The 67,221-nt window shown below is 42.6% G+C and overlaps 1 protein-coding gene and 1 pseudogene across 7 annotated transcripts; both read right to left on the bottom strand.

Moving 5' to 3' along the window:
* Nucleotides 1–12,904: 12,904 nt before the first annotated feature.
* KYAT3 (kynurenine aminotransferase 3) lies at nucleotides 12,905–55,015 on the bottom strand. 6 transcript variants are annotated; one of them, XM_080916297.1, is made up of 15 exons: nucleotides 54,923–55,015; nucleotides 50,930–51,029; nucleotides 37,362–37,420; nucleotides 36,094–36,238; nucleotides 34,364–34,414; nucleotides 33,362–33,511; nucleotides 31,148–31,234; nucleotides 30,609–30,734; nucleotides 30,393–30,513; nucleotides 26,537–26,613; nucleotides 25,164–25,253; nucleotides 21,893–22,079; nucleotides 19,149–19,222; nucleotides 18,692–18,778; nucleotides 12,905–13,281 (listed from the first exon to the last, which is right to left on the bottom strand). In XM_080916297.1, exons 2-15 carry the CDS (start codon nucleotides 51,026–51,028, stop codon nucleotides 13,219–13,221), a joined length of 1,416 nt encoding a protein of 471 aa, XP_080772423.1. In that variant the 5' UTR covers nucleotide 51,029; nucleotides 54,923–55,015; the 3' UTR covers nucleotides 12,905–13,218. The 6 variants fall into 6 exon arrangements, with proteins under 6 accessions (XP_080772423.1, XP_080772424.1, XP_080772425.1 ...); XM_080916298.1 differs by lacking the exon at nucleotides 54,923–55,015 and adding an exon at nucleotides 54,737–54,846; XM_080916299.1 differs by lacking the exon at nucleotides 34,364–34,414.
* A 7,133-nt stretch (nucleotides 55,016–62,148) lies between these two features.
* On the bottom strand, nucleotides 62,149–62,763 carry LOC308419488 (cell division control protein 42 homolog; annotated as a pseudogene). The gene has a single exon. The product of its transcript is annotated as a cell division control protein 42 homolog (transcript).
* Nucleotides 62,764–67,221: the final 4,458 nt, after the last annotated feature.

Here is a 67,221-nt window from a genome sequence, read left to right as displayed (position 1 = left end):
GATTCCAGAATGAGGGCTTCCTTCCTCTTTCTCTGTCTCATCACCTTTCCTTCTGTCCGGCTTTAAAATTACTGTACCCTGAAAAGTGCAGATCATATTTGTCGACATGCCCATTATCTTTTTGATTCCTTAATGTGGTCTATGAAGCTTTATTTTAAGGAGGGGGCAGAACAACAAAAACAACAACAACAACAAAAACTGGAGAAATTGAGATTCAAAATAGCAGCAACCAGCCTAATAGAATTTACTGTGTGCCAGGAACTACATAATGCTGTAGAGACCTTGTCTCATTAAGTCTTCGACAACTCTTCAGGAGTTGTCCCCTTTCATAGACGGAGGATTTGAATATAAAGTTGTTGACTTACCAGCCTGAAGTCCCACAGCTTGTAAATGGTAAAACTGGGATTAGAATTTCCACAAACTAGCTTCAGGATCCATGCAGTATGCCCTCTAATACAGACTTTGAACCAAAATGTAGATCATTAGAGTTGACGAACTATTATTCGCTTGATAGAATCGTCGTCTCAGAGGCTTTCTGCTTCTGTCTACTAGCCTAGGCCTAGGCCTGGAATCTTCTAACCTCCGAACAATCTTATCTGGGCCTCCAGTGTTTTAGGCTTTGAGACTTACTCCCAGTTAAGCTCACCCCTTCCTAGTTCTTTCTGATCTCTAGCTGACTGGTTCAACCCACCTGTTGTGTCTCAATCTCCACTGCCAGCTGACTCTCCTCTCGGACTCTGAATTGCACTACTTGGCCTTATACTAACTCTAGCAGTCTTTCCTAATCTTCCAGCTCCTTCTCATTATTCTCTTGCTTGCTCTGTCTTTCCCTGTGTCTAGCTTGTTTTTGTCAGTCTGTCTCTGTAAAATTACCCAAGTAAAACTGTCTCCTTCCCCCCCCTCCTCTGCTCAACTCTACTGCCCTGTCTCCACTTAGCCTGTTCTGTACTCTCTTCTACCTGTGCTGTCTGTCTCTCCCTAAGTAGCTTCCCTTTCCCCTCTCTTCTCAGGAGAGTTGGGCATGTCTTCTTCTGTCAGATCTTTCTCTGATTTGTCACTTTTTCTTCCACTTACTTTTTTATATGATATACACATCACTTTCAAACATGGGTGCTCCTTTCTACAAACTAATTTGACCTTCTTTGTTATTTTGTTTGTTGGTTGGTTGGTTGGTGGTTTTTAGTTTAGTTTTTTTTTTTTTTTTTTTTTAATTTAAGGTGAACACTAAGGACTGAGCCATATCCTAACTTCAAATATCTTGTAACGAGGATCCAAAGATGAATGTAATCAAAGTGTTCCCACCGCAATCATATGCTCTGGGTTTTACAAGGCAGCTGTAATCCAAAACACTCTTACCAGTTGTTCGCATGAGGGCACTTGAGTTTGTCAAACCAAGCGCTCTCTTATCTGAAATGTCCCTGGCTCACATTTCACTGACAAGTGTTCTTGCATATGTGGTATTGGATTTGCTTGCTCTGTTTGCTTGTTGATTGGTTGGAACCCTTATTTGTGGCTTGTTCTCTGTCTGAGAATAAATCTGGCTTTTCATTGTGAAAAGCCTCTGACTTCTCCAAATACCAGGTGATCACACGCAGACTGAGTCGTGGGTCTGTAACTAAGACTCATCATTCATCTCCTGTCCTACAGGATCAGAGGGGAAGATGCCAGAAATGGAAGCACTTTTTACTTCAATGTTCATAGAGCTGTAGTTTTCTTTGGACCCTTTAAATGGTTGGTTGTGATAAAAACAGCAACCCTAAAAGGTTCATATTACTGATTTTCAAAAAGATGTTTTACATAAAGGTTGCTGTGGAGAGTAGATGAAGTCCCAAATGAATGTGTGTTATTGACTTGAGAGAGCATGGCTGGGTCAGACTCTAAAGCTTCAGACCCAGGGGAATGGCGAAGCCTTCCTGTCCAAAACTAATAGTTGGGGAGTTCCTGGGAAATTATTCACCTGCTCCCCAAAAGCACCTTGCAATCCATTCACCAGATGCCGCTTTTCTGTACACAAGTCTCCCCACACCCCCAACACCCCCCCCCCAACACCCTAGCCTTGTAAATTCCTAAGTCTTGCAGGTAGCAGCATTGTGGAACTTCAGAAAATGTTGCTGCCTCATTTACAGTTCTTTTATGTATCTTTTGTTTGTTTCTTTTGGTTTGTTTTCATAGGGGATCTCTAGATAGCTTTGGCTATTCTGGTATTCGCTGTGGAGAACAGACTGGCCTGGAACTCACAGAGATCTGCCTGCCTCTACCTCCCAAGTCCTGGGTTTAGAGGTATGCACTCTCACTCCCTGCCTTGTTTACTGTAGCTTGGAGTTTATGTTTCTTAAAAAATAAGTTTCCAGTTTTGTCATAATAAAATCATGAAGAATTTGAATGAAAAGACTATAATTTCCCACAAGTCTTTTTAAGTACATTTATTTCGTCTAGATAACATTTGCTCTTACAACCTTTCCTGTGAATCAAGTAATTAGCTGATGAGCAGCTGAAGGAGAGGTTTAAGAACTATTTGTCCCAATGCCCATTAAGAAAGACTTCCTTCTTTTGGTCACAGAGTCTCACTCTTGCAAGGTGACCTCCTCTCAGACTTGAAAATTCTTCTGCCTCTGTCTCCTGTGTCCTGGGATTCCAGGCATAAGCCACCACTATTGGCCTATTTATGAAAGACTGAATTTAAAATAAAGAAAAAGCAACAACCAAAAACATTAGTTTTATTACTTTTATGTGCACCTGTGTACAGTGAGTTGCGGCTAAGTCTAGGCAACCTTTGAAAGCCAGAAGAGGTTGCTGGACCTGGAGTTCGAGTTGTGAGCGGCTTAATGAGTTTACTGGGGACTCTGCAAGGGCAGCAGGTTCCTTTTAACTGCTGAGCCACCTTTCCAGCCAGAGACTGAATTTAACTATTAGAAGTGATTGCGTCCATGAAAACCACATACTAAAAGCTTTTTCTATATGACTACCCAGTTCCCACTACTCTCACTTTAGAGACTCAAAACTCCAAAGGTGTTGAAGTATTCCTGCAGGGTGTGACTGTGCTGTCGTTCTGTTCTTTCCTGCCGCCACTGTTCTCAACTGACCCCGAGAGCCTCCAAAACTGATTTTTCTGTTAAAGCCCCTCAGGCCAGTAATCCTTCAGAGAACAGGAGCGAGGGAATGGAAATAGGAGCTTCTGTACTCACGGAGAGGCCCCAGTACAAAGTTGTCCACATTTGCACAAAACTACCAGCAAGATAAATGCTCTGAGCAGGGTACTTGTAACTTTAGCTGTGGGGTTCTAAATCAGGAAGCCGAGTTGTGATTGGATTAGCAAATGGTATGTACCATGGTGCAGTTAAATCATTACAACCAATCCACGTCCCAAGGACATTTTCTAAGCAATCCATTCCCAAGACTGGTTCTGTTCCTCCAGCTGCTTGAAAGTAAATGCAGTGACCGCTAGAGTGCTGGGGCGTCTTTGTATCCTTGTGACTAACCCATCTACAGAGAGTAGACACCCAATGAATATGACACTCATAAACAGAAAGGTTGCATTTTAAATGCAACTATTTGTAGGGCGTACGAGATGCCCTCAACCAGTGAAGAAGAGCCCACTTTGCAAGCTTGAGGTCCTGAGTTTGGATCCTCAAGGCTCATGAAAAAGCCAACCCTGGCACAGGTGTCTCTAACCTTTGGGCAGGGGAACAGAGGCACACACGGGCAGTCCTGGGGCTGGCTGACAGGTCTGCCTAGCCATCTGGCGAGTGTTGGGTCCAGTGAGAGACGCTGTCCCAAAAGGTAAGGTGGACAGTGGTCAAGGTGAGCACATACACTATATGTGTCTCCCTTCCACATACGTGCACTACACATGCAACTTAAAAAAATCACCTATACTCTTCTTTACAATAATAAAAGAAAAATCCATATGGTTTTGTTGGCAGGATTCTCCATTATAGTGAGCTGGCTATGCCCACTTTCTTCTTAGTGCTTTCCCATGTACACAATTTTCTATTATCCCTGCTCACCTCTGGGTCATTTGTTCTACTCCAGGTTTTTCACAACATGGTTTAATTTTGAAGTGCTCTGATAAATACTCATTCTGAACATGCCTCGAGTTATGTTAAACTCCAGCTACGATCTTTCAAAATCTCAGAGCGCTGTTCCAGGCTCAGGTGATACAAGCTATACCTCAGCTTAATAAGAATTTAGCTCGGGCTTGCTTTCCAACAGCCAAGCCAGACTCAGACAGGTCGTACATACTGTTAAGCGCTTTTTATTGGGGACTGAAGAAAAATGGATTTAGAGCTAGATACAAACCTACAATCTCAGTACTTCAGGATGCTTTTGGCCTACACTATAAAGCAACAACCTGTCTTAATTTCTTTGAGCCAAATTTAAGAATATAGAAATACATATTCAACATACCCAGTCTGAATATCTGAGTAATGATTTATTCCAAAATCCAAATGATGTTAAGTCCTATTAGTATAACACCAGTAGAACATTTCATACATGAGGTTTTGTTATCATGAATATAGCTATTTAAAACATTATAGAAAACACTTCAGGCTTTGTGCATACAGTGGCTATGAAACTAAAGGAAGTCTTTAAAATTGGATCCTATCCTAAGGATAAACTCATTATGGATATACAAACATTTCAAAATTTGAAGACAAACAAAATCCAATTCAGGTACAATCCCAAACATTTCAGGTGAAAGACAGTCAACTATGCTTCTCCGTTTAATTGTTTATCACATAAATTAAAGGGCGGGTTACATAACATTAGACAACTCATCAAGCACTGTAGACAGCTGCTCTCACTTCCTGAAAATCCAAAACTCTAAGCACAAGGAAGACTGTATTAATATTTATACATGGTCTTATGTCTAATTTTCATAATTGTCCTATAAAGCACCATGCTGTGTGTGCTGCATTTCATTTGGTCATGTTTAATTCACACAAACAGATCTCTTTCATTTACTCAGTTGTTTGGGTTTTTTTTAAAGCAACAGAACTGAGCCAAATTCTTTGACTAGATACCGTAGTCTATTGACCCCCCCCGATGATGGACAAAATGTTCCCTCCAGTCCTTTGCTGTCACAATCAATGCCATCAGGAACATCTTTGACAATATTTACTTCAAACATGGATGTAAACACCTACCAGTGTAGCCAGGACCTCGGAGGCCAGATTCATGTTCCATGTTGTTTACTATTGTAAAAATGACCCCAGAGATGGATCCATTCCCTCTGATGGTATTCTAGAAGGTGCATTTCCTCAGGCTTGGCCAACACCAGTTGAAACATCCAGTCAGTATCATTTTAAATTGGAAACCAAACTCTGACTGGAAATCTCCACTTAGCAGGCAAAAGCAAGATGGCTGTGCCTTTCGCCAACTGGCTTTCTGACATGGCTTTGCTGGTTTGAACTCTATTTTTTCCTACTAGCAAGAATGCAAAAACATTGCAAAGAATGCCTTTCTGTACCCAGCCAGTCAGTTTGTAGCTTCCTTCTCCATTCTGTTTTTCTCCTCAGCCCTTACCAACTTCTGTACGTTTAACCTGCCTGTTTGTCGTCCCCGTGCCCATCTTTGGAATGTGGGTTGTAAATGGAGCTAATTTTGTTTCTTTCCCTACAGTACTCCCAGCAACTACAGACTGATGAACACAGCAGACTTGCAGTCATTGTTTGTTAAGTAAATAAACTGTGGTAAGCAACCACTACACCCCTGAGCAGTATCCTCCCCAAATAAACTGATTTTAAAATGAAATAAAGTGTATCGGAACAAGAGCAAGGAAAAGCAAAATTCCTTTCTCACCATCCTGTTCAGTGCTTTCTTTCCCAAAGCTAACTCATTGTAGTTTTATAACTGTTTTTTCCAAATGAATTATTACAGCAAAATCATACATCACAGGAGAAACAGAAAATGCTGTGAATTTAGTTTTACATAGTCTTTTTGCTTAAGATAACCTTTTAGAAAGCTAAATTGTAAGACGTTTTTCTATAAGTTGCTTCCCCTTAATATATCTTAGAGACAATTTCACGGCCAAGCAGAAAGCTTCTCTGCTTAGAAAAAAGTTTTTTTCTTAGTTTTAATTATGTGCACATGTAGATTTCTGTGTATAGGTATACGCAGGAGGGTGCAGGTGCCATCAGAGGCCAGCAGAGGTCGTCAGCTCTCCTGGAGATGGACTGGTTGCCCCCCTGTTGGGTGCTGGAGAAGCAAACCCTTCCTAATCCTATTAGGAAGCAGCACCTATTTCTAATCCTAAACCATCTCTCCAGTTCTTTTTCCTTAACTTCTGCTTTGGCTTGACACCATTTTGATGTACAATGATTTAACCCTTCTTCGAGTGATAAATAGTTCTTGTCTGACCATTATTGGCTTTTTTTTTTTTTTTTTTTTTTTTTGCTTGAGATTGAGTTTCACAACAATGGGTGTTGTTTTCTAATCTCTTGATCCTCTTACCTCTGCCTCAAAAGTGTTAAATTCTGGGGTGTGCCACCAAGCTCAGCTTCCATTCCTGACTCCCAAATAGCAAGTTATTATTATTATTATTATTATTATTATTATTATTAGTAGTAGTAGTAGTAGTAGTAGTAGTAGTAGTAGTAGTAGTAATAGTAGTTTTGGTTTGGTTTTGGAACATCCTCTCACTATTAAGCTCTGGCTAGCCACGAACTCACAGAAATCTTCCTGTTTCTGTCTCTTGGGTGCTAATGTTGTAAGACCCAGAGGACAGGAGCATGAACCACAGAACACAATTAAGACAATAGACCGCTGTAATAACAGGAGGTTTTAGTTCCATGAACATGAGGTTGCTCATTCTCGCAGGGAGAGTCAACCCTGAACTCAATAAGGATACATCTTTTATACTTTTTGTGAGGGGGTGAACTGCTATTTTACCATTGGTCAGCAGTATAACTTTCAGAAAGAGGAGAGGAAGGGGGAGGAAAGGGGGAGAAACTTTGGCAGTAAGGTTAACAATAATTTGCATTCTCCTTGGAATTCAGTACAGGGAGGGGTAGGGGAGGTGTTCCTAAAGCAGTTATTTTTGTTTTGTCTTAACTCAGCTTGGTCAGTATAGCTTGACCTGTCCACTAAAACTTTGTTTATACATTCTCAAAAACTTTGAAGGGTATAGGTTGATGATGATGTATGTATATTTGCGTCTTTTCCATGAGACCTTGTGGCTGTCATCCAGTAAATTCTGTGGGGTTTTGTCTTGTTTTGTTTCTCAGGATTGGGTGATTAGAGCCTGAGCTAATTATGATATGAGTCAAGACCCTATCTAGGGCTTTCTAGAGGCCAGGTGGCTACCAGTCAGTACATTCTGTGTGTGTGTGTGTGTGTGTGTGTGTGTGTGTGTGTGTTTCTGAGAATCACTCTAGGCCATTGTTTTTATTTGTCAGGCACAGGCAGGATCTCATAGCCTTGGGATGACTGGAACGTCTCTGAGTCTGACTTCAGCCATTTCTGAGTCTCTAGGGTCTCACATTCCAGTAAATTCTGTCTTTGTCTACGTTCTCAAAAATGGGTGTTTTGGAAAAGTCTCAGAGCCCTTAAAAACTTTTATTTTTTATATCTCACTAGGATTAAAGCCTGGTACTGTCCCACCCAAAAACAGCAAATTCTAAGCTCTTGTGCAGGATGTGTGTGTGAATGAGGCTGTAAATCTGTGCTGCATGATTATGCTATGCGGTGGAGGCCTCTTGTATCTAATTACTTTGGGGCTTTACCAAGTACAACTTCAGGTTGTCTGACCTGGACGGCTCTCACATTATGAGTAAGCTGCAGCCCTAAGGCTTAGGATCTAAGCAGAGATGCTTCAAAATCCTAACTAAAATGGCTCCTAAACATGCCAATTGTACATGAAATTGTAGGAACAACCTTTAGTATTTTAGTAAACCATTAGTAAGTGAAAGATGGGAGTCAAAGAGAACTAAGTTCAAAATAACAATGGTGTTCTGATGGCCAAATTCAAGAGGCCAAAATTCACTCATTTAAGAAATTGAGTTTGCTTACCATGTGCTAGAATCTACTCAAACCCTCACCTGGAACTTGTATTTGGGGAGGGAGGGATAGATAGATATATAAATGAGGAAAACATGGTATAAACTAGATGGCATTAGGTGCTCAGAGGAAAATAGGGAAGGCTGGATAGGCGAGCAAGAATTGCTTTTATAGATTGATTTACAAATAGATTGATTGATTTAAGAAGATCTCACCATATTGGTCTCAAATGTGATTTTTTTAACCTCAACCACTGAAGTAGCTGAAAGGAAGGGCCCAGGCCCATCACATCTAGTCAGGAGTTACAGCTTTAGGTGGAAGGTCAGGTCCTCCCCTGAGGAAAGAATTGAAGGAAGGTCTGAGGTAGCCAGGTAGCCTAGGGTAAGACATTCCAGGCCGGGGAATCACAAGTGCATAGTCATTAACTGGAGCCTGCCTGGTCTCCAGGGACGGACAAGGAGGCCAAGGGTGGAGAGACCGCATGAAGGGCAGAGAAGACGCGGTGGCAAGGGAAATGCAGGGGAAAGAAGAGACAAAATCAGCTTCTAAAACGAACAAGACAATCAATGTAAATGTTTTTAAGCTTTCTTTTTATATGTGTGTGTGGATGCCCACAGAGGCCAGCGTGGAGAATGGATTTCCTGGGGGTGGGATGATGTGAGCTGCCGGAAGTGGATTCTGGGAGTGGAGTGCAGCTCCTGTAGTGAAGCATTAAGTGCCAGTAACTGCTGAGCTGTCTCTCCAGCCTCCCGGGGAAAAGTCTTGAGCTCTTGGAAAGAATCACCTTCAAGGGTGGAGCATGAGGCCAGTGCTTCTCCAGGAGAACATTTCTGAGGGGAGAAGTCTAGAAAATGGGAGTTTTACTTTTCCACTCACTCGTCGTTTACCAGATTGTATCATGGATTCGAAAAGTAGAATTACAGTGAGTTAACACAGGCATCTATGCAGAAAGAAAGCTCTTTTTTAGAACCCATAGCTCTGAGGTTTCAGTCAGAGCGGCGTATTTGATGAGTTAATGGACAACTAAAGAGACTATACAAAGACATCCCTTTCCAACACCACTTATGTAATATTTCTTTTACAAGTGCTGAGCAGCAATGTAAAGAAGGTGACATCTGTAAAACATGGTGAAGTTAATATTGATCAGAAGATCTAGTTATCACTACAATTTCTTTTTGCTAGATCCCAAGATGGCTGTTTGTTGGCAGGGGAACTTCTGACTTAACTGGAAGGATGGAGTAATACAGCTGTATTCTCAGAGCAGCAATACAATGAGAAATGTGGTCAGGATTTCTGTTTGATTTTTGTCTGCCAATGGGGTATATCCGCCTGGGAAGCTCCTTGTTTTTTCAGGGTATAATTTTTCACTTATGATGTCTGGTAATTGTGTGTTTATATATTTGCTCTTCTTAGGATGGGGGACATCCTTGAGTTGAACAAGATTGGCAGTAGCTTGCCTCTGTCCTTTACAGTGCTTCCGTAGAAAACAGAAAATGCTACATTTGGTTAAACAGACAAAGGTTCGTTTATCTTCTGCATTACAAAGTCCACGGGTACTTGGTTTGCCTCCCGGGCCCCAAGCCCTTTCCTTCTTTTTCCTCTCTGTGCAAACTTACACCTTCATGCTATTGCTCTTGGCCAGTTCACCCTTGTTCTTGCCAGAAAGTCTAATCCTTTTCCGGCATTAAAGCCATCTCCAGGATTCCAGTGTATAATGATGACCAGCTGAGACATCCAGGTTAATTTACTGAACAACTACTCTCGCTCTCTCTCTCTCTCTCTCTCTCTCTCTCTCTCTCTCTCTCTCTCTCTCTCTCTGTGTGTGTGTGTGTGTGTGTATGTGTGTGTACTAAGGAGTAACAAGTGCTGGTGCTGGTGTATGTGTGTGTGTGTGTGTGCAGTGTGCAGAGCTTAAGCATAGGGGGTCTCAAAGCTCACCTCCACAGTGATACACTTCCTCCAACAAGACCACACCTCCTCCAATAAGGCCATCCTTTCAATAGTGCCATTCCCCATGGATAAGACATTCAAACACATGAATCTATCAGGGGCCAAACCTATTCAAATTACCACATACAGTCACAGAAATGAGAACTGAGGGGTGGTGGATGAAATTCCAAGCATGAAATTCCACAGAGAGGCCTAAGCTGGAGATGGGTTTGAGAGTCACTAATTCAGAGTAAGTGAATTTATTTAGAAAAAAAGGTAAGCACAGTGTATATCAAAATACTGAGAATCAAGGATCAGAAAAGCTGGGAACAGCCAGGCAGGTAATAACAACTTATCACCATGTGGAGCAAGGAGGCTGCGGGGGAGGGGTGTCCCTAGTGGCAAAGGCAGAGGGAAACTGGGAATTTTCCTCATTTTAGTTTATTATTATCAGCACATATACATATACTTTTGAGACAGGCTCTCTCAGGGCCAAGTACTTGGAGTAGAGGCATCATTGTCTTAGTTAGGTTTCTATTGTTGTGATAAAACACTAATTAAAAAGCAAGTTGGAGAGAAAACTTTATTTGGTTTATACTTCCACATAGCTGTTCATCACTGAAGAAAGTCAGGACAGGAACTCAAGCAGGGCAGAAATCTGAAGGCAGGAGCTGATACAGAGGCCCAGAAGAGGTGCTGCTTACTGGCTTGCTCAACTTGCTTTCTCATAGAACTCAGGACCACCACCCCAGGCATGGCCCCACCCACAAGAGACTGGGTCACCTCTCATTAGTCACTGTTGAAGAAAATGTTCCACAGGCTTGTCCACAGTCCAATCGTATGGAGGCATTTTCTTAATATAGGTGACTATAGCTTGTGTCAAGGTGAAATAAAACCAGCCAGCACAGGCACTAAGAGTCTTCACTGGAGAACCAGGCAGTGCTAAGTGTAAGAGGAAGAATCAGTCAGAGCCTAAGGTGATCCCATTGCTGAGTCCCAAATTCCCGCAGAACTCCTTGTCAGCTTCCTCTTGAGGTAGACTGAAGACTGAGGACCCCTCACCTGGAATGTTAAGATCTCCACAAGCTCTCTCTTCTCCTCAGTCTAGTTCTAAGTTCCCTCCATAAAACCTACCCCAGCACACGCTAAAATGGCAGTTTACTGCTCCACCCTCTGGTGCTGCTCTGTCCTGCCCTGTCCTCACGTAGCCTTTCCACACAGCCTGACATCCAGCACACACCCCTTTTGTTGGTGTTTCCGTCTCTCCTGGCCAGGGTGGGGAGATAAGCAACTACGAGGTCCTCCTAATGGAAGACAAGACAGGTGGGGAAGAGAGGGAAGGAGGCAGGACAGACAGTGAAGAAGGAATTCTGCCCTCAGAGGGAAGAGATAAGAAGTGAAAAAGAAAGAATACTACAGACATATGTAAGAAGGGAGAGGCACGGACACAGTCTACTTATGAGGGACAGCACAAAATAAAGATACAAGAAAACATGGACCTAGCACGTGTGAGAAGAAAGATGATCAGAGCATGGGTGGAGACAGGAGCCCTGGCAAATCCAGGGCTGCAGAGAGCAGGCTCAAGGCCAGCGAAACACCTCCCCAGGTTCTCTGCAAGGTGACGAACTAAAGTTTCCCAAGAGGTTAGTATGAGACTTGGACGCACCAGTTTTAAAACCAACAACTTTCCGTCCTCCATCACCATCCCCAGCTACTGTGGGACCAGGATCAGGGATGACCTTTGTTACTGTGGGGTGAAGGAAAGACGGACAAATGCTAACCCTAACCCTAACCCTAGGCAAGCAGTTTCCATCTGTCCTTTTATTCTCCCACAAGCAGGTGGGCCCTTCTGTGACGTGGTTGTGATACTGGTAGTGGGCTGTGACGAGGGAAGAGAAGGAGTGGAGTATGTTAGCAATCACTGCCGTGGTACTAGGTGGAGAAGGCTCACTGGGAGAATGGATCACAGTGATGTCTATCAAAGGTTAAGAATGTGAGCGCATGCGATCAGCAGCCCAGGTGTAGAACTTCAACCCCAGGGTGGAGTTCTTATTTTTGGCCAGCTAGGCAAGTTCACATAACATGGCACTAAGTCAAATTGTCCTGGCTGGAGCGACAGAACAATGGAACGGAAGGTTAGCCAGGAAATGAGTACAGTTAAGGGGCCTAATAGGAATCGCACCAACGGTCCTGTGAACTGCAGAGGTGATCTGTGTAAGCATCATCTGGCAGGGCCAGATCCTGAGGTTATTCAGCAGGTCTCAGGGGAAGAACCTGAATCTCTGTTTCAAAAAGGCTCTTAGTTGATGCTGACCCAAGAGTGCTGTGGACCATTTTCTGGGAAACTTCTGGTTTGGAATTGTTGTCAATTTAAATAGAAACTGAGAGGAAGAGAGAGATGGGCGAGGAAGAAAAGGGCGGGGGCAGGGAGAGACAGACAGAGAGAGACAGACGGCAGGCAGACAGACAGACAGACAGACAGACACAGAGAGGGGGGAGAAACTGAAGGGCTGGTGGTTATAGAGAGAAGATGTGTTTACTATCTCAAAGGTGAACCGGCCCTGAGTGACAACAGTTTCAAGGTGTGGCCAAGGGAGTGGGTGGTTCAGGAGGAGTAGAGGTTAACATCACCAGAGGCAACAAGGTCAAGGGATGGAAAACACAGGCTGTCCACGTGGACCTTGAAACCACCCAAGTCACAGCAGCCCTTGGAAGAGAAAAACAAAGCCAGGAGCAAAGTTCAGTGACCTAGGGAGGGAGCTATAGGCTGGTGCCTAGCAGGATGGAGAGGTGGAACTGGTCCACCTCGTGTGAGTGTGGGTCTCCAGGCTTTATACAGAATGAGCCAGCAATCCTCACAGATGAGCTTCAGATGAAGTATGTGTTGGTTTTGCTTTTATTTCATTTATTGAGAGTTTCATGTAACCCAGGATGACCCCCAGCTTACTACATCACTGTGGATGACTTTGAACTCCCGCCTCCACCTCCCTAGTGCTGGGCTAGTAGACCATGCTACACTTGGTGCAGTAAATACAATTTCTTTTTCCTCTCATGAGAAACTACAACATGGAGAAGTTGACTCTCCCAGAATTACAGTGGAAGGCGCCTTAATGTATTCCAAAGGAATAAAACCAGAATGCAGTGAACATTGTTAGGAATGGGGTCAACTTTGCAGACCAATGGCAATGTTCATTTAGATGTTTGTACTGATACGTTTTTCTTTTTAGTGTCCACGAGATGGCAGCACCGAGTAGCAGGCCCTTGCCAGATGAACATTCAAGCCTGCGTGAGTCAAGACTTCTGGCTGTTCCACGCCCTGAAGATTTCTTCTGCAGCATCCAATGTGCTGTCCTTCTGGAAATAAGATAATCGTATCATTACATACCACTGAAAATTCAAGATACTGCAGTATTTAAACACAGACGATATAGGTGGGTGACTGTGGGACACAGCCATGCCAGCAATACCCAGACTTAAGAGAATGTCTCCTCTTAGGTGAAAAAACAATATCGAAGTAAAAAAAAACAAATGCAAAACTAAAGCAGGAGGGGTGGGAAGGAGGCTGAGTGGTTACGGGTGTGTACTGTCCTTACAGAGCAATCACGCTCCCAGCACCCCGGGTGAGGGGGGCACACACCAGAGTCCTCCCTGCTTTCCCAGCCAATCCCTCCATTCTCCCAGCCAACCTCTCCTGGCAGTTTTTAGGTTTAGCTCTAAAGTCTGTCATTAAAATGCAATCAAATGCTCAGGCTTCAACTTCCTTCTCTGTGAACACTGTATTCACCACCGTCTGCCCTCGGTAAGGAAAGCAGTTCATTCTAAGCAATACTCTGGGAAAAGCCACTGTGATTACTGAACAGCAATCCCCTTAGCTTTGGAATAGGAAGCCCATACTTATGGTATACAGTTAAACAGAAGAGCAAATGCTGAAGATCTAGTCTTGTGTTTTTCTACCCTCCCTCTCTGCTTGACTCCCTCACTTCCTCCCTCTTCCTTTTCTACCAAAAATGGATAGGCAAGAAAGCCAGCTATTGGGGATGAGAGAAGAGGAGATGTACACTTGCAGCTGGAAGCCTAGAATAGGATGGTGTAGCCTGCACAGCTACTGTTCATGGCAGGACAGCGACTGGCCTGGCACTGGAAGCACCCGCTGTGGCAGTGAGAACCTGGAGGTGAGGTCAGAGAGTACTGAGCATGGGGCCTAGACCAAGACGAACGCGCCTCTGTGGTGCAACAGCAGAAGAGGACAGTGTGAGGTGTCCGTGACAACGGTGACCACACGGGGACAGTGGCAGCAGCTGGGCTCAAACTGTCAAAATATTTTGGTAGGGTCATCCACGGAGAGATTTTGATGTGTGTGTGTGTGTGTGTGTGTGTGTGTGTAAGAGAGACTAGCCAGGGATCAATCACGTATAGACATATAGAGGTATTAAGTAATTAAATGATGGGAACCAGGTTTCACCCTTGAAAAAGGGAGTTACGAATATAGAAAAGGGGAAAAATGCAATTAACCGTATGATAGTTTTCAATAAATTTAGATACAAATAAACACAGCTGTAAATATGCATGCAATCAATTCTGTCTACCCAAGGGTTCTGCTTCTCACCCAACCGATGATTGAAAATATGCGAGGGAAGAAATTACATCTGTACGGAGCATGCACATATTTCTTTTTCTTGTTAAGATTCAGAAACAATACACTATAACATCTATTTGATGGTGTTACATTGTGTTAGGTTATATACAACCTAGAGATGATTTAAGATATACAGAAAGATGTGCATACATTATAGACAAATAGTATGGCATTTATATAAGGCACTTGAATATCTTGGGGTTTTATAAATACACATTTGTGGGGGAATGCATCTAATCACCCCTGGATGCAGAGACATGACTGGCATATATGAATGTACATATATTTGAATGCATTTATATATTCTCTATCTCTGCTGGAAGGGCATAAGAACAGCAACACACAACAGCAGTGAACACTCTCAGTGTCTAGATCTTGGTTTAAAGGTAAAACACTGCTCTAGGACCAAAGAGATGCCCCAGTGATCAAGAGTACCTCTTCTCGGTGAGATGATTGGTAGGGCCCTAAGCACCTACATTCTGGTGCACTGCTATTTGAGACTCTAATTCAAGGAGATGTGACACCCCACACATGTAGTGCACAGACATACGTGCAGGCAAAATGCCTATACACACAATAGAGTATAAAACCCCCAAATATCACCACACACCCTGCCCTCACCCACAAAGCTTTACTCTAAAAGGATCCAGACTTATTAGGAATGGCTGGTTACAGATTGATAAAATGATCCCTGTGATCAAGAAAATGTTCCCAAATGCTGGTGACACATCAAAAGAAACAGAAGTCAGCTTAACGGGACCCATAGTAGTCCAATTCTGGAGAAACTTCACTATAAAATAGGTGATAAATTAGAACTCATCGAATAAGATAGAAGTCTATGAGCTTTTTTTTTTTTTTTTTTTTTTTTTTTATTGCTACCAACGCATAAGCGAAATGATTAAGTTGCCTGGTGAGAGATGGAATTCTACCATAATTTCAAAGCAATTCCTCCTAAATTTAATGGAGACTCAAAGCTTATAATAAACACATGCAAACTCCATCTCGATGAAGTGCTTGGATTTAACTGTAGCAGGCAAACTGAAGTGGTTTTCCAGAGGCCTGTTTCTGCCTCCTGAGTGCAGGGAGTAAAGGACTGTGCCTCGGCTGCTTAAATACTTCATCTTGTGTGTGAGCATGTACCTGTGAATTTGTGGGAGGAGTGGGTGAAAGTCGAGGACAACCTTGAGTATTCCTTTTAACCTTCCTCTTTGTCTGAGATGGGGTCTCGTGGTTGTGTCATGAATGCCAGGATGTCTATCTTCCTCTCATTTTGCTGTAGGATTGCAAGTCTGTGGAACTGGACCGGCTTCCCGTGGGTACTGGGATCCCACCTCGGGGTCTCCAGGAGCCTTTACCACTGAGCCATCTTCCCAGCCCTTCGATGTTGTTTTTAGGTCAGCCAGCCTCCCATGCACTTCCTCCACAGGCTTCTTCAGCCTCTCTCTTTCCTCGTCCAGAGGCAGCCCTGGGATCTTATTCTAGATCCTTCATGACCCATTCCAAGCACTTAGCTAAAGAAAACATCCCTGAGAACACAGCTGAACAATTATTTGGAGTTCTATTTCTAATTTTTCAGAGACTATACATATTTTCTTTTTTCCTCCACGTCCATAATTTTCCCTTTAGTATTGTAAAATTCTGTATTCTCTTTCACATTCTTTTACTTACTCTCCTCCAACCTGATGTGCTTAGAGATGTGCGTGGTGTCCTTTAGTGTCTCCAGTGTTAGCATTATTCCAATACCTTTATTCTCCCTTCAATCCCTCACCTGCCCTCCAAGAGACCCCATTTCATCTTCCTGCATCACCACACCCTCACATTCCTATTTAAAATCTCAACCGCAACAAACTTCAAATGTCACAGATTGTAACTTTTCCATGGCATCGTTCATTTTTTCCGAGGGATACTCTGAAGGCTGTTTTGTTCCCGTGTCTTTCCTTTGCCGCACGGTGTCCTTTGAAGATGTGTATCTCATTTATTTGGGGTTCTGAATGATTTTTGACAGAGCACCTCTGTAAGTGTTCCCTGCCGGTGCACACACTGACCCTATTGATTTCAGCAGCCGGCGCTCTTAACCACTAAGCCATCTCTCTCCGGCCCCGTGAATTTACAGATATTTATCAAGGAGAAACTAGGCAGAGCTTGAAGACAGCAGAAGTATTCATCAAAAGTTTAATGCACCTTTAATGTGGGAGTCAGCCAACTGGGCATTAATTACACAGACTAACTGAGGACCTTTCCTCTACACTACTTCCACCCAACTTTTGGCAACACTGACCAATCAATGAGGAAATCCATAACCCGAGCACAGTCTCCTTCCCACGCAGCTTTCCCGTGTTTACAGGACTGCAGACCTGTGCCCGCCTCCCACTCTGCCGGAATACGCGAATTCCTGCTGCTCTTGGTACCAGGGTTCTTTGAGACACAGCCTTTCTAGGCACCCTCTGTTCTTCCTTTACGCTACTTGGCAACCCTCCCCACGTGCTGGGGGTAATTTGTGAGATCATTTTACAGCTCTCTTGATTTATTTCCAAGAAGAGAAAAGGGTAGGGCCATGTTTATGGGTTTGAAAACGGAACCGTTTGTTTGTTGTTTTTTCAAGACAGGGTTTCTCTGTGTAGTTCTGACTGTCTTCGAACTTGCGTCGTAGACCAGGCTGGGATTAGAGGCGCGGGCTACCGTGCCCAGCGAAAAATGACGCCTTAGGTTACTTTTCCCCTTAATTATGTTGTATCTTCAATAGAATGTTTATAAAGATGGCCTATGGCTTATGGTGGCTCCATTGGTTATTTTTTTTTATTTTATGATGTCAGATATTCACTAGTAGCCATGCTTTTAATTTTGATATTTGGGGGCAGGGAGCCGGTGATATACAGGAACATACTCTACTAATGCTGGGCTGTATGTAGCAAGGAGCCTCATGATTCCAAAGGTAAACGGCTGCTACCCCCGCCCGCGCTGCAATGCCAAAGCTGCACTGTTCAGTGCTGTGGTCACACATTTCAACGTGCAGTGTTTTTTAACAATGCTTCCGTCGTAAGTGGGAAAAATACTTGGATTTATATATATTTTTTTATTTTTTTTGGATTTATATATTTTTAAGCCAGACATTATAATGCTATGCTTTATTAGCCTTTCTTTTTCTTTTTAAAATTTTATTTATTTACATTTAAAATGTTGACCCCTTTTCCTTTTATATTTTAGTCAATCAAAATATCCACATTGTTCTGTTTTAAATACTTATATTCTATTCTTAGGTAAGTCTTCCATAATTTGTTGATAGGTTATCTCAAAAATGTAAGAAGTAGCATTTATGTTATGTTAAATAATCTATGGATGAGTGTTTTCAGTAGCTATAGTATGCATGTGGGATCTATCTATCTATCTATCTATTTATCTATCTATCTATGGTATGTACATATTTTGCATGTGTGTGGGTGCATGTTTGTGTGCATACATGTGGAGGCCTGAAATGGACATTAGATGTCTTCCTTATTGCTCATTTTTATGTATCGAGGCAGAGTCTCTCATGGAATTCAGAGCTCACTGACTATAGTCTAGTCTAGCAGTCAGCTTGGTCTGGGGATTCAGCCTCTCTCTCCTGGGTGGGATTATAGGCTCCTGCCATGCCTATCTGGCTTTTATGCTACTCCCAGCAATCTGAACCCTGGTAAGCAGGAGGACAACATCCCTCAGCTAGGATTATGCTGGTTCCCCTCAAAAAAGGCTGAATCAAGGATGGTGGCTCCCAACACCTGAAGACTGAGGCAGGAGGATTATCATGAGTCTGGACAGCCTGAGCTACAGAGTAGGACCCTATCTCAAACAAACAAACAAACAAACAAACAAACAGACAGACAGACAAACAAAACCCCCCAGAAAAACCACACACAGACACACACACACACACACACACACACACACACACACACACACACAAGTAAATAAATGAACTAAAAAACCAGCAAACAGAAGGCCGAATACTGACTTACTGCCAACTTCATGGCAGCAAGTCAAATTTTGAACATGTCACTTGGCATATCACTTTTAGAAACAGAGAAAAGGCTGCTCTGTAAATTGGAGTAAAAGGCACTATAAGTGCACACTTGTGGGAATGCATAAACTTACTTTAATAAAGCAAAACCGCACGAACTTCTCAAATTGTGGTTTAGACTCCGAGTCACAGAACGCGGAAACAGGAATGGCTGACAGTTTCTGAAAAACACACAAGGTGACGCAATGGGAAAGCTCCACACGTTCCACAGGACACGTACGGGCCACCGATATTAGAAATACACTGCTGATGGCCATAGTATGTTTTAAAAGGAAAAGGTATTTTTAAAACCCCTCAAAAAGTCCTAAGCGGACTCTGAATGAAAGCTAGAATTAGAACATTTGGATGCTAGCCTGGCTTACATAGCCAAGGCTACACAGTGAGACTGTGTCAACAAAGCTAGGCTATAAACTAAACATTTCCCAATAAAAGAGGCGAAGAAACCAGCTAGAGTTCGGTGTCTTCCAAAGCATATCCACGAGGTGCTTGCTGAGCTAACTGTAAAACACTGCAAAGGTCAGTCAACAGTACCTTAGTTTTCGTCATCCACTTCACAAACTTATAGTCATACGGCTCATCGCCCTTCATGTCAGAGAGGTCAGCACCTACAGCCACAGGGGAGGGGGAGAGCTCCGTCTGAGACAACAAAGGCTTCATGTAAGCCCACCAAGGTTCACGACTTCTCCTGACGCACACAGGTTTAACCTAGAACTTTCCTAGAAGTATTCATACACCGTGCTGGAGTCTCACACTATGGGATGAAACTGACTGACAACCTGACTTTCGTGCTGGGAACTGAACGCTGGCCCTCTGCAAGAGCAACTTGAGCTCTTAAACACAGAGTCATCTCCCCTATCCCCCAGCCCCATGCCTACCTTTGTTCTTATGCTACCATCAGATGGAATTTAAATTTTTAGCTATAGGAAAGGGGAGAGCTAAATTCTAATATAGGGAACGCTTCACACACAATAAGTTGAATAGCGCTCACGTGAGAACTTGAAATGTTAATATTTTCCTCATATCATAAAGAAGAGATATTTTCCCATCTCCACAATAGCAGAAAAGGTTTGCCATCCAAATCCTCCTGGCTCCTGCTTAACCACACTATATCCAGATCTAATAACAAGCTAGTATTGGGTGCAGGCAACATGGAAAAGGTGCTTAGTGCAACAAGCCAAGCCCACTACTGTCCTAAGATAGTTAACAGCACATTGTGATGATCCTTCTTTGGAATCCACTGAGTGGGGATAACTGGATCCTGGAGTGTCACAGGCATCCACCAGTTTTCTCCTAATAAGTAAATTCAGGTGGAAATCATATAGATTTGCAATAGAAAGGCTCCCTGGTGAGTAAACTATGGGAGACAAGCTCTTCAGCAGGGTTGGGGTGTGTTCTGAGAAAGGCACACCCTAGGGAGTGTGGAAGCCTCCACAGCAGCCTCATCACAGTGGGGCCAGAGTCATGACCTGTCCTGGAGAGGGACCTTCAGCCTCAGCTACAAGAAAATCTAGCTTCTCAGTTCTCTGAGACCTGTGATAGTGAAAAGAATTACTAATGTCTAATGTTTGTGTGCTCACAAGGATTCCTACATGAATATAAAGATTAGGGAGCCCCCTCCCATTCTCAGGAGTTCACCTCACTCTCTCTTAATAAATAAGTCTACATTCATGCTGCCATGAAAGAGCTAACATACAGCCATTCATATTTTTACATGAAATTGAGTTTTCTTTTCTTTTATTTCATCTAGATTTCTAAAATTGAGCATAAATGAGAAATTCCAGTTTTTCCAGTTGCACATGTTATTACAGTCTAAAATATTGAAAACTATATTAGGCTAATCATAAATTACCAATACAGGATACTCTAAGGTTTATTGTCAATAACTTTTTAAAATATTAAAGAAATGTATATTATTTTATGCAAAACTGTTGGAACATAGTCAAAGGAATGGTGCATGGTGAACAATGCTTTGGGGAGCTGTGTGTGAGATTCCAGGAAAAAGGCAGAGGAGAGAGCCTTTTACCTTGTCCCCTGGATTGTTCTTGGACGTGATTTCATGAGTCCTATGACAAATATTTACATCAAATTTATAAGACATGTTTATTCTAGTTAGATATCAGAACACAGCTACAGAAACCACTCTGGTGACAGGACATTCTGAGTGCTGTCCCCAGTGTACTCTGAATCTAGATTTAACCCATTGTCTCAATTTCATGATTTCCTTGATATAATCTATAGCACAGACCAGGCAGTTGTGTTTTAATATTTAGAATGTGCTTACTGGTATTTATTTGCATGATTTTCTGAACTCAAACAACCTTCCACGGGTCAATGTTTTCTTTGCTACATTCATGTATAAGAGCACACTGAAAACTGAGGTAGGGTTGTCTACAGCATTTGACTGCCGTCTGCCCTATTATTTAAGGTCTTCAAATTCCAGATCTCACAGATAGACCTGCATAGGTTGAGAAAGGTCATCAAGCTTAATGTAAAAACATCATTATGTTTCCAACTTGAAAATGTGTTGGTGGCAAGTCTGCATGAGGGTCAGCAAGATGGCTCAGGGGATCAAGGCAAGTCTGATGATCTGAGTTCAACCGCCCAGATCCCAGATGGTAGAAGGAGAAAAATGATTCATTTCCAAAAGTTGCCCTCTGACCTCCACACATGAGCCTCCTCTGACTGCCCCATGTCCCAGTGTAAAATAAATAAATAAACCCAAGTTTTATGGAGAAAAATCTGAAAAGATTCCAGCTGGCAGAAATTATCTAATGTTTTCTGAGCCTTCCTGCCTTCAAAGATGGCACTAACGTGCTTTCTCGAAGAGGGTGTTTGAGTGTTTGGCCCTCTGTTTACAGCATTTATTATTGTGCCTTTGAAAATAGGTGTTTCCTTATAGCTTCACAACTTCCAGAAACTCCTGTTTTCCTACCCAATAGCATTTAGGAAAGTTGCCAAGAAGAAAATGGAAAATCTTCAAGGGAACTATCCCAAGTGTACTGTTTCACAATCAGAACTTTCCACTCCACACTGGTATACAATAAGAACAGTTCTGTAACAGAACACCTAGAACAATGGACCCAACAACCATTCGTCAGCCGTGAAAACTCAGGCAAAAGTCCTTAAAGGAAAGGGAATCGTTGAAAGTGTTGGTGTTGTGAAATCACACTCTGTTATAGAGAGGAGAGGCAGTCCTGGCTCTTGACCCCCTTTACCTCCCTGCTATCCTTTTAAACGTGTCTATGACTGTGGTAAATAGCAGAGGCTTCACAAACCTAATGGAGACACATCGGCAATGATGAAGTAACCTCCGTCAGGAACAATGGGTTTCAGACCAACGCTGTTAAGTAAACGGACCATCCGATCTCTCTTAACTTCTAATTCCCTTGGCAGAGAATTAAAGTAACACTCTGGGCCACTCATGCGCTTGATATCGATCCAAAAAGCCTCGGCCAACGCAGCCTGCATGTAAAAGAAGGATGTTGGTTATGGCTTCCCTTACTGGTAGAATAAATTAAGATCATCATACTAAGATTTGTGTCAAGAAGTCACTCAGTAAATGACAGCCATTTTCCCAAGAGCTATTCAGCTCCGTAGGTTAATGGAGGAAGGAGTTTTTTTTGTGTAAACATTTAAATCTAATATGACAAAAAGAGGGAGACAGAAACATCCCAACCAAAAAAGAGGTGTTATGTGAAGATGGTGTACTTGGTAACAGAAGACATGAAGTGTTATCTAATGAGGGGAGCTGTGGTCCAGCTTGCTGAGTCTCAGTCTAAGAATGGCCGGACAGGTGAAGAGGGAGTCAGTCAAAACCGACTTGCTCTACGGACAAGCAAACCCAGGTTCGCCGTTTTTTTCTCGGAAGAAATACCGAGACCGTTCTGATCCCAAGAAATGAATGTATCTAGAGACAAGTCTCTGGGACCTGTGGGCAACTCCTCCAGTGGTGGTGACAAAGAAGAGAAGAGAAAACATGACCAAAGGAAAACAGATGGTAAAGAGGAAAGGGCTTAGAGTGTTCCTGTTCACTCCATTTGGTGAATTCTTGGTCTCCAAGGTGTAGGCACTACTTCCAATGCCTTTGCCTTTGCGGTGTGATTAGGCACAGAAGACTAGAGGCCCCAGGAACGGTACCAGAACCACTTCCATCATGGGAAAACATAACGAGAAAGACACACCTATGAGGTAGCAGGTCCTTATCTGACATGCCGTCTGTCAGGGTCAGGATCTGAGTCTTCTCAGCCTTCAGAATCATGAGAAATAAGTTCCTTTTCTTTCTTTCAAGATTAATTAATTAATTTACTTATTTATTTATGGGTATGAATGCTAGATCTGCGTGTGCACTTGCATGCCAGAAGAGGGTGTGTCACAGAGTTGCTGGGAATTGAACTCAGGACCTCTGGAAGAGCAGTCAGGGCTCTTAACCACTGAGCTGTTGTTCTAGCCCCTAAATTCCTTTTCTGTATTAGCTACCCAGTCTCCAGTACTTTGTCACAACAACTTTCACAGATGACATCGGTAAGGGTCAGGCATGTGACTGAGCAACACGGTAGATCGGGATGATAACAACAAGTCCCAATCAGAGCAGGCATAAAGCACACAGCTCTGCCAAGCAGAGGGCGAGATACTTGGCAGGCAAAGTGTGCCGGATGGCTTCCAGCATTAGGGTAAGAGACGGGGATAGAATGGTTAACAATATAGGCACAGCCTTGGCTTTCATAATTGGTGCATAGAGAAGGGTGGGTGAGGAGGTGAGGTGAAAAGACCAGGAAAAAAAAAAAAACTGTTACGCATGAGAGAGCTGTAACAAAGGCAGAGCATGGCAAGTTGGGAGGGGTTGGGATCACTCAGAAGTCTTTGTGGCAGGAGAATTTAGCAACGAGATAGAATTCTTTAACGCTAGGAGATCAGCATCAGTTTCCAAACACAGCTGTCCGAGGGCATTTTTCTGAAACGCAGAATAAGATGCTTCAGAGAATGCTATAGGATTTAAGCCCTATCTTTCTGAGGAATTTGTTCACTCACTCTAGAAGCCCTTGCCATAAAAATCCAAAGCACAAAGTCACAAACGTCGATGCTAAGTGTACCAGGACTCCCTCTTTTCCCCAAGCATGTTTGCGCTGTCCAGCAGCAGGAACCACTGACCTAACCTTCCATCTACGTTCAGGATCCATCATTCCTGCCATCCTCAGCTCAGCTCAGTCCTCTGGTACTTCTCTCCTGTAACTCCTCTTACCTGTTCTCTCCACAAAGCGCCAGACTCCTTATGATAACACACATTCAAAACTGTCATAGCTTCCCACGTCCCATGGCAGCTCCCTGTCTACCACTGGACTGTTGATCTCTGGCCACAGGGCTCTTCTCTAGGTTAACCAGCACCCAGACTTTGTGTTCTCCATGGGGCTAGTCCAATATGACATCATGTCCTCTCTCTCCTGGGTCATCCTTCCTTCCTTCCTTCCTTCCTTCCTTCCTTCCTTCCTTCCTTCCTTTCTTCTTTCCTTCCTTCCTTCCTTCCTTTCTTCCAATCTCTTCTTTGCATCTATCAAGTCTAGTCTAATATCACTTAAAAGTACGTCTATTATTTATCTCTCTCGACTCAGTATTAAGCTATGGGAATGCAGTGGCTTTTTGTCTGTAAAAATCGGCAGTAAATCTTAGTTGAGCAAGTGACTGTCTTTATTTTGGGGTGATAAAATAAACTTAAAATATTGAGAACTATCCTTTATCACAGTCAATTAGGAGAATCACTAAAAATAATGGAAAATGTTCCCATTAGGTAGACAGACGACTTGGATGAGAAATGTTGCCAATACTTTTACTCTCATGCTTTCCCTCTCTCCTTGAAGTAGAATACTGTCTTAGTTTATTTGGGGTATACAGAGAGGGATGATAAATAGATGTTTCTAGAAATGTATACAAAAATAGCAACAGTCTAACAAAGCCCTACATTAAGGACCAGAAATCCTGGTACTCGCCTGTGTTCCCACAGCTAGGGAGCAGAAGGCAGGGCATTGTGCTAGAGAAACAGACTAACCTGGTAGAAAGGGTCTCCTTCCTTCAGCTAGCTCTACCCACACAGGCCGCAGTTAGCTGGTTTCTGCTGGATCATCTAGGAGGTGTCCCACTTCTCTTATCCAAAATATGAATGAGTATAAATACATACTGCCATGTGTTTTGCTCTTTTAAAAACTTCACAGTTTATTCCGGAAATCTTCCTGAATAGTCACACTGTTTATTCTCTGTCTGCTTTCCAGGGAGTCTTGCTATGTTGTCCAGATGCGTGGCTCAGCCTAGCCTTGAACTCGTGACTCTCCTGAGGACAGGCATGTGTCACCATTGGACAGGGAATTTTTCTTTTCTTTTAAATAGCTATTGTATCCAAGTTGTCTGTCTCTTAAAATACACTATCCTGTGTGGTAAGGGGAGCTTTGTAAATGTGATATAAATTATGCAGCTTGAAACAAGGGATGATCTAAAGGCTATACGCCTGCCCCAAAATTCCCTTATCCAGTTCCCGCATGCGCCAATGTCAACACCTACCTGTAAAGGAGTTGCACACGTGTAAAGACTATTTTGCTGAACAGTCTGTAAATGTTTGATCAGGTGACCAGGTCCAATGCTCCAGCCAAGCTGGGAAGAGAAAACACAAAAGCAGATTTAAACGATCTAAGGATATATATTCAAAGTCCCCAGCTCTGCCTGCCTTCTGAAGATAAACTCAACCTGAGATCACAGAGAGCCCCTCCCCTTGCTGATGCGCCACATCTGATGCTCAGGAGGAATAAACCAGCAGTTATACTTGCTCGAAGTCCAGGCGCAAGTGTCTGCATGGCAGCTCAGACGACCCCTCCACAATTAAGGCACACAGATCTTTAACTCTCCGGGCCTTTGAGTGTTCCCTGTCTCAGCCTCAGCTAGTGTCAATAAAGCTGAATGAGAACTGAATTCTAACTGGAGGAAGGAGGGTTATTGGGTGTTTTATGAAACGGTATATCTCCTGTAGCCCAGGCTAGTCTTGAATTCACAAGATAGCTGGAGATGACCCTGTTTTTTTTTTTTTTTTTTTCCTCCACTCCCAAGGGCTCAGGATTATGGCTTTGGCCACCGCACCTGGATGACTGTAGCAGTTCAGTGGTTGGTGAGTGGAGCTGAAGGTGGGCCACCTGCCCTGGCTTCCGTTTATTAGCAGTGTGATCTCAGATAAGAGACCATAAAAATTCCTGTGATTTACTTTTATTATCTGTAAAATAGAAATAATAACTGTGCCCACCTTATATTGTGCTTATTAGAATGAAAAAAATTTAGCATGCATAAAAACACTCAGTGTTTAGGCCACAGATAAAACCAGAGTATTAGTCAGTCTTATTTTTCTTTTTTCCTATGTAAACATTCTTTGTGAAGAAAAAGGTATCATTAGTTGATCACTCCTAAGAATAAAAATTGCTTGCTTTTTCTTTCTTTTAAGAAATTGCTTGGTTTCTAAAAGGATGAAGTATGGGCTGGTGATAGGGTTCAGGCATAAAAACGTGCAACAAAACCTGTCGGCCCACGTTCGATCTCAAGGACCCATACGCTGAAAGGAAAGAACTGACCCGTACACATTGCCCTCTGACCCCCACACATACCTCACAGCCCACATGCCCCTGCTCCCAAATGAATACATGTAATCAAAACAAAAGGTTGAAACTTGGCATGTGAGTTGAGCAAACCAGTAAATACAGAAAAGATGATTACAAAACCCCATGTATATCATGTATACACTGAAAATGCAAAGTATTGTATGGAAATTAAAGTGCCGGCCTGTTTTTAAGCACCTGGTTTTTCTGCAGGGTACTGGGGACTTAACCCAGGCTGTCACATGCAAACTACGTGCTCTACCACCGAGCCCCAGCCCAGCTGCTCCCCGCTCTCACCTTCCAGCCGGTCACACTGAATGTCTTGCCAGCACTTCCGACAGTTACTGTTCTCTCCCACATGCCTGGGAGAGTGGCTTAAGAGAAGAAAAATGAGTAACATAAGTGGCTATTTATCTCCCTCCCTATTAGTTTTCATTAATATAATCGAAAAACACAATGTTGAAAACATGAACTCAATGAAAGCAGATATATTACATATTATTATTAGTGGGGTTCTTTCTGGTTTTTTTTTTTTTAGATAATTAAAATTTAAACTCATAATTAGCTAAAAATGTTGTAGTGCATTTCACTGTTGGACCGATATGCAGATGGGTACAACACTTTCACCACTTTATCTATGTGTCTGTCTGTCTGTCTGTCTATCTATCTATCTATCTATCTATCTATCTACCTACCTATCCATCATCTATCATTTATCTGTCTGTCTATCTATCTATCTATCTATCTATCTATCTATCTATCTATCTATCTATCTACCTACCTATCCATCATCTATCATTTATCTGTCTGTCTATCTATCTATCTATCTATCTATCTATCTATCTATCATCTATCTGTCTATCTATCTATCTATCTATCTATCTATCTATCTATCTATCTATTATCTATCATCTATTTATCTGTTAATCCATCTGTCCATCTATCTATTTAATTTGGGGGGTTATCCATGCCACTGCACATGTGTGGATGTCAGATGAACAACTCTTGGGTGCTTGTCTGCTCCTGAGTCACCTCAGGGTTAGCCACAAGTGTTCTATTTGCAGAACCCTCTAGTATACTCACCCTTAACAATTTTACATAGCAAAACCATTTCCAGGGTGGCAGTGGTACCAGCAGGACAGCTCAGGTGTCAGCTATCACTGAAGCTGTAGCACTTAGGGCCTGGTGCTAGTCATGGCTGTAACACTAAGTTACAGTTCTGGGGATCGAACCTGGGACCTCTCATATGCTAGGCATGGGCAATACCACTGAGCTGTTGTCTGACACAGTGGTCCTAAGGGCTAGTTTTAGATGTGAGTATTGTGAACACTCCTTTCTAGGTCTGTTTCCCTACACACCTAAGAGCGATGGTTCTAAATGTGCAGCCTCACTGAGACCATTGGAGGAAATGAGACCTACAAATGCCCTGTAATCTATGTTTGCTTTGCCTACAATGTTACTGAGATTTTAAAAAATCCTATTCTGTATCATGCAGCCATTTAAAGTATGCTACCTTTAATTTTGGATTTTTTTTTTCCAACCAGAGTCATCAAGCCTCTTGACTGATATCTTTCAAAGTCATTCATTCAAGTGTGTCCATCAAATTCCGGTTAGTAACTACCAGAGAGCAGAGGAAGCAAGGCGGGAGCATTGGGGTAGGATTTATGCACTGAGGTGGCAGCAATGCCAGTGTGCTGAGGGTTGGGGTGGGGACAGGAGGAAGTGTTAGGCAAGGGTGGAAGGGCAGGGAGGCAGGGATGACTGTGATCAGAACACCACATCAGCGTAGGCAGGCAGAGAGGGGGACAGAAGGCATTTTGTGCTACAGTATGAAATGCAATCATAGCATTTTAAAAAACATTAGCTGCATAATGTAAAGGGAAGATAAATTATCAGTGATTGAGTATATTAAAATCATACATGTTTGGGTTACAGAGAAAGGTTCTTTGTGATGGCTAAGATAAGCCGAGCACATCTCATTTAATAAGAGTAAATTCTACTACTGTTTCCTTTCCTTCCCCTCCCCTTCTTTTTGTGGTAGCGTCTCAGTGCAGTTTGACTAGCACGGAACTGGTCATGTGCACTAGGGTGGTCTTGAACTCACAGAAATCCATTTGCCTCTGCCTTCCAGATGCTAGGACTAAAGGTGTGCACCTCCACACCCAGCTCACAGCCATTTTCTTTTTGCTTTTTAGATTTTTAATTGTATTTTTATATGTATGAAGGCAGGAGGCATTGGGTGCATACGCATGCTTCGGTTCAAACAAACCACATTTTCTAAATAATTGCGCAGTAAATTCATATTTTTGTACTACTTTAACTGCATATGTTGTTGCAACAATAAAAGCAAATCTGAGTTAAAAAATGTCTTGAGGGCCCTTCAACATGGCTTGGTAGGTACAGTACTTGCTGGGAGAGCTGGACCACCTAAGTCTGATCTCTGTATCTCAGGGAAGGGTGGAAGGAGAAACCAGACTAGAATTGTCTGTGACTTCAGCACACCCTGTCCCATCAATACAAATGTTTCAGAAAGTTTTGTGTATCCTTAGCAAATAGCATCACTTCTGCTGTCCTCTGGGTGCTCATTACGTACAAGGAAACATATGCTCAGGCCAGCACATCGGTCCTTGGGGTAGAACTCAGGCCCCCAGACTTGGCAACAAGCATGCTTCCTGCTAAACTATCTTTCTGGCCACAGAATTTGATTTTTAAAGGTTGATCTGAATTTCAAACTGAGAAATAGTTCAAATGACCTAAGAAAGGTCATCAACGAGATGAGCCACGGTGGGCTCTGACACAATTTGGACACATGACACTCAACCGTGCAGTTAACAGCTTGAACTACAATTTCTCTGTTTATATACTTGTCCTGACAAAAATTCTCCCTCTTCCTTATATCTAGTTGCCACCAAAATTTGGATGACTGTTAAAAAGTACCCCTTCTACTCTGATCCTGATCATTATGCCTGCAATTCCACTTCTCCCCAGATGGAGTCGCTCCACTGTCCTAGAGCTCCACTCGTCTAAAGCTTCCAACACAAACTGTGTCTGGGTAAGTCATGCTGCACTGCTTGCTAACCCAGGCTGGAGTGGAGAAACATTCAGAATTTCCTTCTCACACCAGCTCCCGAGATCAAGCTCTGCAGTTCGTACCTCTCTGTAGTCAGGCTAGCCTCAAACTTGAGACCCTTCTGCTTCAGACTTAGGGGTGGTGTGGTTTTCAGGTGTGTGTCACCATGCTTGGCTAGAGTTTCTATTTCTTCAGAGTCCCTATGCATTACCTAAGCTGGCAGACACATTTTGCTTCTGATCTTCACCCACAATTGGCTCCTGTTTATTTATTTGTTAACTCAGTAATTAACATATTTTGCAGTCACAGAACTTTTTGCTGTAGTTCTTCAAGTCTAAATACTGTCACTCTGGGGACAACGCAAAATACAAAATTTTGGAAAGACACCTTGGGTTTTCTTCTACATGACTTTTGTAAGCCATTGGCAGTAGCTGCCCCTTATCTGATTTTGAAAATGACACATCACTTAACAAGAAGATTTAGTAAATAAATATTAATCACCAAGTCAAACCCCTCAAATGCATTTGCTGGGACAACTTGGTTCCAGAGCTATGGATGTAACTGGGGTTTAAAACCATTATATCATACATAGGGTGTTTTGCCTGAGTGTGTCTGTGCACCAAAGTGTAACAGCTGAGAGCTTGGACCACCCCAGATAACACTGCAGGATTTGGGTGAGATGGCCCTGTAGCAATGGCAAAATCTAACTGAGGTCAGAATAGCAATAGCTTGTCGTTCTCGAATTCCTTGCTGGTATTTGGCAACTCGTTCAGCACAAACAACCATGGACCTCATCGTGAAAAGTTCTGTGCCAGGGTCTACACACCAAGGGACAGCAGAATTCTTGCTAAGAGGCCAAATCCAGGCAGAAGACCTGGTCTTCTTAATGTGATCCCAAGTCCCTTTCCTTGCATGAACAATTGTTCATTAAGCTGACCTTTAACCTCTCAAGCACCATCTATCTGGATCCTTTTGTACGTGTTTGCAGAGACTATTTTAAAGCTGGCCTGGGATACTTTCCGATCAGTTGTTCCACACTTGACAAAACACACCCAGACTTGAGACTCTTGTCATAACCAGTACCTATTTTTATGTGCTTATGTCCGGTATAGACAAGCCATTCATAAACCTCATCGCTGATGCACAGAGTGTCATGCTTGATGCAAAGGTCAGCAATGACTTGCAGCTCCTCTCTGGTATACACCTACGCACATTAAAAGGAAGGGCACAGCCAGTTAATTAGTCTATACCGGAGAGAACAGCAACTCCCAGCTTGTGTAAGTAAAGGGGCTCACTCACCTTGCCAATGGGGTTGTGTGGAGTATTTAATATAATGGCTTTAGTTTTAGGGCTGAATTTACTTTCCAGTTCTTGAGGATTGAATGTCCAGTCAGAGCTAGTCCACTTCACCCCGTCAGTACGTTTCTAGGCATGAAGAAAAAAAATGTGATTAGAACTAATTAACTCATGTTTACTGTCTTACAAACCAACTAATAAAGGATAAAGGAGATTAAGGTAGCCGAATACCTGACTAACAAAGAACACACACACAAATAATTAGGCTCTAATTCAACCTCGAGAACCCAGAGGACCCAGGCCTTAGGTACATACCAGTTAAAGGAAACAATGAATCCTGCTAGCAAAACAGCTGTTGTTCTCTTTCCTATAAGCCAGCCGTAACTATGGGCAACGGGAGACACTCTAAGACTGATGAAGGAGTCTATGAGTCACCTTAGTTACTGTTGTCACAATTTTCAAAAGACTGAGATATGTCTTCAGTGACAAAGTAATTGGTATTTTATGACATTCTTCAAACCCACAGATAGCAGGGGACTTACAGATCTCAGGGGCATAAACACAGGCACTGCTCCAGCCATTCTCACCATGGGCTCATAACAGTCGTAAAAAGGCACCATAATTATCACCTGAGATGGAAGCAAATAACACAGGATATCAGTCAGCAACTCCTCTCGTGAATTCGAGTGAGGTGTTGTGCAGGTGACGAGATGTAGCAAAGGAGAGACAGGTCTGGTCTTTGTAGAACTAAGGTCTTAGTGCAGAAGACCCTGGATATAAAGGCACTTGGGGAGTCCAAGATGGAGTCCTTGGTGTTTCAGAAATCCTACAGATTGAACTTACAGTGAGGACGTTCGAAATCGTCAAGTATTTCAGGTACCTGGGACCTACACTGCTCATCATGTTCTCAGACAGATGTCCTAACCCAAACCAGTAAGAATGTTCTTTGGTATTTCAAGTTACAAACTACAATGTGCTTGATACATCCGACAGTGATAGAAGCTGGACTCTAGGAATGACTCTGCAATACTTTCTAGAATGGAGTGCTGATTTAAAAACAGTGTCTTGAGAGAAAACATGTGAATCAGGAACAGAGTGGATGCTGTTGGTCTTGTGTCATGCCCACTGCACACACACACCCTCACGAGGCGTGTGGTATCTTGCTCCTGTCTCTTTCCTAGTCTTTGGATCAGACTTCTTGACTTTCAAACTCTCCTCCAACCACCCTTTATGCAGGCTCAGGATGATCAGCTGATCTGAGCTTCTGAATCATTCCCCCTTCTCCCTCCAGCTACAAACCTGAACTAGGACCTTTGCTGGTCTTTCTTTTCCTTTATTTCTCTGTGGTGGTTGGAGTGAGAATAGGCTCCTATGTTCAAAGGTTTGGTTCCCAGTTTGTGGAACTGTTTGGGAAGGATTAGGAGGTATAGCCTCGTTAGTAAAGGTGTGTAGTGGGGATTCAAAAGTCCATACTATTACCCCAGTCTCTCTCTGCTTCATAGTTGTTGTTTCAATGTGAAAGCTCTCATCTACTGATCCAGCCTGCCTGCCTACCTGCCTGCCTGCTACCATGCTTCCGGCCATGGTGCTTATGGCCTTTACAGCCTCTGAATCTGTAAGTAGGCTCCCAATTAAACCCTTGTTTGTTCATTGCCTTGGTTATGGTATTTGGCCAGAGAAATAGGAATGTAAGTAAGACAGTATCCTTTCTCCCTTTCCTTGAAATAAGATCTTATCTAGCCCTGACCTTCTGATGACCCTAAGTTTAATCCCCCATGTTCTGGGGTTGTAGGCATGGGCTGCCAACCTTGTCTAGCTTTCTGCTTTCACACACTTTCTGAATACACCTATTTGTTGTGCATACGCTCTCATGTGCACCATGGTGCACGTATGGGGAGTCCGAGGACAACTTGTCAGCATTGGCTCTAATTCCATCTCACGGGTTCCTGAGATCAAACTCAGGTTGTCCAGCTTTGCAGAAAACAGCTTTACCTAGTGAGCCACCTCACCAGCCCGTGCTTTTTTTGTTTTTTTTTTTAAAAATCTAGTCTTATTTCATGAAAATGAAGTATGAGTCTAATTCTCACTTTTCGGTTAATGTCTATCTGTTACATTTGTGTACATAGTTCATTTTTAGATGGTCAGTTGAGTAAATTCATATGATTGCTACTGCTAGATAAAAGAATATAAACACTTCCACAAACACACACAGAGACTCATGCTTTATTGAACCTGTGTGTGGGGGAAGAGGGGTTGCATGCCAGCCAAATGAAAAGTTAGCAGTCACCTTGGGCAAGAGAACAACCTATCTCAAAAACAAACATAAGCAAACTAACAACTAACTAACTAACTAACTAACTACATTACACTACAAAGTGGAAAAAACTCACACATATAATAATAAATTAAAGTGGAAAAAAAGTGCCCAAGAGTCTGAAGGGTTTGAACCCAACTTCTCTCAAGTCAAAGAGGCAGGAGCATGAGCTGAGGTGCAGAATACAGAGCAGTAGTTACCTCTGAGAGAGCACACTCAGGAAGGATCAGAGGCTCTGGATGCTGGAAAGGTGTGAAGTCCTTATGTGCCCTATGGTACAGGGCAGTTCAACCCACCCCACATTTAAGGCTTGTTAACTTTACTGCTCCATCATTACATGACTTCAAAATGAACTGGAAGTGAAAAAGAAAGGAGCAAACTGGGGACACGCTTCTAACATGGGGCAGAAGCACAGGGCTCGTGACAATGTCCGTATACTTACTTCATCTCCTGGGTCCACCAACCCTTGGATGGAGTTAAAGAGAGAGCCATAACCCCCCACTGTCACAATGATTTCTTCATTTGGATCAATTTGCTTTTGATAAATCTTTCCATATAAGCAGGATAAAGCTTTCACAAGTGATGGATGACCCTGTTGTATTAAAGAAGACAAAACAAAAACCCACCTTGAAATTCATTATGAAAACTACTTCTTTGAAGTAAATGTAACTATTTTTAAATTTGGGTTTAATACCTACCATTATCCCTAAATGTGTATTTTTTTTAAAAGGCTTTTATTTTACATGTGTGGGCATTTTGCCTCCATGTGCGTATGTGAAGCAAATGAGGGAAGTTCGTAGAGGCCAGAAGAAGGTGTTGATACCATAACCTCACATCATGTCACAGACAGGTGACATTGAACCCAGGTCAAGAGCAGGTGACACTGAACCCAGGTCAAGCCTCGAAAATCTTTTGCATTTTGAGGGTTTCTCTGTGAATGGTTATGAAAACGTGCTGCTGATAAAGAGTGTTCACAAAAGAGAAGGTTTGGGAGATGGGATCTGTCCTGGATTCAACCCGTATTCTAAGATAAGCCACTCATACTTTAACATGTCATGATTACACATATGTAAGAGGCAGTGGTACCTCACCACCAGACTGCAGTCTATAGATAAAATTAATAATTAGCATTTTCCACTAGCCTCTCTTGAAAGCTTCAAGCTTCTTTCTTCTATTATATGTCTCTAAATATATAACAGGTTATTGTGAACTATAATCCTCTGTCTGCGCTTCGAAAGACAAGAATTGTTCCTACCATCTCGCTGGGTCTCGGTGTCCGTTATTAATCTCCTCGTCTCTCTTCCGAGCTGTTCTTCCAAGCCTCTAATAGTTACTTTCTCTCTTCAGCTCTCATCTACCTTTATACCTACATTTTACAGCTTTTAGGTATAAGACAAAATACTCAGCGTTTGTCCTTCTGTGTCTGCCGCAGTATTGCAGTTACCATGATGTTTGCCAGGTCCATCCACTTTGCTGTGGGTTTCTGGTTTTCATCCTATAAGGGCAGAATAGTGTCCTGTAGACGGTGCCATATTTTCTCCTACTTGCTGTTGAGAGTCAGTCACCTAGACTGACTCAGTTTCTTGGCAACATCGAACAGCACTTCAGTGAACACGGGTGAGGGTGTCTGGGATATGCTGACTTCATTCCCTTTGGATATAAATGCAGACACTTCTATGTGCGTTGTCCTTTACACAACTTTTCTTTACAACCATATATTGTGTGTTTTGGGAGAGGGGTACCCATGGCACCCTGTACACCTGTGGAGGTTAGAGAACTACTGGAGAACCGCTCCTCTTCTCCCACCATGTATGTCTCCGGGATCAAACTCGGGTGTTGGGCCCTGACTCATGACCTTCACCCACTGACCTAGTTTTCAGGTCCTGCTTGTACTTCCTCTTGTGACATGTACACAGTGATGTCAGGGGTGTAGGAAAGATGTCATTCCTCTCCCTTCTTTGTCATGCTTTGCCTTTTAAATAATAACTATCTGGACTGGGGTGAGAGGATGTCTTGTGGCGTCATTTACATTTTCCTGAGGATTCGGGGTAGGAAGCCTGTCTGACTGTTTTGCTATCGTACCTGTGATTTGGGAGCCTTATTTAAAAAATCATAACTCTTCCAATATCTTGACCTATTTCCCTTATATTTTCTTCTAGAACTCTCAGGTCTGCCACGTGGGTTACAGAGTGGTCAGGCAGTGAGTGTGGTAGTACTTGCATGCCAATTTGACACAAGCTCGAGTCACTTGGGAGAGGGAACATCAAGTAAGAAAATGCCCGCTCCTATATCTACATTGGCTCATCAACAAGCCCATAGGGCATTTTCCTGACTGATGACTGATGTGGGAGGGTCCAGCTCACCCTGAGCAGTGTTGTCCCTGGGCTGTTGGTTCTGGGTGTTAAAAGAAAGCAGGCTGGGCAAGCCATAAGGAGCAAGCCAGTAAGCAGCACTTTTCTGTTCATGGCCTCTGCCTCAGCTCCTGCCTTGAATTCTTTTCTTGGCTTCCATGGATGATAGACTACAAGTTGTAAGGCTAAATAAACCCTTTACCAAAGTTGCTTTTGGCCATGGTATTTTGCCATAGCAATAGACATCCTAATGAAGATCATGAGACCCTCCCCACCCCCTGTGACAGTTCTACTTGCTGTTTTCCTTTCTCTCCCACCCCCACAGCAATGCTCTGTATGGACTGCTTAGACTTTCATAGTTCAATGTTAATCTAAGAAATGTTTGGATACCTGAGCATCACAGAAGATGAATAGGGTTAGAGAGGTTAGCGGAAGCAAGCATCTAGTTAGAGACAGGGTTCTTTAAGAAGCCAATGCTAAGCCTACAAGAGTGTTCATGAGATAGCAGAGATGCTTTGAGAGAATGTTTTCTCTTCCCTGATGTCCTAAGATCTCATTTTAGAACAATAGTCAATGAACAGCCAAAATGGAAGTATAAAATTTCTGGAACTTGGAGAAGGCTCATTCTAAGAGGTTGAGGGCAAGGGGCTCCTGAGTTTCCAGGCTAAGATAGTTGATCCTAGAAAATCAATTTCTTTTAAGGAAAAGAGAGTTGCACACACACACACACACACACACACGCACACGCACACGCACACGCACACCCCCCCATATACACCAGAATGAAGCATCAGCATATCCCACATGGCCCTGATAGACTCACAAAGCCCCTTGTGTATTGATTCAGGTTATCAGTAAATGCAGCCTTTGATAATTCTTCTTTTACATATGGAGGAGGGGCTATATCTGGAAGGCCTTGTCCAAGATTCACAACAGACGGATCAGCAGCCAACTTAGTAAATTCAACCCTGATTAAAAAACAAAACAAAACAAAATAGCCACAAAGATTAGGAAGTACCATAATTACAGAGTTAGCTTCAATAGCATATGTTCTCATCATAAAACCAAAACCCAATGAGTTTCTAACAAAAATGTTACTACCTATGAGGTGAATTTATCTATTTATCTAGTAAGTGATGATTGACCTATAACCTCAACTTCCTTAGAGAAGTCAATTCTGGGACATTCATATTTCAGGGACATATCACACACACACATACATATGTGGCCATATATATATTATAATATAAAATCATACACATATACACACACACACACACACATATACACATGGGGAGAGCTGTTACTAGTTTTTCTTGTTTTATTGAGACAGGGTTTCCTTGTGTAACAGAGCCCCAGCTGTTGTAGAATTTGCTTTGTAGACCAGGCTAATCTTGAAGTCACAGAGATCCACTTATCTTTGCCTCCTGAGTGCTGGGATTAAAGGCATGTGTCACCATGCCTTGTTTAGTTTTTCTCAAAGAGAGTTAATAAGAAAAGTCTAACTGGGGCTGGAGAGATGACTCAGTGGTTAAGAGCATGGACTGCTCTTCCAGGTCCTGAGTTCAAATCCCAGCAACCACATGGTGGCTCACAACCATCTGTAATGAGATCTGATGCCCTCCTCTGGTGTGTCTGAAGACAGCTATAGAGTACTTACATATAATAAATAATAAAAAAGAAAACTCTAACAGGGTATGTTGCATGCTTATAAACTCTAATTCTGGTAAATGCCCATAATCCCAGCACTGGGAAGCCTTAGGCAAGAGGACCAAGAGTTTGGGGGCCAGCCTAGGCTACATGCATAGCAAGGTCCTCAAGGAAAAAAAAGAAATAGTTTTTTTTGTAAATTTCACAAAAACAGTCAAACTTAGTTTTAGATTTTCTCTAGTGTACATTCAGTGCTAGCTCAGAGGGCAGCACCTCTGCTAAATGAGTGTATCAGTGTATGTACAGATAGATAGCTTCCTCTGTTTAATTTTAATGGTGAATTAAATGAATGGCTTCTTCACTGAACTTCATGTGAAGTTAAAACCCAATGTAAGCACCCACAAGAAGCTTTACCACATAAGCCCTGTCTAAGACACTCACCACACATTATGGTCCAGGCCTTCGATTCGTTTGGCATTTTTGAATTTCAAAGCCATTTTCTGAAAGACATATTGAAAGTTTCTTTTAATTATTTAGACAAAACTCAAAGAGGTCAGTAAACAATGGGCCACTCTCCCTGTTTCCTGTTTTGCTGTAAATGGTAGCATGAGAGACAGTTTCAGAGTCCTATGCAGTGTTCTCCCGATTTGTCCAATCCATCCCTACTGCTCCTCAAAAACACTTTCCTTTGTGGATCTCACATCTTAATAGTCTCAGTCGAGGACAAGACCATCCAAGCCTGAAGAGTCAATCAATCTAAAGTCAGGAAACACACCAGAGAGCTCAATAATATCAAAGAAAAAAGTGTCAAGAGATTCTTGAACCATGCTACAAAGCTTGTGTAATGTATTGTGCATCTAGAATTCTATAAGGAAGTTCTTCCTATGGCCTAGAGGAAGAACTCAATAAATGGTTTTAAAATCCTTAATAATGGGTTACAAATAATTCTAGGTGACATTAGGAAGCAATGGTTATGTGCCAGGCACTGTTCTGTTTGCTTTACATAATTAACATTCACAGCAGTAGTAGTATTATGAATTCCACTTACTGAAATAACCAAGTTTAGGTACCATGAAGATTGAGATAGAAAAAACTTTTCACATCTGGTAAGTTCATTAAACTGTCTGAAATAGGCTCAGGTCAAGATCTGATCCTATGATCTGTCTTTACAGAACATACTTACTTATCTTCTACAGTCTTTCACGTACTAAGGATTCCTAAAAGTATGGCTGGAAGTTGCTGCTAAAGATACAGTTGTCATTCCCACCAGGCCTACTCACACCAGCAAGCATGCTAAAGCTGTACTAGGAAAATGCTGAAGTTATAATTATACCCCACATCATATTTCAGGCCCTTCCATTCAAGGCTGCATTTTGATGCTCTCTCGGAAGTACTGAATTAGCTTTAAGTTCATTGTTAGTGAGCTGGTGGAAATAAGGAAAGTGATTGACAGCATTTTTGCAAGGAATTTTATAATAGAATATTAAAGCAATTTTAATTCAATCTGGGGAAAAGATAATGATAATGGTTATTAAATAGACCATTGTTCTCATTCTATTTCCAATAACAATACCAAAGAAATAGCTTTCTTGGGCGCCTATTGGTAATCTCTGAAACTCCAGTGAAGGGAAACACAAGCAAAATCTCTGGAGGCTAACACGCTTCAAGAACAGCATTTTGATGAAGTTCCGCCTGAACATAATGCTACTCTGGAGAATATGATTATAAAACCCAAAAGACCCAGCAGACCAGAGAAAGATATTTTCAACAAAGGCCTTTTCCTCTTTCTGAAACAATGTTGAGAACATAATAATTCACTCAGCAAGTGACCAGAAATGCAAAGCAGATTCATATGCAAAGACATCAGGAGAGCGATGGCTCAGTGGGTAAAGCCCACCGTGGTGAAAGCCTGAAGACCTGGGTTCAGATCCCAAGCTCCCATATAGGAGTTGGACTCACACATGGCCTGTAACTCCAAGACTGGGGGTCTAAGGCAGTAAGATCTAAGGAGATTCCCCAAGTTCAGCAGTCCACCTCAAACACTGAGCTTCAGACCAATCAATGAGAAACCATGACTAAAAGTAAGGTAGAGAGAAACTGACGTAGACAGATAGCCACTGACAATGAGCGTCATGGTTCCATTCATGGCCAATGCATGGCTCCCACATGCACCGCTCCCTCCACCCCCCCAAAAAAAGGAAAAAAAAGAAAGAAAACAACATAGACTGCAATCAATAACTGGGTCACAATGTACAGCTGTATTCTGAATTTATTTAGTTGAGTTCCAAAGGCACATTTTGACTCACTTTTATTCAAAGTTGGTGCCTAAGTCAGCCACTTCCCTCAGCTGCCACTGCCTCCCCTCCATCATAGCTCTCTGCCTCAACTATCCAACATTCTCAAATGATGTATGTTCTCTTACTCTGCATGTAGCCTTTGCTCTGCCAAGACCATCTTTCTACATCAGCATCCAAGCCTCACTACAGAGCAACGGTTCTCAACCTTCCTAATGCTGAGACCCACTGATAAACATAAATATCTGATATGCAGGATAACTGATATGTGACCCCTGTGAAAGGCTCTTTTGACTCCAAGGAATTGCAACCCACAGGTTGAGAACTGCCACAACAGACTTCCCCAAGAATCTCCCCTCCCCTGAATTCTGTGTTGTGAAATAAGACTGTGCCAGGTCACACTAAGTTTCAAATAGTCACAAACAGAACAGCAAATTTTTCTTTTGCCTGGAAAGCATCCATTTTCCCTTTCTTGCAGATGAGAGTGCTTCTGCTCTGTACTCCACTTGGTCACTGGTCCTCACCGAACAGCCCCGCCCCTGCACTTGGCCAGCTCTTATTCCATCTGCTACCGTTTATATTTCAGTTAGACTTCATTTCCTCATCCAGGTCTAGTACATGTATGCTCCTGTTAAATATACAGCTCAGGTAGCAGAGCATGAGACTCTTAATCTCAGGGTTGTGGGTTTGTGCCCCATGTTGGGTGCCACCTGTTGCCTTAAGTAATAAAAAAGGAAAAGGCACCATGATATGAGAAAACCCTGCTACCGTCTGTCCCCGGTGGTCTCTCTGCCTCCATGGCTAGTCCCATGCAGAGACTGCTTATTTTTTAGCTCTCTTATTGTGGACTCTGCTCGCATCCCAGCATCTGCTCCCTGTGGTTATAGTCATAATTCCCAGTAATCCGGTAAAATCAAAACTCTAGAGGCTTGTAATGTATCAATCTTATTTTATCAGCAAATTCTCACTCCACAAAACATCCACACAATAAACTCAGAGCCAATAGATATTGATATAAACTGCCCAGCTAGATAAGACAAACTGTCCTATAATTATCCATCTCTTATATGATATTCATAGTTACCTGTGTATATTTAAAGCCACACAGATCTGGGTCATCCTTCTCTTCCCCCATCTTCTTTCCTTCTCCTCTCTACATTCTGTCCCATCTCTAAAATTCTCTGCCCACCTTTCTTTTTCACTTGCCCAATCACAGGCCTTGCCTTATCTTTGCCTGCCCTCACCTGCATATAAACATCAGCACCCCAACATTTTGTTCCTACCTTCGTTCACTGGTATGCCCTTAGATTATGAAAACACCTTGTGCTCTGCTGTGCCAGTCAACTTTCTCAGAGTCAAAACCAATAGGAAGTGTGAGATTTAGCTCCAGGACTTGGTCATGCAGCTGCAGGACTGGGAATTCTGCAATGTGCAGAGCAGACAACAGGAGAAAGTTTGCATCACAGCTTGGATCTGAGGTCTCCATTCTTAGGAGGGGCACTCAATTTTTTTTTTAACAAAGCTCGCCCATGTTAAGGCTGCTCCTTAGCTTTCCTGAAAGCCCACCAACTACATTTCAATTTCATCTAAAAAAATCTACCTTCACAGAATACTCACACAGGTGTTTGAACAGGTACATAGGTACTTAGGTATCTGTCAGCCATGTCGATTCCATCAGAAAACACGATGTGTCTCATAGTGAGTTTTCAACAAATACACAATGAATAAAAAAAATTCACTCACATCATAGTGTCACTGAAGGTACTTCTATCAATCAGCTTAGGCTAATTTATGCTTTGGTAATAAAGGAGGCTAACATTTTTTATCTCTGTGTGTGTAGGTCAGAAGATAATTGGTCCTTGCTTTATCTGAGACAGTGTTTGGCTCTGTGTATCCCTCACTAGCTTCTAAGTTTCTGGGGAATTCTTCTGTCTCCGCCTTCCATCAGCCTAAACGAGAGCACTCAGGCTATCGTGTTCAGTTTGTGTGGGTTTGGGGCATGGATCCTTATACTTGTCAGACAAATGCCTTAAGCTGAATCTTCCTAGCCCCATACAGTAACTAAGAGCATAAGATTTTAAACAGTTTTCACTTTGCCTATGTTACATACGCACAGAACCTCAGCTGCTGCTTTGCTCTGTGTCACTGTCATCCTGAGACAAAGTCTCAAAAACACAACCTACTTTAAGGCTCCTGCTTGAAAATACACACGCGCATGCGTGCGCACACGCACACACACATTGCTTCCATTTATACATTTTGGTCAAAGTTATTTCATGGCTGAGCCATGGAGCCGGGTTATATAACACCGCCAGAGGAAAGAGTAACTTTCAGAGACAACTAAATAAAGGCAGGATCAGACAGGTCACCATTATGGGTTGGATTTGGTACCCCTTAGTTACATAGGTTGAGGCTCTAAATCGTAATACTCAAGAGTTTGGCTATAGAAATGGGGTCTCTGTAGACTGGAGACATAGCTTAGTAGCTAAGAGCACTGGATATCCTTCTAGAAGATGTGACTTAATCCCAGCACCCATATGAAAGATTTTGTCTGTAACTACAGTTCCAGAGATCTTACACCCTCTTCTGGGCAGTATCAATGTATGTGGTATATGCAGACAAAAATCATATACATAAAAATTAAAATAAAGATGCAGCTATCTTTAAAAAAGAAACAGGCATATTGTATAAGCCATAGGTAAAATGAGGTATTCAGGGCGAGCTCACACCTACTTTGATTCGTTGGTTCCTCATTTAAGGTGACATCTGGGCACACTGTGTAAAGGGCATGACAGAGGCTACAGGCATGACGGTATTGAGTCAGGAATGCCTATAACCCACAGGAAACCACTTAAAGCCAGGGAAGATGTTTCCTTCCTTCAGTAGCATGAAATGTCTCTATTAAAGTGGTGTTAGCCATTCAGACACCAAAGGAAGTGAATAAAACCAAACCAAACCAAACCTCCCGTTTCTTAAGCACTTGCTTTGTACAAGCAACTGGGGAAATCACCTGACTAGTGGGAAGTGAGAAAGTCCCAGGTAAGAAGCCCCTGAACATTCAGAGAGATTAAGTTGAAATGTTGCAGGCCCAGAGCCCAATTACAACTTATCTCAGGTTATTTTCAACTTCCTTAAGAGACTGGTGTCTGCCCTAATATAGTTGTGGCTAATGGATACAAATCCTTTGAACTGTATTCACTTAATAGATCACTAGCTTTACCAACCAAAAGGCTGAGTGTCATAGATTAGAAGAGATACCCCCCCAATACACATACACACATGCACACACTCTCTCTCTCACACACACACAGAGACACACCTTGCTTTAACCTCCCTACCTAATGTCTTCACCAATATATTTTTAAAGTGGCTTGTTTTATGACTATCTCTGTCCATTGTCTCCATCAGATGGTTCAAAGCTCCACCAGACGGTTACTACACTGGAACACGGAATTTGGGAAACCTTAAATCTGTGCTCCTCAACCATGACCATTTGTATTTGACTCCAGAATTAGCAATCTCTTTCCTCTTTGTCAAAGGTTGTGAGACATTGTTCAGTGGGCACACAAGACTCAGCTGCAGGAGGTAAATAATGGTTGCGTAAAACTTACTTCCTTTGTAAGGGGTGAGCCAGGACCAGGAAGTCAGAGTGACCTTCCAGATAGATAAGAGAGCATCTAAAGGTCTGGTGTGATTTTTGAACACAGCTAAGCATGTGGGGTGCAAATCACAAGCTACTTACTCATCCCTCAGTTTGAAGGGAAGGGTGTCTCTCTAGATCTTCAACAGTTGTATACATTTGAAGACTTAACCCACAGGATTTAATGCTTGCACGTGGGGTGAGACAGGTACAGAAAAAGACTCCCAAACAAGGGGATGAAGCTGAAGAAAACAAGCCTGTAAAATCCAAACATTAGGAGTCATTAATCAAGTCTTTACCGAGAGGAGCCAAGGTGACTGAGGGCAAGAAAGGCCTACAATAGAAAAGTATAGTCTGTACTCCTCTAGAGAACCCTGAATACCACACACACACACACACACACACACACACACACACACACACACACACATCTCATTCCATGTGCCCCGCATGCCCTCACCTCTCAAGGGCAACAGAGTTGGAATTGCTAGTTCCAGCTGCATTTCTGCCATTACTTTCACACACTGTCCTCCATAACCTGGTAAAGTCAAGCCTCAACAATCAATAACTTATCAAACAGCTTTATATGTTAAGTTCTCAATCCACAATCCCTTCACACAATAAGCTTACAACCATCTGACAAAGATATAAACTTCCTACCTAGATAAGCTAAATTGACCCATAGAAACTCTTAGAAATAATCATAGCAACCATATCCATATAGGGAAGAGCATAGAGACACACCCACATCTGCTTCCATGTTGCCTCCTCCTGAATCTCTCTCTTTCTCCTCCTCCTCCGCTTTTCCAAAACTTTGTTCCACTCAACCTCTACTGTCCAATCACGTATCACCTTGACATCAACCTACACTTGAGCCCCATAGGTTTCGTTTCATCTCTGCTACCACCTACTCTACTTTCCTTCCCAGGGGACAAAATACACCCCCCCTCCAATCACTATCATGGAGGGACATTAATCCCCAGAAATCATCAGGGAAATGAAAATTAAAATCAGGAGACATCATAATGAGGTCCATTAAGATGTTTGTAGACAGCAGTGTTGCTGACAGGGATGTGGACAAGTGGGTACTGTTGAAGATTCATGGGATGTTAAGGGGTCCAGGCAGTTTGGGAAATGTTCTGGCAGTGAGCTAAAAATTAAACATAATTTAAATATAGTTAACAGTAAACCGTACACCTCAGTGTGAGGTGTTCACAAGAGAATGGAAAATCTTGTCTAATAAGTCAATGTACAGGGACCCTTCACACAGTTTGTGCACAGAAATCTAAACCTAGAAACAAACCAAAGTTTCTCAAAGGGGGGAGAGAAAAGGAACCATGGCAAATCCATGTTTTAAAGTAGCACTCAACAACAAGGGGGAAGAAATCACCGATATGCCGCACTTAAATCATTGTACGTATGAAAATAAATCTACACGCAAAGGGTTACATGACATATTCCTATTTATATAAAATAACAAAAGGGAACTAATCCTTAATGACAAAGAACAAATCAAAGGACGGGGTTATATCTTAGTGGAGAAGCATTTGCTTAGCGTGTCCAGGCTCTTAGTTCAATTTACAGCACCACTGAATAAGGCCTGAGCTACCGAGATGGAGATGCTACTGGGTTGTTGCTTGTGGCTGTGTTTTCTTGGTACATCCTTCCAGCAAATGATCATTGAGCTATCACCCCTCATTGTAGTTTGTTGTATCTAGACAGATCCGATTTGAAAAGGTTGTCAGGGTGTTCTGAAACCATACCCCCTTTCTCACTCTGGAAAATGTTCCTCAAACAAAGATTAACAAAATTATCACACAGATTTGAGGTCTTCCAAGGTAGAAGCTACATATTCAGGAAACCTGTATTAATTTGATTTGGCCACTAGATGGCAGCACAAACACAGACTGTTCCAGCCATGATGGAAAATCTGAATGTAAACTTCAGCCGGTCCTCTGAACTAAGATTTAAGAATGAGTCAATTACACCAGATGCAAAGGTGTGAGAATTTAACTGAAACTTCTAAGCAACACATATTCGGTTGCTCTATTTTGTATAGAATTATTTCTAAGCTGGGTTTGGTGGCTCATCCTGTAATCTACAGGGCTAGAGGCTGGAGATAAAGAATCATTACAAATTTGAGGTCAGCCTGGTCTACACAGTGCCTGAGTCAAACATCAAATAAGCAGACAGGCAGGCGTGGTGATGATTCGCACCTCTAACCCAAGAACTTGAGAGGCAGAGGCAGGAGGGAGCTAGCCCAACCTATCTAGCAAGTTCTAGGGGGTCAGATTCGGGTACAGGAAACCCTGTCTTAAAGTCCAAACCAAACCAGCCAACAAGTGAACATTTTGAATGTGATCTATTCAGCATCTCTTGACTGAACACGTGAGTGATCCAGACTCTCTGAAGATGGTGTGCTAGAGGAAAACCTTACACACACCTCAACAGGAAGCCAGGCACTAGTCTCTGCACACCCTCACAGGAGCGATCCCAGGAGCACAGGGGGTGTGAGCTATGTTGGACCTTCCTAAACTGAAGGCAAATGCGTATCTATCAAAGTCTGTTGCTTCAGTTTTGGCTGACTTCAGCCTGTGGGCAAAGTGGTTTGCCTCTCCTACATTGCTTACTACACACACACACACACACACACACACATGCACGCAGACACACACCTGTGCTCATTGGCTTCTTTGAACTCATCACAGCTGGGAACACAGCTAAGCACTGGAGGCTCACCCAGGAAGTATGGTGTCCAATCTACAGTCTCAAAAATTAGAGGCTGGGGAGGGGTTGGGGGGGAACAACCTGGGATGCTGTGCAGGAAAACTGTGCAACCCCAGTGTTCACTGTTAACGTCTGTGTCTCATCAAACATCCACATGACTACCAGGCAACCTAATCTACACCCTTATCCTGAGCAAGCCCCAGTCTCTACAAAGCATGACGCTAACAGTGAGATGACATCTAAATTTCACAGGTAACAACCCCCCCCAAAACAAACAAAACAAACAAATAACGAAAAACTCAGCAGCTCTGTTGGTTTCCCTGTCTTGATGACCTCACCAATGGCTATCACTGTACTGTATGAATGCATTGATCATGACTATAAAAGTTCACACAACATGTCTCCTGAAGGGACAAGTCACCCAGGACAGCTTGAATCTATACTCTGGGGCCAAGCGCACAATCACTCATATGTGGCTCAATATAAAGCTATTTTCTTATTCCTCCTTCTTTCTTCTCCTTGGTCTCTGTCTGTTACCAATCCAGAGTTGATTCGACATTTCTGAACTCCTAGGTGCATGTGACTCCTGACTCAGAGCCGGGGTAGCTGGGACTACTGATGTCTTCTGTCTTCCAATGTCTAGCGACTACAGCTATGTTATAGTAAACAGCCTGGCTGGTACAGAACTCTCCAGTGCTCTAAGCCTCTCCCTACAGCTTTCCAAACACCATATGATCTGCATTTTCATTTCCCAATGGGATATAGTTTTTTATCTGCCTGATAATTTTAGAACTTTTCTCTCTCTCTCTGTGTGTGTGTATGTGTATGAGTGTGTAACTGCATGCAGGTGCCTGTGGAGGTTAGAAAATGGTGATGGCTTATGGGAGTTGTGAATGGTCTAACCTGGGAACTGAATTTCTAGTCCTGTGCAAGAGTAGCAAGTGTTCTTTAAGGCTGAGCCACCTCTTCCCCCATAGACCCCTGTGGAGAGCGGGTGTGGCGGCAGTCCAAAGACGGCGCTTGGGACTCCGGCCTAGTCTATGACTAGCACCTGATTTCTTCCTGCCCCCGAGATTAGCCACTCCCACCTTGGAAGCTGCGCAGACACACCCATGATGAGAGAGAGATCAGGCCAGATGACTCGGATCTATGAACTGTAGCCACACAACAGGAGTTGAGAGAGGATAAAAGGGGCTGCGCTTGGGGGAAAGAAAAGGAGAAAGAGAAACGGAAAGAGAGACAGAAAGGGGAAAGAAAGATTTTCACTGGCATACTGTAAGGTTCCTGAATAAACCGCTTTGAGAAGAGCGCTGTGTAGTTGCTCCTTTTCTGCTGGTCGGAAACGCTAGCGACAGACCCCCACACCCTCAGTCTTGCTGTGGTTTTGTGCAAAGCCTTATTGAATGGTAGGAATGTTTCGACACATACTCAGTTATTTGATTGCTTGAGAGGGAGTGGTAATGAATTGAATCTCAGATCATTTGCAGGTTGATTTTTGTTGGTGATTATTGCTTGAGATGTAAATGAGTCACTTACAAATGTGTTTTCTAAGAACACATAAGGATCAGTATATCTTAGTAATTTTAATTTTTTTAAATCTATTTTTCATGATCGTTTTTAAATGCTTTAAGCTCTTTTGTATCTCACCACCCACCAGAGGTAGTGGGAAAAAAGTATTCCAGATAGGGGGTAGGGAGTGGACCGGTTTAGAAAGGTTCTTTGGAGCAACACTCATCTATGTGGTCTGGAAATCAGCAGTTCAATTTACAAGTTTACAGCAGCTCAATTCACTTACATGGATACACACACCTGCAGTCCAGTTTGGTAGAGCAGGGATAGGAAACAGGCATCAACAATGCGGACACTACCTAGCAGAGACAGCCAGGCTTCCGCCTCAACATGAGTCAACAGGAGGGACCAGGGCTAACAGGAATGCCAGAAGTTCTTGGCTATGCCTCTCTTAGTGAATCAAAGATCAGCAAAGATATGAGACCAGCAGGCACTGTATAGTTAACTCTAAGCAAGTCTAGCTCAGCCTTTGTCACTGTCCGTCAAGCCCTTTTTATATGCCCTTTAAACAGCATGTGTTATCCACAGGTCTTATCTCAGCACAGGCATCTATCTGTCTCAGCTTAGATGACTCGGTCAATAATCCCAACACCCCAGAATCAATGAGAAACTGTAACATACCACCAGAAATTTCTTGGTGTGTTTCTCTCTATAGAGTAGCTCAATTACACAATGTAAGGCAGACCAATACCTCTGCAAAGAATCTTTTATCACATGTTTTTTCAAATGTTTGCTTTAACAGAACATCCTTTCTCCTATGTCTGCTTCAGTAAAAAATGTTCCTCCGCTAGTCTACCTTAGCCTTTTACCTGTGTCCAGTTCAGTTAAACTTCCCTTCACATGTTTGCCCCAGTGAACACCATCTAACCGACTTTCCAAAGAACATTTAGGTTTTCACTTCGTCTCTTAGTATGAGTCACATATGTAATCTAACATGTTTTTCCAAAGAAAATCACAAGCATGCTTTTTGTTGTCTATTTGTTTTTTGAAGCAGGGTCTCTCTCTGTAGACCAGGCTGGCCTTGAACTCACAAAGTGTCTCTGCCTCCCAAGGGCTAGGATTAAAGGCATGGGCCACCAGCTCATACCTCTTAGAATCATAATGTGATGGTGGTGTTGGACGATTACATTCCATTGCTGGATTCAATTGTCTTCTATGTATGGGAAAGAGAAAGTCAAGATGCTCACAAGATAGAATTTATAATATTTAAAAGTTGATTACGTTCTTTGAACTTTTGAAATCTACATGGAAGGGCTGAGAGATTAGAAGGGGGGTGAACAATTTTGAAATATGAAGATGACAATTAGAGAAAACAGGCTAATATCAAACGCTCACATCCTCAATGCCATGATTCCCTCTTCCTTGCTCCTGCTCCTCTCCCCCGAACCCACTGGTTTCATCACTAACCACTGAGTGATTTCAAAGTAAATTTTGGACCTGATCCCATTATATTCCTACTTATTTGGTGAATATCCTTGAGAAAACACCGAAATGTCTACCATAACTAGCAATACATCCACATTCATTTTTCTCTTTAGTTTTTACAGAGTTAAACAGATGGCAGATGGGAAGTTTTCTTTTACACAAAGCTATTACAGACCAGGCTGAACATCAAAATGGATTCCTCACACCAGAGACTGAGCTGTTTAGCTGACCGTGGGCACACAACAAACAGCCGGCAGTGGAGCTTACTAGCCAACTTGTCTACGTGAACTGTGGCAATGAGCATGCCCAGGAGCTTCCTGCATCCTTCCACAATGTCTCCATCCATTCCACAGGGAAACTGAAACACCTGATGCTTATCTTATGGACCACTCGTTTCCGTGTCTATCTGATTCCCCATGCCCATATCCCTCCCTAGTAAACTAACTCTGAAACCAATTTACCATTTCTGCTTTTTAAAGTTCCTGTTTTCTTCTTCCCATGTACTACTAGGTCAACCCCCTTTCCTAGGTCCCTGGACCACTTACTCCATGGAATAAAGTACTGCCCAATTCTAGAATAGTGTACTGGCTGGTTTTGTGTGTCAAAGGAGCCTCATTTGAGGAAATGCCTCCATGAGATCCAGCTGTAAGACATTTTCTCAACTAGTGATCAAGGGGGGAGGGTCCAGCTCACTGTTGGTGGTGCCATTCCTGGGCTGGTAGACCTGAGCTCTATAAGAAAGCAGGCTGAGCAAGCCAGGGGAAGCAAGCCAGTAAACAGCATTCCTCTACAGCTTCTGCGTCTACTCCTACCTCCAAGTTCCTGCCCTGTGTGAGTTCCTGTTCTAACTTCCTTTGGTGATGAACAGCAATGTGGGAGTGTAAGCAGAACACACCCTTCCCTCCCCAGCTTTGTTTCTTGGTCATGATGTTGTGCAGGAACAGAAACCCAGACTAAGATGAACAACAACAACAGCAACAACTAAGGTCTTCAAATTTAGACTTTGTGATGTTGTCCTTCAAAACTTTTGGGGCTGATTGGGTCATGCTCCGGAATGAGGTCCCCTTGTTGCTATAGAGGTCATAGGCTGTAGAGGTCACAAGGTCCACATGCTTACATACAGCACCAGAGAATCCAGAACTGGTACACACTCAGGCCTTTTTCAACAGTGGAAGAAACTGACACCTGGAAAGTTATTGTAGATGCTGTTTAATAACCTGGTGAGTTTCTGCTGTTCTGTGGAGCCAGCCCTCATCCAAATCCTCCTTTCCTGAATATGAAAGCTCCCATGTCCTTTGCAAAAGAGTTTGCTATTGTGCTCATTACAAACCTTTCCTCCACGGGCCCTTATGGTGAGCACTGATTCTAAGTTAGTAGAACCCATTCTTGTGGAAGAGATCACAGGTGCTTTGCAAAAGACATGTACTTGGGAAGAGAGTTTGATGCCATCATACCATAAGGTTTCTTGATAACAGCCACATTCCAGAAGTAAGAACCAGCCCAAGGGCCAACTAAGTCATTGCCTCTTTTGGTTCATTTTTGTGCTGACTGTGGTAGAGCTTGCAGGGACCCCCACAATGGGCCATCCCAGGGTAATCCCTCTAAGGCTGTCTCCCACCTACTTCCCATGCCCTTTATGAACAGAAGGTGGCTCAGATCTCCATCCTGTAGTGTGACTCACATTCTGGGTCTGTTTGCTTTTCCATGGCTTCCCCTGCGTCACCATCAGTTCTATCAGACCAGTGGTTCTCAGCCCTCCTAATGTACCATTGTTAACACAGTTCCTCAGGTTGTGGTGATTCCCAACCATGAAATTATCTTTGTTGCTACTTCATTACTGTAATTTTGCTACTGCTATGAGTTGTTATACAAACATCTCAGATGCAGGATAGCAGACTTGGCTCCCATGAAAGGGTCACGACCCACGAGTTGAGAAACACTGATTTAAGTAAACTGGAGGTCATCAACCTACACTTTGTACTTTTGGTCACAGTGATAGCCTTTGCCAAACAACAAGGACCTCCCTCCTCAGCACGACAGAAGCAGGCACAGTAAGGTACTAGACCTCGGGCAAGTGAATAAGCCTGTCACACTTTCTCATTTTTAATATAGAGAAATTCATATTCAAACTCATATTTTGTGACCATAGAATAAGAACGGCCACCATGATGAGCCAACAGCAGGCAGGTGCACAACCAACCAGAGTTCTGGTCAGTGAAGAGACTCATTCAGTCAGCCCACATCACAGAATTACTCCTTTCACTCAGATACCAAACATCCCCGGGAATCTGCACAGTGTTTAACCAGCACGAGAAAATGCATACAATAATGTGTCTGTGACAAGCAATACCTACGGCAGACGTGGAGAGTCCGAGAACTTTCGAAGAGTAAATTGTCTTTGTGGGCTTTGCTCTGCAGCCGAGGGAGAAGAGTCTCCTCTGGGCCAAAAGCATGCTAGAGGGAAGAGACAGTGAGAGAGGAGTCAACAAATGTTCGCTGTGCCACCACAAGACACCCCTGGGTGGCTGAGAGAACACAAGCTTATACAAATCTTAGATGGCCATAAGAGTTCATATACATATATATGTATATAAACTTCCCCTTATGTGCTGAACATAGTGTCCTTTGTTTTTAATCCTAGTTGTAAGAGTAAAACAGGAAGATCATGTTTGTGGCTAGCCTGGGCTAGCAAGACTGTCTCAAAATACTGAGTGACCAGGATGCAGCTCAGTGGTGGTAGTCCTGTGTTTAATCCCAGCACCTTGAAACAAAAGAAAAACCCTAAAGTCACCTCCCTTGAATTCCCTTAGAATATGCCAACAGTGTGTTCATTGCATTCCCCATGTGTTGCTCTGGTATTCTTAAATAAATACCAGTATTCTGTGGAGACATCCTCTCAGATCCACTGATGCTTTATTGAGATTGACGATACTTTAGTCATTTTGCACTGAGGTTTGGGAAGGTATTTTAAATTAAATTATAAAGATTTTAGGCCAGGTATGGTGGCACTTCTTGGATCCTAGCGTTCTGGAGGCAGAGGAAGGTGGGTCTCTGTGAATTCTACACCAGCCTGGCCTACAGAGTGAGATCCTGACTCAATACTACTGATATCGTCTTTGATCTTATCACAAACATAAAAAGATACTTCTAGAAGTTTTAATATCTAGAATAGACCATTTTAGGAACTAGTCAAATTTCGGTTGTGGTCATCTGGGTAATAGTCAGGAGTAGTAAGAGAACAGTTTATAAGCTGGGCCCATTGGGGAAGAGTCTGCAGTTCCAGCTACTGCGGAGGGAATCTGGACTGTCAGAACATCCATCCCTTAACTCCCTACATTTTTGAGACAGGGGTGGGGTAGGAGTGGGGCAGTGTATTGAGGTCCAGTGTCCTTGAACTTTCTATGTTGCTGGAATTTCAGGCATGTGCCACTACTTCTGGCTTTTTCAAACAGGTCCTTGATAAATAAAGAAGCTATAAATCTTATGTTATTTTTGAAGATGGGTTTTCTGGACAACAATTTCAATAGTCTCCAGTTACACAAGAAGAATTCATTAGGAATTCCTTCTGTACCTGTAGGGAAATCATTTAGTCTCAGGAAAATGCAGGCAGATCTGGGCCATGAAGCTTCACGACTGTCCTGCTACTTAGAACTGGAAAGAAAGTTAACAGGACTCATCATCCATTAGCTTTTATTCTGAGACCGAGTGGATAAGGTGGCTGTGGTGCTTCTGGACATTCATCAAATCTTAGACCAGCAAGGGTGGGGCATGGGGTCGGGTGAAGTGCTTGCCGTGCTCACGTCAGGACTGGAGTGTGGATTTGCACACAGATGACAAGTCTTGCCTATGCAAGTGCCAATGTGCCCCTGTAAAAGGGACTGCAGGTTCCTGAGTTCCCCGAACCTGGGGCTATGCACATGCCTCAGCCATGGCCCCAGCTCTTATTTTAATCTAAAGCTTGGTCTAAGTAAACTGTCTCCAACTCCTTATGTAGCCCAGGGCTGGTCTTGACTCCGCCCTTGGCCTCCCAAGAAGTTGGTGTAGGTGTAGGTAGCCCCTGTGATTTTTCACTTGGCAAACACTACTTTGAGAATTAAACATAGTGTGTTCCCAACTTACTAGCAATAATTAACCCTTTCCATCCTTTTATGGCCAAGTTGGCTTATTGGCTTTTCAATCCCCAAGGGGGCAAACCTACTTCATTCGGTTATAAACTCTGAGCCCAAGAAGCAAGCTAGTTTTCCTATTCATTTCTTTATTTTTTGAACAAGGTCTTATGTAGCCCAAGTTCTCAAGCCAAGGATGACCTTAAACTACTGGTCCTCTGGGCTTCACCTCCCAAATGGGATTACAAGCCTGTGTCGTTACATCTGGATGGCTTTTGATTTTTAAATAAATGTGTTTTTTCTTGAATGCAATTAACACTAGATATTGATATTCACCAATAAACTAAACTTATACATTCAGATGTCATGAAATAAGAAAAAAAAGTAGTTGGCTTTGGTTTCTTTCTAAGGATAAGGGTCTGTGAAGAAAACCAGAGAGATGTGAGTCAGGGGGATCCAGCCAGTCTAATAAAGGCATAGGATATATAAAATATAAAACCTGAAGCCTCAGTCCTTCTTAGAAAAAAAACCCAGTAAGTGTATACCACCCTCTCAGAGTGGGGTACACCTAGACCTTAACTCATTAATAACCCAAGAGCTAAGAATATAGACTTGTGGCAATTTTTGGTGTTTAAAAATCATTATGTTTAATCTATACACACCAAGAAAACTTTGACTATTTCCATGTTATGTTTTGTTTTACATGTACTTTATGCTCATTGTAACTAGTAAGATTTCAATGCATACTATCAAACCTTTAAAAAAATAAAGTACTGACAATAATATATTCATATAGTTTTATGCCAAAATGCTTTGAAAAAAAATATATGTATCTGTTTTTTAAAAATAAAGCTAAAAGAAAACAATAAAACCTATGTGAGATACATATGTATCAACAGGAAAATAAAACCATCATCTTATCATCTCTAGGAAGGATTGATTCAGAGGGGAAGAGTTTGGGCAACCTAGAGATTAAAAGTTGATGAATTACTGAAGGAAAACCACAAATCTCAAAGAGAGGGAAAGCATTCAAAACTCAGTTTAAACATGATTAGAGTTTAGTGCTCTGAATTTACCACTCAAACTACCAAGTTACAAACCTGACCCATGTGAGGTATGCATACACGAAGAATAGTTCGAGTGCTAGTAATTTGAAAAAGTACAGAAACTCCAGGTTTACCTGCAAGCTCAAGAAAGACTATGAGAGACAACGCCTCAAAGGGCTGGTGCTGACAAGCGGATCCCATTTGTTTTCACCACAGGCCATTCCTGTTAGTCTGCTTCCAGAATGTTTATAAAGTTCACCAATTGCAACAGAGGGAGGCGAATAGGGTTCCAGCTTGCAAAGAACAAAGAGGAGGTCAGGCGTTCAAGACCATATGAAGAGGTGAAGCGTAAAAAAATTAGTCACATTTATCAGCATAGGAGTTAAGGGGCGCCATTCAGAAGCAGCTTTAACGCCGAGTGAACGTGGGATTGCAAGTAACCATCCATTTCTCACAGGAGAAGCTGTATGGGCCTCCTGATGCAGGGATTGGGATACAGCGCACAGGCAAAAGTTCAACAGATTAACAGACTGGCTGGTTGCAGCCCTGAGCAAGCTTCCCTTGGTCACCCATCAGATGGTGCAGCAGAGCCTAAACAGGTGGAACGTGGCATGGAGGTGCTTAGGGGCGACAGGCTCAGATCTGCCTTCCAAATACCACGATGAGATTGCTTTCTGTCTTTTGAAAAGCTCAGAGAAAATAAGCTCAAGCTTCTGGTTTAACTGCTTCCGTTTCTCTTATCAACCTTGAGGTTTCCCTTTATCCGGGCTAGGGAGGTAGCTAATGAAAACAGCAGAGGTAGTGCATAACCTCTAATCTTAGCTCTGGGTGTGTGGGTGTGTCTGTCGGGGATCTGGGAGTGGAGATAGGAAGATTAAAAAGTTCCTTTACTTCAAGAACAAGAGACTGTCTGAAAAAACAAACTGAAGTCAGTATTGCCCTTGAAGGAGTGCTTTCTAAATATCTCAAACCACACAATCAAGAGAAAAAGGGAGAAGGGAGGACTGACCTCCAGTTATCCCAGAGCCCTTCTTTTTCCAAAGAAAAGCCGGTCAACCCAAGGTAAACCCCCGTCTCCTGCACGAGCCAAGAAGGGGCGCTTCTCCAGCACGCCGACCTCCCTTTGGCTCCCGGCTCCGCAAACTCTGCACGCCCCGGGCAGCGTCACCGCACACCACGTCCCCTGCCCGCTTACGTCGTTCTCCTGGTTAGAATGCACCCCTGGCCTTAGTGCGGAGATCGTCAGGAGTCGCAGGGATCCCACGCGAAACCGGATGTAGAGTGCAGCAGGAACCTTCCTGAGGACAGAGGGGGTGGGGATGGAGGCGGTGCTTGGCTCTGGCCGGTGATTGGCTCCGGCATCAGGGCTGAGGCTACGGATTGGCTACGGAGTTCTCCAATCCTGGAGCTCACTGTGCGAGTCCCAGGCTAGGGGAAGGGACATGGCTTTGGTTGAGTTTCCTGGATAAAATGGTAGTGTGAGACTGTTTGGAGCAGGGCTGATTTTAAATCTCTGCTCCGTGGATTCGAAGCAGGTTCTGGGTGAAAGACTTTGGAAAATGTGTGAGAGGCCGGCCTGTGCAAAAGGGCTTGTAGGTGTGTCTATCTGTCCCTTCTGATGGGGCGAGAGGAGGGGGAAGGATTCGTTCCTTCGGAACCTTAAAGTGATGCAGAGCGGAGGAAGCCAGACTGAAGTGAGAAGACGCCTAGAATCTAAGGAGGAAACCCGGACAAGGAGGGAAAGGATGAGCACAGAGGCAGTGCTTGGGGGCGGGAGCGGAGGCAGGGGTGAGGTGAGTTTCTGTTATTAGCACAGCTTGGGGGTAAGATTTTTTTTTTCCTTGCACTTTAAGGAGTCGCGGTGTTGGAGGTCATGAGAGTGGCTGAAGGCTGTACTCTTGTCTGTAGGAAAGAGCAAAAGTAGGCGTGTTTGGTTGGATGCCCTGTCCTTGCCACAGTGAGCTAGCGGTCTCTGTTTTGGCATTAAATAAGCTCCTTGTAAGCAAGGGCGTAGGGAGGCCACCGAACTGACTGACCCATGGGTAGGAAGCGGAGTTTTTACCAAAGATGCAGGAGAGAAAGAGAATAGCTAGAGGGTTTGGGGAAAGTCCAAAGCAACTCTGGCTACCGCTATGAGAAGAGAGAAGAGGGGCCGACAGATAAGGGCTGTCTCTTGAGAGCAGTGGGGATAGACAGCAGGGTCAGGGAAAACCTTGTGAGTTATAAAAGAAAAACCGGTAGCTGCAGGTGTGTGTGTGTGTGTGTGTGTGTGTGTGTGTGTGTGTGTGTGTGTGTGCATCCTGTGAATTGAAACAACCTGTTTCAATTAAGAGTACAAGAAGAGGGGACTTGAAGGACCTGTGGCTTTTGTAGGTACCATGTAGGCAAGTGGGTTTTCTGGGCAAAAAGAAAGTTTCACAGCTTGCTGAGGAATGAGGGTGCAATTCTACAGTGGAGCCTAAGGTGAGAAAAGACTTCATTTTGAACCAAGTCATGGGCCTGCCAATTTTGGGATTCTTGGAGTTTTCTTTTTTGGACCTAAAACTTAGGATGATCTGGTACGGCTTTATCTGCAGTTGTGTTCTGTTGATATTGCTGTGGTTGGATTGGGAAACTTCACAGTTCCTTCTGAAGGTTTCTAAGGTTAAGTGGCTACTTGGTCACTTTCCTTTCTCTCTAATTTTTACATACAGCCATTCCAGTAAGCTGCTTATTTCTTATTTCAAAACGCAGGATATATTTTGTGAACGCCATGTCCCTAGTTGCTGATATAATATAATTGGCCACATGATGGAGTGTTACCTTTATTGTTTCTTTGACCCATGGCTTGTTTCCCTGCTAGTTAGAATGACATTTTGGTGGCTGCAGCCCTCTTGGAGCAAAACATGAACTCTACAAGTTGAAGTCTTTTGGTTTTATGTTCTTTTGGTTTTTAAGATAGGCCCTCACTGTGCAACCTTGACTGTTTTCTCTACTTAGCCCAAGTTGTCTCCAAACTCAGACACCTTTCTGCTTCAGCCTCTACAGTGCCAAGGGATACAGGCATGCAAATCCTTGCTCAGCTTGTAAGTTGTAAACCCCTGATTCCCAGCTAGGGATAAAAGGGATATTGGCCTTAATTTAAATGTTTCAAAAGCCATAACAGAAAATGTGCACTTACTCACAGAAAGGTCACCAAGTTCTCTCTGTCCCCATCCACATACATTCTCTGGGTTGAATGCTGATCAGCTGCTAGCATTCACAGTTGAAACTAGTCTCTCCAAACTGCTGTTTCAAAAGGGAGAGCGAATTTTGACCTTATGGACCATAATGGTAGGAAAAGTGATTGCAGATTGGGCTACATATGTAAACGATAATCATCAAAACCGTCCTTGGGGAAGGCTCAACATAGCCCAGACATGGGCTCAGTGTACAGCTCCCAGCTAAGTGTCAGAAACAGTGAACACAGGCCAGCTTCTGCTGGGCGAGAGCCTGGTGTGAACACAGGCCAGCTTCTGCTGGGCGAGAGCCTGGTGTGAACACAGGCCAGCTTCTGCTGGGCGAGAGCCTGGTGTGAACACAGGCCAGCTTCTGCTGGGTGAGAACCTGGTATGAACACAGGTCTGCTGGGCGAGAACCTGGTGTGAACACAGGCCAGCTTCTGCTGGGCGAGAACCTGGTGTGAACACAGGCCAGCTTCTGCTGGGCGAGAACCTGGTGTGAACACAGGCCAGTTTCTGCTGGGCGAGAACCTGGTGTGAACACAGGCCAGTTTCTGCTGGGCGAGAACCTGGTGTGAACACAGGCCAGCTTCTGCTGGGTGAGAACCTGGTGTGAACACAGGGCAGCCTCTGCTGGGTGCGAACTGCTCTTTGACGAGGTGCTGGTTTCCTCTCTGACTTTGCCTCTGGAGCTCCTGGTCCACATCCATAAAAGTGCATGTAAACTTTCAAGGGATGCTAACAGGCTGAAGATACTCAGCCCCTGGAATTGTCCACGAAGGCTTTCCTCCTGCCCCCTCTGTCTGTCATGCTGTGCAAAGTCACTGTTTCAGGCTATTTGCACATTTGGGCCCTGGGCAGTATTAGTATCTAAGTCAACTCAGGTTCCCTGGGTTCTTAAGGAATGGGTGGTGAGGAAACACTTTGTGTCAAGTAAAGCAAGAGCAGGAGGGTAAATGTACATCAAACCTCTGAAATGCTCATCCAGCTGTAAACACTGAAGGAGAAGCATCAGAAACGCAGTCTGATGAGCGAGCTCTCGGGTTGAAGGCTTTGCAAGTAGCGTTCACTATGTCTCCTGAGCCTGTTTAGGCTCTGATGGTGCTATGTTAAAAAATAGCAATAGCAACAAAATGAAATATTACCGTGTTCTAGGGAAATGCAAAATACCATTAAAAGTTAATGCTCACGGGTCGTAATGAAAGTAATAGCCACTAGATGGCGAATGCTGCTGTCTGAATTTCATGTGTCTAATCTGTGCTTTGAGTCAGGTTGTAAATACTGCTTGCTGAGTTAGAGACACACCAATAAAGATGTGTTTGGATTTTACTGCTGTTAAGAGAAATCATGACCAAGGAAGCTCTTATAAAGGACATTTAATTGGGACTGGCTTACAGGTTCAGAGGTTCAGTTCATTATCATTGCTTGGCAGCATCCAGGCAGATGTGGAGCAGAAGGAGCTGAGAGTTCTACATCTTCATCCAAAGGTAGACAGGAGAAGACTTCTGGGAAGCTAAGATGAGGGTATGAGAGCCTATGCCCCCAGTGATACACCTACACCAACAAGGCCACACCTCCTAATAGTGCCACTCCCTGGGCCAAGCATATGCAAACCATCCCAGATGGATTTCACCCTTCCTGTCTCTTCCTCCCTATTTTGAATTCTTTTCTTGCCTTCTCTCTACAGTTTGTCTGGTCAGGGAGTGTATTTAAGACATGCCAGGGAGATGTGACAACTCATGGAACTGGGGCATCTCCTTTCTAAACCAGAAAGAGCCACCCCTCTTCTAGGGCATTTGGTTTTCTATGGATATGTGTTATTATCTCTACTCACTATGAGAAAGTTACCTACCCCCGAGTCTCTTAAAATTTATTCATGTCTTTATTTCATGTGTAAGAATATTTGTCCTGCATGTATGTGTGTGTATCATGTACATGTCCAGTGCCCAGGGAGGTCAGAAGGAGGCGTCAGATCCCATGGAAGAAGAGTTAGAGATAATTGTAAGTCACCTCATAGGTGCTGAGACTCAAACCTAGGTCCCCTGGAAGATCAGTCATGTGCTTAACCATTGAACCATCTATCTAGCCCCTACTTCCCAGTTCATGGTGCTGTTCAACAAAGAGTTCTGAATAATCCCTTAGCGCAGATGACTGTGGTTCTTGATCTTACCTAACTTTCCAGGGAGACTGTGTCTGACCCATGCTGGGAAGATCTCTGTAAGAAAGTGTGGGAGAGTGTGTTGGGCACTTCTTTGAGAATTTGCAACTAAATATTTCACTTTTTCTCTGGTTATTCTAAATTTTGATTTCTAATTGATCATTACTTATTACTTGTGTATAAAAACAGTTGAAGTTTATCTTATTTTATTTTTTTGTTGATTGAGATGGTTAGTGTTTGTGTGTGTGTGTAAATGTGTGATGTACATGTTTTTAGTGAGCATGTACAGGTGTGTAAGTGTGAATATGGAGGCTAGATGTTGACACTGGGCATCTATTTCTTGATTGCTGGCCACCTTAGTTTTTGACGCAGACTTTCTCATTACATCTGGATTTAGATAACGTGCTAGATTGGCTGGCCAGTAATCCCAGGGTGTGTGTTTGTCTTTGCCCCGCCTTCCCCAGAGTTGGGATTACAGATGTGTGTTCTCTTTCCCACTTGTATATGAATGCTGGGGATCCAAACTCAGGTCCTCACACTTAGATAGTGGGCGCTTTACCAACTTAACCATCTTCTAGCCCCTGTGATTTAATATTGTTGTCTTGGCAGGTTCTAGAATCACTGGATATACAAGCATCTGGATGGCTTTATTAAGGTAGTTGCTATGGTTAGACACTCCCTAAGTGGAAAGATATTGTGCAAATTTAGTTTTGTCATGGAATATATTAGTTTCTTCATCTATATTAACTGCGAGTCTTGCAGTGTATAGTAGCCTGGCTGGCATTTGTGTTCTCTTAGGGTCTATATGACATCTGCCCAGGATCTTCTAGCTTTCATAGTCTCTGTTGAGAAGTCTGGTGGAATTCTGAAATTTCTGTGAAGAGTAAAAAGTTGTCAAAGGACACTGATTCCTTGCCCTAGGGTCCTCTCCTCTACAGGTAATTGCACCCGGAACTTTCTTGAGATTTGAGTTCCCAGAATAACCACAGAAGGTGCTGATGACCTCTGTGGAATGTTTCAATGCCCTAGGTGTGCCCCAGGCGTATGATTCATGTGACACATGGTTTAACTGATAAATAATGTATGACTCTTCCCCTTTGAATTTCCTCATTCTCCCCCTGTCCTCCCTTTTGTGGTTTTTGCCTTTATAAGCCCGTCACAAGTTCCGGCCGGGGTCGAACTCCTCTACCCCTGTGTGGTGTGCGAGTCTCGAACCCAGCATGCTGGCCTGAGATCTCGCTCTTTCAATAAAATTCTTCGTGCGATTGCAGCAAGTCTGGTCTCGGTGCCTCGCTGGGTGTGTGCCTCTCCTGAGATTTGAGTGAGGGTCTCCCTTCGGGGGTCCTTCATCTGCATTTGTATATTAGTTGACCTTTTTCCATTACTGCTTTTAATATTGTTTCTTTGTTGTGTATTTGGTATTTTGACTATTATATGATAGGAGGATTTTCTTTTCTGGTCCAATCTATTTGAAGTTCTGTAGTCTTCTTGTGTGTTTATGTGAATCTCTAGGTTAGGGAAATTTTCTTCTATAATTTAGTTGAAGATGTTTACTGGCTCTTTAATATGGGAATCTTTGCTCTCTCCTATATCTATTTTCTTTAGGTTTAATATTTTTCTTGTGTCCTGTACTTCCTGGATATTTTGGTTCAGGAACTTTTTTGCATTTTGCATTTTCTTTTCTTTTTTTTTATGCTTTTGTTTGTTTCATACATCTGAAAAGAATTCATATACAAAGAGTTGAGACACAAGAAAGCATCGGTTCGGCATTAATGAATTCACAAGATCAGGACCGGGGAAGGAGATTACCTAGACATTTTAAAAAACTGAAACCTGCAAACAAAATAATCTGATAAAGTCTCTATTAACACTTATAAAGAGTCAACAAGGCTCTCACCATTTTTCTTGAGAGAGCTTCAGCCAGTTGTTCAAGGATTCCTTATAGGTATGAAAGAAAAAAGGGGGATAGCCCTGACTGGTCCCCATGTTGGTTAAAAGTATGCTCCCCACCCCACATGCTCATAGCTTCTTAATGAAGCAGGTCTGTAACCTCATCACTTGAAGGGAGATGCCAATCATCAGTAATGATGTGTTTCCTAACACCATCCCCCTGAGGAACCCTATGTACCAGGTCTTCAGCTGAATCTAGGAACACTACACAGTGAGTTGTGAATCTATGCTAAGCATATAAGAAAATGACTGACAGGGGCAAAAGAACTTATTTTTTTAATTAGGAACTCAATCCATTTGGTGCATTTTAAAAGGTGCAATACTTTTTTACATTTTTCAATGAAAAATGTTAGAAATTATTCCCCCTCCCTAAATCAGCAAATGGCAAACAAATACCCTTTAAAGTCACAGTCACATAGAGAGTGCATCCTAGAAAGAGGGGCAAGACAGCTTCCACCCACCTTCATGAGTTTCATCAAAGACTGGATCCACTTAAGGGTGGAGAGAAAAGGCAACTTTCAAGAAGGAGTATGTTATTAAACGAGGCATTGCTATACTCCTTCCTAAGAGCACCAGGTGGGGACATATTTGCTAAACTAGACCTAGGGAGTGGAATGTGGAAATAATCTGTCCTCCTCCCCCACAGGCTATCCTCTGGTTAACAAATTTTAAAATACAAGTCTAAGAAACAACCCCATACACACCCCAAATGGAGAAAAGGGTTGATGAAAGAAACGAAACAAAAGACACTAAGATTCCCCAGATTACTCTCCAAAATGGAACCAGGGAGCAGCTTTGACAGTTTGAATTAGTCTGTTACAGTCAACACAAGCATGCCCTGCTTTTAAACAAAACAAAATGTTTGTAGGGGGTTTATTGTTGGTTTTTTTTGTTGTTGTTGTTGTTTGGTTTTAAACAAGGAAACAAAAACTAGCACTCATTGCTTTTCAGACAATACATAATTATTGGAAATTAACTATTACTGGAAGGGCAAGGGGGGCCATACTAATGGACCTTGTCTCACATGAGTGCATGTGGGTAGGTGCAGGGCGTTTGCCATTATTGCAGAAACGAATTTTAATTTTTAATCTTTAGTTTGATTTAAACATTGCTTTTAGTATGATGACAACACCAGCTGTGCAGAAAGGGCTCTGGAGATGCGTTCATAGCAGCACACACCTGCGGCTCTTCTTTGGTTCTGGAGGCTCCAGGGCAGCCAATATTGCTTCATCAAACACATTCTTTAGGCCTTTCTGTGTGAGGGCAGAACACTCCACATACTTGACAGATCCCGTGCCAGCTTTTCAGCAGTCTCTGGAGTAATAGGCTTCTGTTTGTTCTTGGCAAGTTTCTCAATAGTAGAGGGGTCATCTCTGAGATCAATTTGGGTTCCAACAAGCAAGAAAGGAGTCTTTGGACAGTGGTGAGTTATCTCAGGCACCCACTTTTCTTTCACATTTTCAAACGAGGATGGAGAGACCACTGAGAAACATACTAGAAAAACATCTGTCTGTGGATAACTTAGTGGTCGTAGTCTGTCATAATCCTCTTGCCCTGCTGTATCAAAAAGTCCAAGAGTGTATGGCTCTCCACCAATCATAACTGTGGCTGCATAGTTGTCAAAAACAGTTGGTACATATTCCGATGGGAATTTGTTGTGTAGGATATCAGGAGACATGTTTTACCAACAGCACCATCACCAACAACAACACACTTAATTGTCTGCATGGCGGAAATAGTTTTGTATCCACTTTTAATATGTCAAATTAGATGCTGACCTCAGCTTCTCTGCCGGGGCTTGGCAGCACTCATTTTGCATTTTCTTTGACTGTTGTGTCAATGTTTTCTATGGTATCTTCTGCCCCCTGAGATTCGCTGTCTCTTGTATTCTGTTGGTGATGCTTGTGTCTATGACTCCTGATCTCTTTCCTAGGTTTTCTGTCTCTAGGGTTTGCTCCCTTTGTGATTTCTTTATTGTTTCTGTTTCCATTTTTAGATCCTGGATGGTTTTGCTCAATTTCTTCACCTGTTTTGTTTAGTTTCTTCTGTAATTCTGTAAGGGGCTTTTGTGTTTCCTCTAAGGGCTTCTACCTGTTTACTTGTATTTTCCTGTATTTCTTTTTTTTGTTGTTTTGTTTTTTTTCCTTACCACTTTATAAAAAATGAGGGATACATTTACAAATTTTTAAATGTATTTTGGCATAACATTATATGAATAATTTTGTCAGTACTTAATTCTTTTAGAGGTTTTATAGAATGCATAGAAATTCCACTAGTTACCATATGCATGAAGTACATGTAGGACAGAACATAACATTTTCCTATATTTCTTTAAGTGAGTTATTTATGTCCTTCTTAAGGTCCTGTAATATCATCATGAGATGTGATTTTTTAAATCAGTATTTTGCTTTTCTGGTGTGCTGGAGAATCCATGGCTTTCTATGTGTGTGTGAGGGGGTGGGGGTGACTGGGTTTTGATGATGCCAAGTAGCCTTTTTTTTCTTTTTAGCTCCATATGTCATGTGAGTTGTTTCTGGGGTATTCAGAGTTTTCTGTGGCCAGTATCCAATTATCAGTGACTACATATTATGTCTGTTCTTTTGTGACTGGGTTACCTCACTCAGGATGATATTCTCTAGATGCATCCACTTTCCTAGGAATTTCATAAAGTCATTGTTTCTAATAGCAGAGTAGTACTCCATTGTGTAAATATACCACAATTTTTGTATCCATTCCTCTTCTGAAGGACATCTGGGTTCTTTCCAGCTTCTGGCTATTATAAATAGGACTGCTATGAAGGTTGTGGTGCATGTGTCCTTACTGTATGTTGGAGCATCTCTGGGGTATATGCCCAGAAGTGAAATAACTGGGTCTTCAGGTAGGACTATGTCCAATTTTCTGAGGAACTACCAGACTGATTTCCATTTTGTGAGTTTTTATGGTTGTAATTAATCTTCATTTGGATAATTTCTTCTATAACCTCCTGTAGTGCTGGGTTTTCGATAGGCATTGTTTAAATTTGTGGTTGAACAGTGGGTCTCTACTCGAGTTGGTGGCTGTACTTTTGGCAACTTGGGTGGCCTTTAGTAAAGCAAGGAGTCTTTGTCCCCATTCTGAGTTGGATCAGGAGATTAGGAGGACAGGAGTAGTGATAGGTTAAGCAGCCACTGATAGAGTGAAAGAATGGGGTGTTGGTTGGTGGGTTACCAACTTGGACTTCTAACAATCTGCATGATCTCTTATAAAGACTACACTGAAGTCTCAAGAAGACAAAACAAAAGTTTGGGTTCTAAAAATAGCTACATAAAATTCTGACTTGGCACAAATGAACAATAAAACATTCTCAGAGCATTGTAAGTCTTCTCTTGCTCCTTAGGTCTGTCGTTACAGTATGTTCTTTTGGCAGTAACAGTTCTTCAATCACTGCTACAGGCCACCTTTACACTTAGTCCCTGAGAAAATCATAGTAATCTGTAGGGAGCCATTGGTGCCAGTAGATGGCGCCAGCTTCCCGCCTATATTCAGCCAACATAGCCTTTCCCCTCAGTGCTCATTATATACCACATCCGTCATAGCCCACTCTCGGGGCACGCTAATGAGCTACTGGAGGGCGCACCAATCAGGTAGCAACACAAGTCTCTTGGGCATATATAAGCAGTACATTTTTCTTCCACGTGGGAGTCCCCTGCTCAAGAGTATTGTACAATAAAGGTTGTTCGCAGAAGAATCCTGTTGTTGCACGCCTTTTCCTGCCGATGGGAATTGGGGCGCGCAACAGTAATGTAAGTCACCTAAGGCTCTGTAGGATTAATAATGATGAAATGCTTTGATTGAAACTGAACATAAATATACGTCCAACTCCTGAAATATTCTTGTGACTCATTGTAATCTAGCAGTAAATGCTGAGGGAGAAGAAAACTCTATCATGAAATGTTATTATTTAAAGCTTTGCCTGTAGCGTTTACTATGTTGCAGGATGCCTTTCAGTCTCTGATGATAGTCAATAACCTAACAACAGCAACAACAATAACAGCAACAACAACAACATTAAAAAAAAAAAACAGAGCAGGTTAGTTCCTCAGTTTAGTTGGGTCTTATGTTCTAGGTAAATATGCACAATGAACACTCACAGGCAGTAATGAAAGTGAAAGCCACTAGATGGTGCACTTTGCTGTCTGAATTTTATGAGTCTAATTGGTGCTTTGAATTAGATAATGCTGTTAAGTTGGAGACACATCACTAATGAAAGATGTGTTTGCAGTGTATTCTGAAGGGTGTCTGCTTTGTAACTTTTTACCCTTTTTTTTTATTCTGAATTTTGTAAAAGCATGACATTGTAAAATAAATGCTTTGAACTTACTTTTAATGTTATTTATTTTATAGTATCAGCCTCCAGGGGTAACAAATCAAAACGTGAAACAGTTATTGAAAATTCTGATTTCAACAAAGATATTCTAAAATAACTCATTAATGTTTGTTTTTACACAAGAATTCAAATGTACTTAATTATGTATTTCAAATTTTTGTTAATATGTTTTATTTTCAAATGACCAGTATATTTATTAATAGAATGTATGGCCCACTTCCACCATTTTGGCTATAAATGGAAAAGTCTTTTTAAAATGGTAGATATTAATTTAAGTATTATTATTAATTAATGTATGCAAGTTAAGTTTGCTGCTGCTGCTCTGATGAAACTCCTACAAGCTTGCTTCAGTCTTGACTGAAAACATTTATGTCAAAACTTTGGAATGTTTTCTCAGACAAGAATTTTATCTACTTATATATATTTATAGTCCGTAAATGGTAAAACAAAGAATGTGTAACCATTGTGAGCAACATAGCTTTGCACATATTATTCGATATTTCCCAAAAATTTAAGTGATAAAGGAGACAATCTATCAATAGCAACATAGAAAGCTATCTTTGGGTGGGCTTTCACTCTTTCTATCCATTCCCTCTTCCAGAGACTCTGATTCTCTTCTCCAAGTCTTTCACACTTCTGCCGCATTTCCCTCTCTTCCTAAAAAGTGACAGGAGGAGAAACGGAATCACTTCACTGAGTCAATCCCTGTGTTCTATGCAGTTTCCAACTAGTTAATTTTTATTTAATTTCAACATTTCACCGAACCTTAATTTTTATTATAATTTTAACGTTTTTGTATTTATGAGTAAAATTTCAGTGTCTAGGGGTTCCTTTAGCTGAGAAACAGTTCGACCGGTGAACTAAAGCAATCGTCTAATTCAGTTCCAAGCATCCAGGGCTGTGGCTCTCAAGCATCTGTGACTCTAGCCCCAGGGCATCTGACTTCCTGTTGGGCCTCTAGAGACGTTACACGCTCACGAGCAAATACACACGTGCACGCACACTTAGTTCTTTTAAGAGAACATAGAAGGGTCTGCTATTGCAATGCCTGAACATGGTGCTCAATGGCCCTCTGTAGCTCCTCCCTCAGCTGCTCCTGTTCTCCCTGCGTCCCCACAGCCAGCTCTTTCATGTGCTCCTTATACTCTGCCCTTTCTGTTTCATCAATTGTTCATTCTCCCTGCACACTTCCTCCAGGAGTTTCGAGGCACTCTCCGCAGCTTCAGCTTTCACACACTCCACTGGGAAGGAAAGCAAGACAGAGGTGTAAATGCTATTCTACCCATTCTCTAAGACTTCATTGTTACCCCTGACTTCACAGTGATACCCAAGTCCGATGCCAGCTAATAAGATACAGCTTTGTTCTTTTAGCTCTAGTTTAGGGTTTCAGGATTACAAGTTATTTAAACTTTTCATGGCTTTTGTGGTCACATAGTTCCTTCCTTAAGTTGCGCCTCACCTTCAATCTCCTTTTCCTTTTCTGTCAAGCTCTGGTCTGTCTGTCGAATTTCATGTGTCACATCCTCTTTTGCCTGCAAGTATTTCCTGAGAGCTTCTTCCTTTGAGTACAGAGAACATGAAGTTAATAGCAAGAATGACTGCAGGCTTTTGTACCTTCCTCCCTACTGACCTTTGTCCAATGACATCGTCACAGAAGCAAGGACAGGGTTGGGGCTGGACCTCAGTAAATACTGTTATTGGAAGCTTCTGTTGGAAAACAAAGACTGTCTCTGTAGAGTGACGATTCTAATTTTGGAGTTTGGAGTTAATGGTGCTGTGGTCAGAGATGGGTATGTTTGCTGAAGACATGATCCCTCATG

This window comes from Micromys minutus (genome assembly GCF_963924665.1).
Source record: "Micromys minutus genome assembly, chromosome: 4".
NCBI classification, from domain to species: domain Eukaryota; kingdom Metazoa; phylum Chordata; class Mammalia; order Rodentia; family Muridae; genus Micromys; species Micromys minutus.
This window is presented reverse-complemented; position numbering and strand designations above follow the sequence as displayed.

Excerpts from the sequence above, each read along its gene's own strand:
- KYAT3 (XM_080916297.1), bottom strand. The coding sequence starts at position 51,028 with ATGCTTTTGGCCCAGAGGAGACTCTTCTCCCTCGGCTGCAGAGCAAAG. Across the intron at positions 34,415-36,093 it reads ATCAATACACAAGGGGCTTT|GATGAAAACCAGAAACCCAC; the intron begins GTGAGTCTATCA and ends CTGCCCTTATAG. Across the intron at positions 31,235-33,361 it reads TGGTGGACCCAGGAGATGAA|GTGATAATTATGGTGCCTTT; the intron begins GTAAGTATACGG and ends CTTCCATCTCAG.